Consider the following 72,089-nt stretch of genomic DNA (forward strand, 5'->3'; position numbering starts at 1 on the left):
AAAGGCTTACCATGCTCATAGAATAAACCATAATCAAATGTAGCCTTCACATACCTCAAGATCCTTCTCACTACATCCAAGTGCGGCTTCATAAGCTTTTGCATGAATTGGCTAACTAGTCCAACTGAATAGCTAAGATCTGGTCTAGTAATGGTAAGGTAAATCAAGCTACCCACCGTTTGTCTATACATAGTGACATTCTCAATCTCATGTCCAACATCTGCACAAGTAGCTTAACATTTTGTTCCAATGGAGTGCTCAATGCTTTGCAATCCAACATACCATACTTGGTCAACATGTATTGTGCATATTGCTTCTGCAGCAACCAAGTACCATGAGGTGTAGAGACAACCTCAATCCCAAGGAAATATTTCAGTTCACCAAATCCTTGACCTGAAATTCAGCATGTAACATTTCCTTGATCTCTCCAATTCCTGTGACATCATCACCTGTAATGATCAAGTCATCCACATAGATGACTAATATCACATAACCAGCCCTTGTCTTCTTTGTGAATAGGCTATGATCAGCCTTGCCCATAGTGAAACCAAGTTTCTGTAGGCATGCACTTATCTTAGCATTCCAAGCTCTAGGTGCTTGCTTCAGCCCATATAATGCTTTCTTCAATCTACACATATGTGTAGGAAAATCTGGATGTACATAGCGCTTAGGTTGATCCATGTATACTTCCTCAACCAAATCACCATTGAGAAAAGCATTCTTCACATCCATCTGATACATACTCCATCCTTTAGATGCTGCCAAAGCAATCATTGTCCTCACGGTTGCCATTTTAGCAACAAGGCTAAATGTTTCCTCATAATCAAGACCATATTGTTGTGCATACCCTTTTGCCACAAGTCTTGCCTTGTATCTTTCCAATGTGCCATTTGATTTGGACTTCCCTTTGTATACCCATTTGCAACTAATAGAAAATTTTCCTTTAGGTAAATCAAACAAATCCCAAGTGTCATTTTCAGCCAATGCTGAATATTCCTCATCCATTGCCTTGCACCAATGATGATCCAAGATAGCTTCAGAAAACTTTGTGGGTTCCTTGAAGCTAGTGACTTTTGCCATATATGCATAGTGCCTCATTGTGTAACCACTGTATGTAAGCCTATCCACAGGCTTCGTGACTATTTCTAATCTCCTCAACTGAGGTGCAGTATGAGACTCTCCTCTTTCATGAGGTGGTACATATCTATGTCTCACACCAGGAGTCACAACTGATGGAATACCAAACTCACTATCCAAGCTGTCAGTGCCAGGTGAATCATAACCACAAGTAAGTGGCCCTATAACATCATCAAGTTTGCATTTTCCTTTATCCACATGTCTCCTAGTGGACAAATATGCTAAAGTCCTCAATCTACATGTCCAAGGACTAACTGATGAAGTAAAATCTCTAGAAGGCCCAGAAATTTCTACACTTTCATTTGTATCTGCATGTACATAAGTGTCCTGACAAACATCATCATCATTCATCAAAGTGATCTTCTTCTCATGCCATGATTTCAGCTCATCAGATACCACATCTCTTGAGACCAATGCCTCATGAGTAGAAGGATTGTAGCATTTGTACTCTTTCCTATCTTGTGCATACCCAATAAAGATGGCCTTTTCTACCTTTTTCATCTGGAACATGTACATATGCCAAGTATCCAAAAACCTTAAGATGGCTAATGTCTGGCTTTATCCCATAAAGCCTCCCTTGAGGAGTCACCTCATGTATACCTACTTTTGGTGTACGATTCATGACATACACTGTAGTCATTACAGCCTCTGCCCAATATGCATTTGGTAGGCTCTTCTCATTCAACATGGCTCTTGTCAATTCCATGATCACCTTGTTTTTCCTTTCTACCACACCATTTTGTTGTGGTGTGTACCTGCATGTCAATTGCCTTTTAATCCCATGAGCTGCCAAGAAGTGATCAAAGTCATTAGAGACATATTCTCCACCACTATCAGATATCAAGCATGAGATGTAGCAAGCCAATTCTTTCTCCACATGTCTCTTGAAATCTTGAAAAGAATCCATGAAATCACTCTTGTGCTTCAGCACATACAACCATGTGTACCTACTATAGTCATCTATGAATGACACATAGTAACGTGATCTCCCAAGAGATGCATTCTTTGAGAATCCCCATACATCAGAATGTACAAGTTGTAATTGTCTATTAGTAGTGCTTGCATGCCTCATAAACGGAAGCCTTGATTGCTTCCCAAATTGAAAATATTGACATACATGTCCCAATTTTGCATGCTTGGACTTAGGGAGTCCAATTACAACTTACTTATGCTACATACTCTTCAGCTCTTGAACATTTACATGAGCGATCCTTTTATGCCATATCTCAATATCCCTTATTTCAGCATTGTCATGAGAGTACATAGCAACATTCAATGCTGGAATTTTTGTATCCAATGTAAACATCCTGCCATTTATTTTGCCTTTAGGAATGAGTTTTCATCCTTGACCATACTCTTCAATGTAGCATCCATCTCTATTGAATCCAACTTGTAAATTTTGTTCAGCCATTTGTCCCATAGAAAGAAAGTTTTTGGTTATGGAGGGTACTTGTAACACATCATAGAGACTCTTTTTCATATCACCATGCATCATCAATGGAACAATACCTGTATGCATAATGTCATGCTGGGTATCATCCCCTGTGCAAACATATCCATGAGCACCTTGTACCAATGTGTCAAACCACTCTCCATGAGGAGTCATGCGGTTAGATGCCCCTGAGTCTATATACCATACATCATCTGCTTTGCCTTGTACAGGAAACCCTTTCTTCACATATTGCATTGCAAACAACCTGTCATCCTCCAGCCTACCACTAGAAGAAGCATAATTACCATGCTGCTTGCCTCTTGCTCTGTGATCATTCTACTTCTTGTAGCAATCCTTAGCTACATGCCTATATTTGCCACAATAATGGCAATCCTTATTTGCATGTGATTGCTGTTCATGACTCATTTGAGGCTGATGCCAAGTGCCTCTTCCTCTAGGTGAATAAGCCCTCTTCCACAAGCATTTGAGGCACCTCTATTTTCTTAAGGCTGTCTATTATGCCATCTAGTAGTTTGCTATCCACGGGCTGCATATGCATTTCCAGCACCTCCCTTTATCCTAACAACCTCCCCCCTAAAGGCAATGTGCCCAAAGGTAGAGGAAAAGAATCAGCTAAGTCTAAGTATGTACAAAGGTGAAGAGACTATGTCTATCCAATACCCATCATCTACCGGCAATGGCAGACCTTCTGTGAGAAGGTGTGCAGCGTTATCATCAGTGTGCACCTTGACCAGCTCAATGCTCTTGCTATCAAGTACCTTTCTGATGAAATGATACTTCACATATATGTGCTTTATCTTTGCATGAAAGATAGGGTTCCATGCTAATATGATAACACTCTGACTATCACAATGGAAGAAGGAACCTCATTAATCCCAAGCTCAGCCAAACGTGATAGCCATAAGGCCTCTTTGCATGTCTCAATGGCCACATACTCTACCTCCATACTAGACAATGCAAAACACTTTAGTAGCCTGGATATCTAAGAGAGAGATCCCCCTGTGAAGTTAAACACATATCCTGTAGTGGACTTCTTGTAGTCTTCATATCCAACATGGTTTGCATCCGTAAAGCCAACAAAAAATGTCTTCTACTTACCAAAGCAGATGCACAAATCCTTTGTGCACTTGAGGTATCTCATAATATCTTTCACTGCTTCCCAATGCTTCTTGCCAGGGTTTGCCATGTACTTGCTAACCACTCCCACTGCAAAGGCAATGTCTGGACGTGTAGCAACCATAGCATATGTTAAACTGCCAATGGCCAAAGCATACAGAATCTTGGCCATTTCAACCTTTTCATCATCTGATGTAGGGCTGTCCTCTGCACTGAGTTTCACATATGGAGGTAGTTACTCTCTTGTCTTTGCAACATATCTGTCATATCCATGGCCTTACTTTGTGGAGGAGCAAGGCCCCCTAGCAACTTATTGGAGCCAAGGCATGGAAAAATCTCACTATCAAGCATGTACAATTTATTTTCAGAGCACAAGACCTGAAGGAGGAGTTACGAAAAGCAATGCTCTTGAGGAGCTATTCAATTAGTTTTTTTGATGATAGCTTCAAAGAATGAATCTTTAAGATGACAATGAAACTTGAGAATTCATAGTATTTTTCAAGATAGAAAAGTAAAAAGCTAGCTCTCAAGAGCTTTTACATCTTCCTCATGATCTTTCCTCTATAACATAGAAATTTTATTCTCTTGTAGCCAACTATGGATTTTATATCAGTTCAATTTGCTACCAAAGCATAAGATGAGAGGGCCAAAAAGTATCCTTCTCTAGAAGTAGAGAAACCATGATCGAAACCAAAAATCCTAATTTTTGTTGTCTTCTCCAAAAACATCACCTTGTGTACATTATATTGTAACCCAAAGAAACCAAGTAGCCTTCTAAGTGCCTTAATACATAGTATAGGCCATGTTTCTTCCTCTAAGAAGATATTATGGAATACTAAGAAAATACGGGGATCAATCCTTGCTAAGTAATGGCCTAGTGCAATATCTTTCAATGAACTACCACCTTCTCTCAACCCTTTTTCCCATCCCAAGAAGTTATCAAAATCTTCAATCTCTAATTGCAAAAAAGATGAATATCAAATGAAAGTCGAAATCAAACATATCAATGTATCTTACAAAATTGGTGTAATATTACCAATTGGTTTTCATCATGCTCTAGCTTAGTTGGATTCCATATATTAATTGATGATGATGTCTCATTGGTATCTCGTAACTTTTAACATACTCTAATTGCTCTCTTCTAAAATTGGAAATTCCTAGTCGACCTTGAAGATGGTTAAACTCCTTCATCAATAATCACTTACTCTTTCTCAGCATCCTTGTATAAGTGTACAATGAGTTCAAGTTCACATATTTACAAAATCTACTTTGAAAGCACACACAAGTACACCTAACAAAGGTATTCCCTATTGTTAGAGCAGAGATGGGAGCAATGCCTATGGTTGTGGAGGCACTTTTCAAGGTGGTGACTTTCTTACACAAGTTATGGGAGTTACCATGCCAAAGATACCCTAGATTAGCATTGATCTTCTCCAAATAGCTAGTAGTAGAGCAGCGGGCCACATGGACTATTGGTACTCATAGATGACCACTTGGATGAGCTTGTATGGATTGGATATTGATAGACTCCTACACTATGACTATAGCTTGGACTGCCCCGATTTGCCTCTCAGCTAGCCTAGGGTGAATAGAGTCATTAGGGCTGAACTTTTGAGGGCTGAGACAGACATGGCATGGATTCAACCGCCACTCCCCATGGGATCGAAGATGGAGCTCTATTGGAGTCATTTTTTGCACTTGTCTGAGGATGGATTTGTTGTTAGGCAAGCATACATGGACTTACACTATCCCATGGTATGCGAGCTACCATTGGATAGATTTGTACCTCCTCCCACAAATTGTGGATAGAGATAGGCAAATGGATAGACAATTTGCAACAAACACATATGTGGATGGCCTCTTTTGCAACGTCCACGAGCTTTGTGTCTCTCTCAAATACCATGCTCTGATACCATGTGAGAGTGCACAATGGAAAGAAATGAAAAACACAGAGAGAAAGGAACATAGAGAGAGATTGCAAGGAAATAAGAAAAAAACACTGCACTGACTCAAGAAGAAGAATGTTGAATACAATTATGAGGACTGATTAGTCCGGAGCCCATAGATTCCTAGTGAGGGCATTAGATTAGATTGATGAAGACAGCATGAGAGGGGAAAGCTAGTGGAAGATGGAGAAAGACAAATGGTAAAGTAGAGGTACAAAGAAAGAGGTAGTAGATGTAGTGGGAGAGGGAGGGAGAAATAAAGAAGGGTGTTGCGATAACAATGAAGCCAAAAAGTTGATCTTATTGGTGAAGATGACCAGTAGGTCTGGTATTATGGAAGATTGAGCTTGGATATTGAAGGCATATTGCCTTGTTATTATAGAAAAACCTAGTCATTTGGGTGGTGACAGGAGAAGGAACCAACAATTTTGATTGCATGTGATGATGGAGTGAGAGCGGAATTTAGGTGCCGGGAAGTGCTTAAAAATAGCTAAAAATTATGAATATCAAGGGAAAAATATTCAATGTCAAAGGTGGCGGCTCGATCTAGGACGATTTTAAGCGTCAAAGTGCTTTAAAGGTGCCCGAGCGACACTTGTTGATTTTTCATAATTCTTCAGACAGTCGTGTGGGTTGACACGAGCTACTAGCCAATGCGGGATGCCAAGCCGGACGCCCAGGATTTTTCAGATCTCAATTCCGAGTCCAGACGGGGAAATGGCCAAGGAAACGGTCAAGATGCGAAGGGGTGGACAAAATTTGGCCCAAATGAGTAAGTGACTCTTGGGAGCCCAAAATGAAAGTCACATGAAATGAAGGAGAGAAAATCGTGGAGAGAGAGAGGAGGACATCACGACAGCATGTAACGAAAATTGCGCCCTTCTTGATGGAGATGGAGGTGTGGGGCTGCAAACAACCCCTGCAACTGATCATGGGCACTCATTCCCTCCTGTCTGTGGATCTTATCACTGCCCTTCACTCCTCAATTGATGGCCTGAATGCTGAGATAGAAATCTAGTCTTTCTCTCTCCTCCCTCTCTCTCTTCTAAGGGGGAATTCATGTGGGAAGAAGAAGGAAGAAGAAAGAATGGTGGAGGCTTGTCCGGCATGGATTGGATTGCTCCACGGGCTGGAAATGGTGATTTGTGATTGTGCTGGATATGAAGTGCTGCTGATTTTCAGATTTGCAGCCATGGACATGAAACCCGAAACACGCAAATAAGCGGTAATTCAATTTTTTCAAAGGAAATTTGAGATTTCATGGCTTTTGATTGATAAAATGTTGTTTATGTGGGCTAAAAATTGTTTACGTTGCTGTTTTCCATGACTACTTGCTAATCATAATCAGAAAATCAGAAAAATATGCATCTTATGGCTCAAAATAATATACTAAAACACGTAAAATATGGAAAATCAAGAGGAAATGATGTTTTTGGACATAAAAATGGGAAAATGAATCGGAACACCAACTAAATTTTCAATTTTGCTGCAAGAAGGAACTAAGGGCCACATCCCATAACCTATTTTGAATTTTCAGTAATTAAATAATGTAGAAAATAAGGGAAAATACAAGGAAAATAGAGAAAAATCACTAAAAATAGGGGAGAAATGCATTTTGGGTGCGAAAAATTAATGAAAATTAAGAAAAATATTTGTGAATGTTTGTGGGGACTGAAGCATGAGGATTTGCCTCAGTTCAATCCCACCTTCGTATTCTAGTGTATTTTTCCCGCTTTTTACACATAAAATGATGGCAAAATGCCCTATAAATCCATACAACAATACAACATTTGATCGATGGGAGGGTAGAGTGGTTAGAATGTGTCTAAATGTGGAGTCAAATGATGAAAAGATTGCTGGCTTTTGTTTGCATGCCATATAGGTCGGTGAATAATTATAAAATAAGAGCCTAGTAGCACGAGGGTTTTCTCGGTGCTAGGTTCGTGCAACGCCGCATAAGAACGGTAGTTGAAAATCAGTGAAAGAATGTTTTTGCACATGTGCACAATATTGATTTCATAACTGTTTGAGCACTTAGCATCCACAATATGCATAGAGCATAAAAATATTTAAAGATATCAGAAATCCTAGATGCACAGCAATTGTTTTCATTAGGACCTTGACCCACGTTGAGTGAGAGACAGGACACCCTAGGCCATAGGCTAGTCGTGGGGTCTAGGGAAAAGAGAAGTAAGGACAATGATACATTCCTGTATACGATTAAATGGTACCTTGAGTGGATTTTGTGCGAAATGTTTATATGTTGAGCGACGCACTGAGGAGCTAATCCCCAAGGTGTAGGAGAGTCGCAGAGGGTTGACGGCATTCAACCGTAGGAGGAACCCCATGTGTATGTGATTCGAGCCTTTTGGCTATGTGAAAGGGACTCCCTCTGAGGAGTAATATTGGGTTAGGATCAGTTGGACTACAACGTATTACAAACGCAATGTTTAGGAAGGCAGAGTTTTTGATAGACGCTCCTGGCCGCGAGGCCGAGGGGTTGTCTTGTGCGTAGTGACGAGGCCCGGCTAGTGCATGAGCCAGTGCCGGCCTGGTTTTAGGTCCACCATCAGTGGTGCGTCTGCCAGGAGCCGCTTAAAAGTGGCGGTCCTCGAATCTTGGTTGTCTAGGGACCAATTAGTAGTTTATGCCAAAGGATACTGAGATTGATCCGTTATTTATCAATAAGCATCGTCTAGCAGAAATCCAAAAGCAAGAGAGAGACGAAAGAGCTAGGCGACGTGCTGAAATTTTTAGGAGATATTTCCCTAAGCGTAGCGGTGCTGAACCCTTACGAGGGAGTGGATCTAGCGGTCTTGGGGCCACAAGCAATAAGTTAGGAGAAGGTGGAAGCTCTAGTGCTCCCCTTCCTTCCATAATCCAGTCTATATCAAGTGCGGGAGGTGTAACCCCACCATCCCCTATTCCTAGTGCAAATCCAATCCTTGTCATGGCGCAGCCTATTGCAATTCCAGTAGGAACGACGGATTTGCCAGCTCTAGGTTACCCGCTACCCATTTTTAATGGGCTAGTTGAGGAAGATGCGGAACTCCACATTAGGGAGTTTCAAAAGCTGATGTTTAACTGTCGCATTCAAGAAGAAGGACATTTAATGATGTTCTTCAATATGACTCTCAAAGGAAGAGCTGCCATATGGTATCATGGTTTAGAAGCCAGAACCATATTGAATATTGAATCATTTTATGGAGCTTTTCGAAGGGAGTTTGCCCTTGAAAGGGGTGGACAATATTGGTTGCGTGTACTCAACGTGACCCGCCAAGAACCACACGAGGATATTCATGCTTATGCGAAGAAGATAAAAGAGGTTTTCCGTAAGTTGGACACCTCTATTCCTATCCCCGCAGCTGCCCAATTGCAATATTTCCTACATGGTTTGGACTTTAACATCCAATTGCAGTTGAGTAGTGTCCCCTTGGGGGATATAGATACTGCCATTACACGAGCACAAGAGGTGGAATCCCGACTACAAGCAGCCTATGCTTCTCGAGGCAATTCGAATATGGGTTTAGTATTGGGAAACAATGTGGCGATGGCCAATGGCAATAGTGGCCAAGGGATAGCGATGGCTAACCCTAATGGGAGAGGGAACATGATGCAGAATGTCCCTTTATTACCAGCTCCCCCTAGCATGTCGATGCCTACGGGCAGTCAAATGGCTCCAAATGGTGGAGGCTAGGCGGTCAATTCTAATACCATGCCAGTGGCTCAACAACCAGTGCCTAATCGAATTGTTAGGCCGATGGAACGACATGGTAATGACCAAGGCTAGGAGTCGAGTGCTTCCAATGTTCTTGGCGAGGTTAAGGACATGATGAAGCATTATACCGACATGATTATGGAGCAATATCGGCAAATAACTGTTGATGTCAACTTCCTTAAAAAACAACAAAATTTGATAGGAAGTAGATACCCAGATGAGGGTGCACCTTCGAGGTTTAGTTGCAAATGGTGTGGTGGGCAGCACTATCCAAGAAATTGCCCAAATGTTAAGTGCGACATCTGTGGAAAATCCGACCATTTAGCAGCTACTTGCTGGAGTAAGATCAGTTCCCTCCAGCGAGGTGGTCGGCAACCAGGGCCTGTTAATCATCGTGTGCAAGGAAATGATTCCCAGCGAGAAGATGGGCCTAAACAAATACTCCAACGACCAAAGACTACAGTGGAGGAGCTACCCAGTGGGAGTGGGGTTAGTTTGATTGAGGCTGTACGCGTTAATGATGCTGAAACCTCTAATCTGCGAGCTGTTCTTACAAGAGGTCAAAAGGGTAGAGAAGCCGACAAGGATAAGCCTGTCAACGAAAACCCTAAACAAGGCGACAAAGGAACGCAAGTTTTGGATCCTGCCATGGAAGGGGTCCCTTTGAAGCCCGTGGAAAGTAAAGCCGATAAGGAATTGCCAAAGAAGAAGGTGAAAGTTAAAAAAGAGGCAATAAAGCCGGTTCAACGACCTAAAGAGCAGATGGTTTGGTGTGAAAAGCAAACGCTATTGAACTATCATGAATTCGATTTGGCAAGCTCTCTTTGTGAAGTCAAGCCGGATGTGAACCTCTTACAGCTTATTAAGCTTTCCCCAGGAGTATGCAAGGAATTTAGAAAGATCCTACATACCGGGTATATCGTAGAACCTTTGGGTATTGCGCGAGTTGGTGATGACTGGTTCGAGCATGCTGAGAAGCATTGCCCAAGGGTTGCAGCCTATGTCGATGGGATATTAGTAGATTATGCCATTGTCGACACGGGATCATCTGTTAACATTATGAGTTCTGAACTGATGGAAAGGTTGGGTCTTGCGATCCAGAAAGATACCTCCACAATTCTCAGAATGACAGATGATAGTTTGAGACAGCCGGAAGGCTGCATTACTAAGGTCTATGTCATTGTTGCAAATGTAGAATGCCTGTTGGACTTTAGGGTGATTCGTTTTGCAGGCCGTCCAAGTTACCAAGTATTACTCGGACGACCTTGGATCTTGCAAGCGGATTGCCAAGTAGATATACCCGTCGGTCGACTAATCTTCGGTAGAGGTGCTCAGCGTGTGGTGGTTGATGCTTATCCTGAGTCCCCGCAGAGTGAGAGAGCTCCTCTATCTTCTACAGAATTGGAGACATTAGAAGATTTATCTGCCAGTGAGACATCATCGAGTGATGAGTCCAAAGAGGGATCCACCACGAAAGATATCTATCAGATCACTTTGAACGAGCCGATAGAGGGCCAAGATCGTATAAGAGATGCAGATGTTATCGAGCTAGACCTTGATACGCTTGATGATTCGCGGCCAATCAAATTAGGTTCTATGCTCAGCGCAGCAGAAAGGGAGGACTATGTGGCCTTGATTCAGGAATTCCGGGATATCTTTGCCTGGAGTTATGATGAACTGAGAGGCATTCCTCCTAGTCTTGCTGTTCATACAATTCCGTTGAAAGAGGGCAGTCGTCCTGTACGACAGAAAGTAAGGCGTATGCCTTTCGAACTGAGAGACGGGCTGTTTGAAGAATTACAGAAGCTTCGAAAAGCGGGTTTGATTTTTCCTGTGCAACACACGGAATGGTGTTCGTCGGTTGTGATAAGAAAGAAGAAGAATAACCAAATCTGATTGTGTGTAGACTTTAGAGAGCTGAATAAGCAGACAGTTAAGGACTACTACCCGTTGCCATTTACTGACCAGATTTTGGATCAATTAGCGGGTAGGGAGATATATTCGTTTATGGATTGCTTTGCAGGATACAACCAAATGGCAATTGCAGAAGAGGACAAGTTGAAAACAACTTTTATTACTGTATTTGGTACTTTTGCATACCATGTGATGGCCTTTGGTTTATGCAATGCGCTTGGTTCGTGGCAATGAACAGCAGATAAGACATTCGATGACATATCCCCTGAAGAGTTGAAGATGTTTATTGATGACTTAGGGGCCGCCACCGTGAGAGAAAGACAGTTGATCATTTTAAGAAAATGCTTTGAGCGCTGTAGACAATTTTGCATCGCCTTAAACCCACGGAAGTGTGTTTTTGGAGTACCTTATGGGCTATTGTTGGGTCATGTGGTCAGTTCGGTTGGAATTGCGACACACCCCGAGAAGGTCAAAGTTATAGTTGCCATGGGTCCACCACGCACTCCAAAGGAAGTTCATAGCTTTCTGTCTTCGGTTGGTTATTACCGTAGATTCATCAACGCCTTGGCAGAAAGAACGTTGCCGCTTACAAATTTATTGTCCTTTAGCTGTTCGTTTGTATGGGGTGACCCTTGTAAGATAGCATTTGAGGATGTGAAACAGGAGCTAGCAAGAGCGCCCGTTTTAAAAACACCTAAAAGAGGTGAGGTGTTCTATATATTCTCAGCAGCCACCATGTATAGTATCAGTTGTTTAGCCCAAATTTGGGAAGAGAAGTGGTACCACCCGATTGCTTTTGCTAGTCGAAAGCTGGGGGTATCCGAAATCAATTATACCTACATGGAGAAGTTGTGTCTAGCAATGGTCTTTGGGACCAAGAAATTCAGGCATTATATTCTCTATGAGAAAGTCGTGCTTTATACGAAGGCGGAGGGGCTTCGATTATTGATGAATAAGCTACAGCCACCTGATCGTCTAGCAAAGTGGTTGATCACTTTGCAGGAATTTGATTATGAAATCAGGAGTAAGCCACCAAGGTTGCAAGGCATCGTGGAATGTCTTGTGGACTTTGGGGAGCCGAAAGAATCTGTGGCTGAAGGTAGTGACATGGAGTTGTTATTTAAAATAGATACGGCATCTATTCCCTCCTGGTATGCTGCAATAACACATTATTTATCGATGGGAGAGGCGGGATCCGAATTATCTAAAGCTGAGAGAAGGAAAATTAAGCAGCAAGCGTTAAAGTTTGCCTTGATTGCAGGTACATTATATCGGCAAGGGGTTGATGATATCTATTCGCCGATGTGTGATGCCTGACGAGGTGCCATTCATTTTGGAAGAGTGCCATGATTCTGCTTGCGGTGGCCATTTTGCAGGACGGCTTACAGCACAAAAGGCTTTAAGAGCAGGTTATTGGTGGCCTGCCATCTTCCAGGATGCGTTTGCGTATGTTAAGAGATGCGATATTTGTCAACGACATGATAGTCGAGAGAATCGGAAACGACCACTTACCCCTATTATGGCGATACTTCCATTTGAGAAGTGGGGAATAGACTTTGTGGGTCCTATTACTCCGTCGTCGACTATGCAAAAGAGGTATATCATTGTAGCAACGGACTACTTCACAAAGTGGTCAGAAGCACGTGCAACAAGGAAAGATGATGCTAAAGAAACTGCTAGTTTCCTTTTAGAGCAGATAATATGCCGGTTTGGTCCGCCGAAAGAATTAGTGTCGGACCGCGGAACCCATTTCCTGAATAAGGTGATCAAAGGTTTGACAGAGATGTGGCAAATCAAGCATAACAAGACAACCCCATATAACCCGCAAGCCAAGGGGCAAGTGGAAAGCACCAACAAGCAGCTTGTGTGGGCATCCTGTCCAAAATTGTATCGGAAAAGAAATGGGATTGGGATAAAAAGTTATACGTGGCAGTGTGGGCCTATAATACGACCTTCAAACGAGCCACTGGCCATACCCCGTTCAAGTTAGTATATGGGGAGGAGTGTGACTTGCCTTTAGAGATTGAGCTGCCGACTATTCGGTTTGCCATCAATCATTCTTTGAGTGATGAAGATGCACTTTTTGAGCGCTTGACGACACTGGCACATTTAGATGAGCTTAAGCTACATAGCTTATTGCACCAAGAAGTGGCGAAGCGCTGAATGAAGCGGTTACACGACCTTAAAGCCAAGAAATACACCTTCAAGAAAGGACAGCTTGTTCTGTACTATGACGCACGACGTGAATTATTTCCAGGCAAGCTAGAGCCCAAATGGGATGGGCCCTATAGGATCGTTAGAATAGGAAAGAATAAATCCACAGTCTTGTTAGCTGACCTTGAGGGGATAGAATTTAAAAATAAGGTTAATCTTAATAAGATTAAACCTTATTATTTCTGATTGCACTAATACTATGACTGCCTTGCAGGTCTAGGCGAGATCGATCAAACATCTGCAAGGAAATCGTGATAGAGGTTGATGGGTCGTCTCATCCCTTATTTAGAACACCCATATTTAGAACAGAGGTATCATTAGGGAAAGCTCATTTGGTGGAGCAAAGGATACAAGGTGATTGAGCAAGAAGGCGGGACATTTATTTGGGAGATCAAGGTCTTCTGCCATCACTGCCTACAAATTTTGACGAGCATCCCTGTTGAATTCAATGATGATGGAGGGATGGAGCCCACAGTCCACCCGTTGAATATGCTGAATTTCGATTACCATAATTACGAGTAGAGTTCAGGATGGCGGGATATGTAAACCCTTTATGGACGTACACCTTGTACTTTGATGGGGCGTCCATGGGTGCATGCAAAAAAGGAAGTGTAGGAGTTGTCATCCGAGACCCCCGATGACGCATTGTCATGAAGTTAGCTGCTTATCTCGGGGTGAATTTTACCAATAATATGGCAGAATACAAAGCCCTGATTATGGGTTTGAATATTGCAAAGAAGGGTGGTATCCGCCAGTTATTGGTGAAAGGGGACTCTCAGTTCGTTTTAAATCAACTCAATGGGACGTACATGATACGAAGCCCCATCCTTTGCATGTACCATCATACTGCCATAGCCCTGCTAGACGAATTTGATAGAGTGTCTTTTCAGCTGATTCCACGAAATTGGAACTAGTTTGCCGATTCATTGGCTAATTTTGCGTATGAAGAAGACCTCTTCTTTAATTGTGGCCCTTGTCCCGATATATCTATTGATGGTGAGACAGGACCTGGTCGTTTGTGGGGTATGCTTTCTGAACATGCCCTTTTTGGCAGACGATGGTTGATCTAGGTGATGCAGAGGGTAAGCGAGACTCATCTGCCTTTATTATCTTGGACCCACAGACTGATTAGACGACATGTGATGCGAACACCTCTAGCGATATACGCAGGAGGGATGGGTCATAATTTAATGCACCTAGTTTAGGGCTACGAGCCCTGTTCCCCTGGGAATGGTATGCTTTGATGTCTATCATAGTCATTTCCAGGAGGATGTTATGCATAGTCATGTTTTATTTCATTAGGCCAAGAGGGCCGATTTAGTTTTGTGGTGAAGTGTTTGATTTCATTAGGCCAAGAGGGCCATTTCCCTGTCTAGTGCGGGTGCGTTTAATCGGGTTTTTGTTTTAAGTGTTGCGCTGGACAGGTTTCATGATTCGTGGAATTTGGTGGAGCCTTTGCTGCGATGGAAGCTTCTTGTGGCCAATCCAGGTGATATCTCTCCTTTACGAGTACCTTTCTTTCCTGTTGTATGTGTATTTGTACTTGTCGAGGGGATACATTTTTGTTGGGGACCGGCAACCAAGGCATGAAGTCCCCAGGTTTAGGTTAAGTATGTTTGAGGGAGGTCGGAGTAGTCATTGCCTCCTGTAAAGACATTGTCAGGCATCGAAAGACCTGTTTTAGAAGGAAGTCCTAGTGGCCCTGTTCTGCTAGCCTGCTAGGCAGCCGTTCTAGGAGTTCTTGTTAGTAGTGAGGCAGTTAGAGAAGCCTGTCAGAAGATAATAATGATGATGCCAAGAAACCTGGAACATCCCAAAAGATGAATATAAATACGAAGGTGTGTAAAAAGGGATTCTAACCCCTATTAAAGAAAAGAAAAGAAATGACAATGTATAAGCAGTTGATCATTGCCTTGCGAAGGCCTGGTAGGTTCCTGGGGACGAGTCAGACCCGGGGCCGATACCTTGTCTTCCTAGGGGTGGCTTCTTGCTGAAAAAAAAACAAATGACAAAACAAGGAAGGTTGGAGCGAAAATAAAAGTGAGCGTTAGAAAAGGATTAAGTGTCTCCTTGCAAGGGCTTGGTAGGTTCTTGGGGTGCCGAGACAGGTCCTGAGACCGATGCCTTGTTCTCCTTGGGTCACTACGCTCAGCTCCCTCCTTTTTACATGCCCAAGTATGATGGATAAAATAAAAACCCTAAAAGAAGAACTGTACTGAAAGAAAATACTCCTTGATCAGGCTATAGGAGTCCTCGCCTTGTAGGAGATCCTAGTTGTGTTGTCTTTAGTTGGTAAGTAGTTCAGACTATCACTTAGGGCAACCTCTTTGATAGGTTTTTTTTGTGTGGCTATGTTGGAGCAGTGGGTTAGTGACTCACTTCGGATCTTCTATTAGATGATGCTCGGCCTACTCCTTGTGGATGTCATGTCTTGGTTCTGTCCAGGGGTAGGGGGAGCATTGTGCTGAGTTTTATTAGATATTTGTTTTGTATCAGTTTGATGCTTCTTTGGTTGTTTATGTGCAGATATGTTCGTGGATTCGACGGGCTGAGTCGCCCTATCCCATGGTCGCCAATGAGAGCGGAATTTAGGTGCCAGGAAGTGCTTAAAAATAGCTAAAAATTATGAATATCAAGGGAAAAATATTCAATGTCAAAGGCGACGGCTCGATCTAGGACGATTTTAAGCGTCAAAGTGCTTTAAAGGTGCCCGAGCGACACTTGTTGATTTTTCATAATTCTTCAGACAGTCGTGCGGGTTGACACGAGCTACTGGCCAATGCGGGATGCCAAGCCGGACGCCCAGGATTTTTCAGATCTCAATTCCGAGTCGGGACGGGGGAAATGGCCAAGGAAACGGTCAAGATGCGAAGGGGTGGACAAAATTTGGCCCAAATGAGTAAGTGACTCTTGGGAGCCCAAAATGAAAGTCACATGAAATGAAGGAGAGAAAATCGTGGAGAGAGAGGAGGATATCACGACAGCATGCGCCGAAAATTGCGCCCTTCTTGATGGAGATGGAGGTGTGGGGCTGCAAACAACCCCTGCAACTGATCATGGGCCCTCATTCCCTCCTATCTGTGGATCTTATCGCCGCCCTTCGCTCCTCAATTGATGGCCTGAATGCTGAGATAGAAATCTAGTCTTTCTCTCTCCTCCCTCTCTCTCTTCTAAGGGGGAATTCATGTGGGAAGAAGGAAGAAGAAAGAATGGTGGAGGCTTGTCCAACATGGATCGGATTGCTCCACGGGCTGGAAATGGTGATTTGTGATTGTGCTGGACATGAAGTGCTGCTGATTTTCAAATTTGCAGCCATGGACATGAAACCCGAAACACGCAAATAAGCGGTAATTCAATTTTTTCAAAGGAAATTTGAGATTTCATGGCTTTTGATTGATAAAATGTTGTTCATGTGGGCTAAAAATTGTTTATGTTGCTGTTTTCCATGAGTACTTGCTGATCATAATCAGAAAATCAGAAAAATATGCATCTTGTGGCTCAAAATAATACACTAAAACACGTAAAATATGGAAAATCAAGAGGAAATGATGTTTTTGGGCATAAAAATGGGAAAATGAATAGGAACACCAACTAAAATTTCAATTTTGCTGCAAGAAGGAACTAAGGGCCATAGCCCATAACCTATTTTGAATTTTTAGTAATTAAATAATGCAGAAAATAAGGAAAAACACAAGGAAAATAGAGGAAAATCACTAAAAATAGGGGAGAAATGCATTTTGGGTGCGGAAAATTAATGAAAATTAAGAAAAATGTTTGTGAATGTTTGTGGGGACTGAAGCATGAGGATTTGCCTCAGTTCAACCTCACCTTCTTGTTCTAGTGTGTTTTTTCCGCTTTTTACACATAAAATGATGGCAAAATGCCCTATAAATCCATACAACAATACAACATTTGATCGATGGGAGGGTAGAGTGGTTAGAATGTGTCTAAATGTGGAGTCAAATGATGAAAATATTGCTGGCTTTTGTTTGCATGCCATATAGGTCAGTGAATAATTATAAAATAAGAGCCTAGTAGCACGAGGGTTTCCTCGATGCTAGGTTCGTGCAACGCCGCATAAGAACGGTAGTTGAAAATCAGTGAAAGAATGTTTTTGCACATGTGCACAATATTGATTTCATAACTGTTTGAGCACTTAGCATCCACAATATACATAGAGCATGAAAATATTTAAAGATATCAGAAATCCTAGATGCACAGCAATTGTTTTCATTAGGACCTTGACCCACGTTGAGTGAGAGACAGGACACCCTAAGCCATAGGCTAGTCATGGGGTCTAGGGAAAAGAGAAGTAAGGACAATGGTACATTCCTGTATACGATTAAATGGTACCTTGAGTGGATTTTGTGCGAAATGTTTATATGTTGAGCGACGCATTGAGGGGCTAATCCCCAAGGTGTAGGAGAGTCGCAGAGGGTTGACGGCATTCAGCCGTAGGAGGAACCCCATGTGTATGTGATTCGAGCCTTTTGGCTATGTGAAAGGGACTCCCTCTGAGGAGTAATATTGGGTTAGGATCAGTTGGACTACAACGTATTACAAATGCAATGTTTAGGAAGGCATAGATTTTGATAGACGCTCCTGGCCGCGAGGCCGAGGGGTTGTCTTGTGCGTAGTGACAAGGCCCGGCTAGTGCATGAGCCAGTGCCGGCCCGTTTTTAGGTCCATCATGGAGGGTGGGATTTACAAGCTCTTTCCAACCACGAGCTGAAATTTTTTTGGCATGCGACCTAATATAGTCTTACCTAAGTTGTCTTTACATAGGATGGAGTGGCTATGGAGGATGCCTCTATGGAAGGGGTTCTTTGGATAGGTACATGGGAGGATGGGATTTATAAGCTCACAACCCTTGCCACAAGGACTTCCTAACCACAAGCTAGGATTGATTTGGCATGCTAAATATGGGTATCTAAACTCACAACCCTTGCCACAAGGACATCCAAACCTCAAGCTAGGAGTGATTTGGCATGCCAAATATGGGCATCTAAAATTTGATGCTATTAGGCATGATTCTCAAAAGAAAATGGTGGAGGGACTTCTAGATTTTCCTCTCATTATGTACTCTTTGCCCTAGCTACTTACGGGGCAAGTAGCATAGGCAGCCACATCCATAGGTTGCCTCTCAGGGATTCTACACTGCTAGAGTTGGTTCACACTGACTTATGAGGTCCTATGGGAATGACCTCCCTTGGGAATGTCAAGTATTTGATGTTGATTTTTGTTAGTGACTTCAGCCATTGTGTGTGGACTTATTTTTTGGAGTATAAGATTGACGCATACTCCCTTGGCAAAGCCAAGTATTTGACATTGATCATTGGTGATTTCAATTGTTACATATGGGTTTATTTTCTAGAGTACAAGAGTGAGGTGTACTCCCACTTTTGTGAGTGGAGGGTGTTTGTAAAAATGCAAAAAAAAAAACCTTCAAGGTTTGAGGTGTGCAAGAAGACCACAATAGGGAGTTATGTGGCTTCAAACCCAACTTAGGAAAGTTGACCACAGTGGGGAGTTATGTGGCTTTAAACCCAGCTTTGGAAATTTGACTACACTACTATCTAGAGAGTTTTGATGAGCAATGCATAATGATGGCTCAACAAAGTTGGATAGATATGGCTCTTCTTGATCTCTAGGTATTAAAGACACTCCATTTTATCAATATTTTTTCTTCATCGATGTTTCTTTTAAACATCCATTTAACTCTCCATGATGCAACTTAGCAAATGCGATTGTTTCTTTAGATGTGAATGTGTATGTTCGTACATGGCATGCATATGTTCTTCGTGAGATGTGCCACATGGGCAAGAGGCTTGTTATGTTTCCTTTGGGTGATCTATGTATTGTAGGTCTCATGTGGTTGAAATTCGAGTTCTTAGAGGTCTAGGGCCAAGCTTATGTCCCTTACTATTGCTTCTCCTTCTCAGGTAGTGGGTAGGTTTTTACCTCTCACTACTTGTTCAACACCACATCCCAGCTTATCACAACATAACAACTCTTTAGCCTCTTGTTGTGAGATGGAGTTGTAAGGTGCCTGCTCATCGGCTGTCCAGGCATGTTTTTAGCGGTCTATTGAGAAATGAATCTAAACGTCACTGCCCGATGCTCCCATGTAATATTCTGGGTTTTGTCGCCTAGGGTTTTTGGAATCTGCCTCGCAACGGAACGTTCACGGTTGAACCCACTAGGATCGACTTGACATTTGGGCTCCTAATGTGGCCAAGGTCTCCTAACACCATTCTAGCATCGAATCTTGGACATCCTACTTTACACAGAGATACCCAAGCCGAAGCAGACCCATGTCGCACTTGTTTCAAAGAGAATGGGAAACAAGAGGGATGAACTGCTCAACCTCTCTGCCCGTAGGGCATAGTCCCATTCCGGTCTCCTAAAATGGTATGAATCAGGGTTCTAATCTAACAATTCCTAAGGGTCGTCGGACGTCGGTAAAACCTTGTGAGAAGCCTCCTAGTTCTCTAGGACCACCCTGCCATAGTACAGACCCATCAGGGGTCTGCCCACCCGCTTCCCTTGATAGCTTTAGTTTTCTAATTAGATCCTACCACATTTATGTGCAACACTTAAAATCAGCTTCATTACTTAAGCCTTTAAGGAAACAAGGTTTGTTTCCATAATTTATAGCACAGACATGAAAACAGAGCAAGTAATCTATTGACAAGAAAGTTCAATCAAGCTCCTTAACTTATCTTCAAGTTAATCTTTGTCTCCCGCCCATACAGGAGAAATTATGTATCCCTTCTGTCCAACAAAAGTATCTCTTCTGCCCCTTGTAGAAGTAACTGGTCCAAATTACATGGCACCAAAAATTCAATCCTTTATCTAGAATAGGATCTCCCAATATGCCTAGATGTTGGGGGCCACGGAGGTCTTCAACTCCATTCTAGACCTAGCAAGGAGTGTCTAGAGCTCCAACTGACCCACAAGCTCTCTAGGAGTGAAACATCATTCCCATGGTGGTTGGCCTTTTCACCACTCGACCTTCGGCCCATGAATCGAGCAGCGCCCTCTTTGGGTTAATCCGCGGTGCGATCATGGAGGTGATCCACCTGTGCAAAATATCCTTCCTTAATTAAATCCTTTAAGAATCAAGCACAAACAAGGCATTCAACCGTAATATCATTTTCTAGGAAAACATTCCTTTATTCCCATGGCGACTTGTCATCACAGACCCTTGCCATGCATTTAGCATAAATCACAAGCACTTGGAATAATCATCCAAACAACAACTGACAACCAGTTGAATGTAAAAACATTTAGGATGTTGTTCAATCAACCAACAAAAAAAAACCAATTGTATTCTTGCCAAACAATGCAAGAATAGTCGCGATAATATTTCCATCACATATATATTGCTCTTCCCCTTGGCATCAAAGAGCAATTCTATGTAAAATTTACTTAACACTTGTATGCATAATTTTTAATGTCATGATTATGCCATTCATAACCCTTGATCGATTCCTCCTTGTAATTGCTCTATCGACAAACAAGCCATATGCAACTAGGTGCAATTAACTTTCCTTAAAACATGCACTTTGCAAGCTTAATCTTTTGAATATGTGAGATGAAATTTATCTCTTCCGATGATCTATTCTTGTGCATCTAATGTATATCATACGAGAATCAAAACAAGCATCTATCAATTCGGAAATACATTACTTACGATCGGTACCGCAATTGGATTGACGGTGATGCCTTTGCCCGAAGCTTCATTTTTGGTTGTGGGATTGCCATCCACATGCAATATTTTTTGCTTGTGTCAAGAATCGCATGGTGGGGGGATTTGCTTGAGCTGTGGCACCAAACACACTCTGTATACACAAGAGGAAGATCACTCAAGAACACAAGAAGAGAGATGGAGGCCAAAACGTTTTCTTGTTGGTTTCTTCTTTTTCTTCTACACACTATACAATGTATACAAAGTATAGATAAGATATAGCATAGAGAAAAGTGGCCTACTAAGTCAAACAGTGCATAACCAACTACACTAATCGACAAGTACTCTGTCTTTGCCAGCTGTAGGTAGGTGTAACAAACTAAATATAATAAGTGATAATTCAGTGGCCATGTGAGTATCATAATGACCACCAACATGCTAAGTGTAGACGTGCGCAACCATCTAGCCAGGCGGTCCATCATCAATGTCTGCACGTGTTGAGCTTGCCATCTCAACACTCCCCCTCAAGCTCAACTCTATCTCTGCAACTCCAAGTAAGCTTCGGAACTTTCGAAGCTTCTCTACACCCAATGCCTTTGTGAAAATGGCAGCTATCTGATCCTGTATGTTGACATATATCAAGTCAATCTCTCTTGCAAGTACCTTCTCTCTCACAAAGTGGTAGTTCACCTCAATGTGTTTTATCCTAGCATGGAACACTGGATTCCTAGCTAGCTGTATGCTGCCATGTTGTCACAATGAATGAAAATTGGACCATCTCCCTGCACATCCAAATCACCTAATAACTTTTGCAGTCACACCACCTCACATGCTGCCATAGCAGCACCTCTATACTCAGCCTCCGTACTTGATAAAGCAATTGTAGGTTGCTTTTTGCTGCTCCATGTAACTGCTACACTACCAAGGAAAAACATGAATCCACTTGTAGATATTCTATCAAAAATGCTACCAGCCCAATCTGCATTTGTATATCCAAAGACCTGTACGTCCTTACCTGCCTCATAAAAAATTCCATAATGTAAAGTGGACTTCACATACCTCAATATAAGTCTAACTGCATCTAAATGAGGCTTTCTAGACATCTACATAAACTGACTAACAAGGCCAATAGCATAGCTCAAGTCTGGCCTTGTGATAGTCATGTAAATCAAACTCCCTACTATCCTCCTGAACATAGTAGGGTCTTCTATCTCATCCCCAACATCAGCACTCAACTTCACATTTTGCTCCAGTGGTACTGAAAGAGGCTTGCATGCTGTCATACCATACTTGGATAACATATCCAAGGCATACTGCCTTTGGGATAGCCATATACCATCATCACATCTAATCACCTCAATACCAAGAAAGTATCTCAGCTCACCCAAATCTTTCATCTCAAACTTCTTCTTCAAGAAGTCCTTAACTTCAGCAATCCCATTTTCATTGTCACCTGTAATAATCAAGTCATCCACGTAGATTACTATGATGACCAACCTTGCATCTCCCTTTCTCACATAAAGTGAGTGATCAGCATTAGAAATACAAAATCCAATATTGACAAGATACTCTCCAATCTTGTCAGACCATGCTCTAGGTGCTTGCTTCAGCCCATAGAGTGCCTTCTTTAACCTACACACATATGTGGGATGCTCTAAATCCTCATAACCTGCTAGCTGCTCCATATACACCTCTTCTTGCAATTCACCATGCAAGAAGGCATTCTTAACATCCATTTGCTGTAAACTCCAACCTTTGGCTGCTACCAAGGCAATCACACACCTAACAGTTGCCATCTTAGCAACTGGACTGAATATCTCGTCATAATCTATGCCATATGTTTGCGCATAGCCTTTTGTAACCAGCCTAGCCTTATATGTGCTAACTGAACCATCTGTATTATTCTTGACTTTGTAAACCCACTTACAGCCAATAGCTTTCTTACCCTTAGGTAAGGGTACCAAATCCCAAGTCTTATTGGCTTCTAATGCAGCCATCTCCTCATCCATTGCTGCATCCCAATGAGCATGACCAACAACATCCTCAAAATAAGTGGGCTCAACATCCTCAACTAGTTTCACCATATAAGCATAATGGTGAGTTGCATAACCTTCAAAACCAAATCTTTTAAGAGGGTATTTGACCCTACTAGATCTGCGTACCACCGGATCACTCAATGGAGCCTTTACATTACTATGAGCTCTCTGTACACCTGGTGTCCTGACAGAAGGAATACCAAGCTTATCATCCAAGCTCTCCGAACCACTAGAATCTCCATCCAATCCCAAATGACTGGTAGATGCATCATTACCATCCAACACTTTCTTCTTTCCTTTGTCCTTTTCTGCAACACTTATAGATCCACCGGAAGATGTGGGGCTACTCCTTAGTCTCCTAGACCAAGGGCTCACTGTAGGTGTAGTACCAGATGATGTTTTTGGTCCACTAAGACTTCGTGATTCTTGTTTATCTTTCTACACACAGCTGTCCTGATCATTATCATCATCCAAAACAACACCAGTAGGTGTATACCAACTTCCCATCTCATCAAAGATAACATCCCTGCTCACTCTAGACTCACCTGTGACAGGGTTATAACAGCTATACCCTTTTTGCTCTGAAGAGTATCCAATAAAAACACATTTTCTGCCTTTGGATCAAGCATCTTCCGTAGCTCATCTGGCACATGAATGTATGCAACACAGCCAAATACCTTCAAGTGCAATACATCAGGCTTCTTGCTAGTAAAGCATTCTTCAAGAGTCATCCCATGAACTGTAATTGTGGGAGTTCTGTTCATAATGTAAACAGCAATATGGACAGCTTTAGACAAAAAATGTTTAGGCATATTCTTTTCAGCCATTAATGCTCGTGCAACTTCTGCAATATGCCTGTTTTTTCTTTCTGCAACACCATTTTGCTGTGGGGTACACCTGTAAGTAAATTGCCTCTTTATCCCATGAGTCCTCAAGAAGCCACTGAACTCATTAGAGAGGTACTCTCCCCCTCCATCTGATTTCAAGCACTTTACTTTTAAGCATGTTTCTGTTTCGACAGCTACGTTAAAAGATTTGAAGTGCTCAAACATATTACTTTTTTTCTTCATGAAGTATACCCATAACTTCCTTGAATAGTCATCAATAAATGTGACAAAGTATTTGCTGCCACCAGGAGATATATTCTGTGTAGGCCCCCAAAATCTGTATGCACTACATCAAGTATTTTTCTGCTCACTCCTTTGTCATGCGTGAAGGGTTGTCTTGCATGTTTACCAAACTGGCATGCTTCACAAACTTTATGCAATTCTGCAACTCTAAAAGAAGGCAACCCTATAATCAATCCTCTTGACTGCATTAATTTCAGCCTTTGCACATTTGCATGTCCAATACGTTTATGCAATATTTCAATATCTGCTGTTGAGATATCGAGCTCCACTCGTGATACGCCAGGGTGACCGTTGTGTATTTATGTCACCGACTTGTCAGTTGCAGACGCGGTTGGTACACCGCCCATGAATAATAGCTACATGATAGCTATCCTTATCTACTCTAGTTTGTGGCTCAGTTAGTATGTCACCTTAGTTAGTTGAGTTTGGTTTGAGACCCATATATAGGGTTCTTCTATTTCTTTGTACTTGAGTTCTTTTGGCTTACACAACTAAGAAGAGGAAAACTGTTTTCAGCCTCCACCCTTGTGTGTCTTCCCCCATTGTGCAAGCAAGAAAGCTTCAAGCGAGACTCCTTCCTTCTCTTCCACAATCTTGACATGGTATCAGAGCCTTGTTCGTGGTAAGGAGCTCAAGAAAGCAAGCCAAGCTCGCGGTGTTCTGGTAAGAGGAGCAGTCTTGCTTTCATTTTCTGTTTTGGGAGCAGATCTCTGCAGGTAGCACAGTCGAAAATTGCAGGAGTGCATTGTCTCAGGTTGAGACGCCCTTCGCGGTGAAGAAAGAGGGCAGTATATGCTGCGGGTCAGAGCTTTAGCTCTTGGCGACCCTGTTTTTTTGATTTGAGGCCATTTCGGGGCCTGTTTTGGAGACGGAAGTTTTCTGCACGCACTCAGAAAAAGGCTCAGTTTTATGTTGTTCAGCCACTGTTCTACAGGTCGGTGAAAAGTTACAGTAGAAATTGCATCGTATGCTTGTGCGCAGAGACATTGGGAGTTTCAGAATCATCCTTGGTTCCTGTTTATGCAAAATCGTCACTAGGAAGTGACTGTGTGGTCAAATACCACTTTCGCCAGTTTTGCAGATTTGCCCTTGTGAGGGTGAAGCTGAGTTTTTGCAGTGATAGAATTTTTCGTAGTGTTCTGTAATGGCGTCTGATTCTCTTTCACAGATTGTAACTGAAAAGCTTGACAAGAACAACTTCCAAGCATGGAAGTTTAGAATGACGAATTTCCTTATGGGAAAAGGATATTGGGAATTTGTTGCAGGAAATGAAGAAGAACCAGTTCTTCCTGATGTTCCCAATCAACAGCAAATGCAGGCATTTAAAGCATGGCATGAGAGAGCCAGGAAAGTTATGTATTGGCTGTCTATCAGCATTTCAGACTCTATGATTGTGCATATTCAAGATGCAAGTACGCCAAAGGAGGCATGGGATACTTTGTCAAAAATGTATAGCACAAATACGCAAGCTAGGAAAATGCAGCTCAAGCAAGAGTTGCACAATGTGCAAAGAGAAAATATGAGCATCAACGACTACCACATGAAAGTGAAGAAGATTGCAGATGCACTTGCTTCCATTGGGTCACCAGTGGAAGATGATGATTTAGTTTCTGTGACCTTGAATGGTCTAGGAAAGGATTATGCACAGTTTCGGACATCCATTTCAGTTCGTGAAAGATTTCCTGATTTTGAGGAGTTGATTGCTCTTCTAATTTCTGAGGAACAGAGAAATGGTGGTGCATCTTCTTCAGGAGGTTCTTCAAAAGAAGCTGTCTTCTACTCAAATGCTGGAAGAGGTAGAGGTAGAGGTAGAGGAGGCCGATTTGGAGGCCGTGGCAGAAATCAGAATATGCAGCAAACTCAAGAAAACCAGTCCTATGGAGGAGGACGTGGTAACTCTAGAGGCCGGGGGAGCCAAAGAGGTCGTGGTGGATAGCAAAGAGGCCAAAATGCAAACAGTAATGTTGAATGCTACTATTGTGGTAAAATGGGTCATATGGCTAAAGACTGCTATAAAAAGCAGAATGACATCATGAATGGAAAACTGCAACAAGGGAATTATGCATCTTCTAGTAGACAGGGTGATGACAGAAATGAGCACTTGTTTATGGTGCAGCACATGAACAATTCTGTGACAAGTGCAGAAGAAAGCAATGATGTATGGTATGTTGACTCAGGTGCATCAAACCACATGACAGGTCATGTAGAATGGATGGAGGATGCAAGAAAAATGGAAAAACCAGGATTTGTGGAGACTGGTGATGATACTGCACATCCTATTGTGCAGATTGGAAAAATTCCTTTGTCTATGCAGGATGGGAAAAAGAAATACTTGTCCGATGTATTTCATGTCCCGAATATCACCAAGAATCTGGTTTCAGTTGGTCAAATGGTTGAGCAGGGCTTGCAGGTCAGATTTAATCCTCATGGATGCTTTGTTGAGGATATGAAAAATAAAGGTCGCTTGATAGCAAAAGGAAAGAAGAAGGGCATAATGTTTACATTGGATGCAGACATGTCTGAATTGAGTGCAGCAATGTTTGCACATGGGACCTGTGTAGTTGCAGATATTGATATCTGGCATAAACGCATTGGTCATGTTAATGTACAACGACTTAAATCAATGCAGGCCCAAAATATTGTTGCAGGATTGCCAAAATTCAAGGTTGCAGAAATGCATAAGGTATGTGAAGCCTGCCAATTTGGAAAATAGGCAAGGAAACCATTTCCTAGACATGTTCAAGAGAGTGAGAAGCCATTGGAATTAATCCACTCTGATGTGTGGACTACTAAAGCTGCATCTCTTGGAGGCTATCATTATTTTGTCACTTTTATTGATGACTATAGCAGAAAAGTTTGGGTGTATTTTATGAAAAAGAAAAGTGAAGTTTTTGGGCATTTCAAAACCCTTAAAGCTATGGCTGAAAAAGAAACAGGTCTGCAAATAAAATGCCTAAGGTCAGATGGAGGGGGAGAGTACCTCTCAAATGAGTTCGCAAAGTTCTTACAGGAGCATGGCATAAAGCAGCAATATTCATGCAGTTATACCCCACAACAAAATGGAATTGCAGAAAGGAAAAACAGGCATATTGGAGAGGTATCTCGTGCCATGCTCAATGAAAAAGACTTGCCAGATTTTTATTGGGCTCAAGCAGTTGCTACAGCAGTCTATATAATGAACAGGACTCCCACTACAGCAATACATGGGATGACTCCAGAGGAGAGGTATACTGGTAGGAAACCAGATATTTCTCATTTGAAAATTTTTGGTTGCATTGCCTATGTACATGTGCCAGATGAGTTGAGATCCAAGTTGGATCCAAAAGCTGAGAAGTGCATCTTTATTGGTTACTCTCTGCAGCAAAAAGGGTATAGATGCTATAACCCTTCTACTCGTAAGTTTACGGTGAGCAGAGATGTTGTTTTTGATGAGATGAGTAGCTGGTATAAACCAGTAAATGTGATTGATGATGTAGATGCACAAAATGGTAATGCTGCACAGAATTCACAGCAGCAGTCACAAAATATTAGTGGACCTGGAGCGTCCTCTAGCAGTGGTTCACATTCTTCACCGTGGACAGGCAGATTGAGATCAGGAGAATCTTCTCAATGCAATGCAGATAGTGGTATGCAGGTATCACGAAAAGGAAAAGAGAAGGTTGATCAGCCCATGTTTGATGTGAATGTAGGTCACTCTTATGTGGATGATGAATCCAGTGGCTTAGAACAGAGCATTGATGATGAGTTGGGTATTCCTTCTATTGTTACACCTGGAGTAAGGAAGACCAGGGATGTTTTGAGAGCACCTGGGAGTGAACCTACTTTGCGCAGGTCTATGAGAGCTAGGTATCCTGTGGATAGACTGAAATATGATGGATTTACAGCCATTCACTATGCATATATGGTCAAAGTGATACAGGAACCAGAACCCACATCTTTTGAGCAAGCCATGGGAAAAGAAAAATGGGAGAAAGCCATGGATGAAGAAATGGATGCCTTGGAAGCAAATGCTACATGGGAGTTAGTACATTTGCCTAAAGGTAAGAATGCAATTGGCTGTAAGTGGGTTTATAAGGTGAAGCACAATGCAGATGGTTCTGTGAACAGATACAAGGCAATATTAGTAGTCAAGGGGTATGCACAAACATATGGCATTGACTATGAAGAAACATTCAGTCCAGTTGCAAGGATGGCAACTGTAAGAGCAGTCATTGCTATGGCTGCATCAAAGGGATGGTCTTTACATCAGATGGATGTAAAGAATGCCTTCTTGCATGGTGATTTGCAAGAAGAGGTCTATATGAAGCAGCCACCAGGTTATGTGCATGCTGTTCATCCTGAGTTTGTTTGCAGGTTGAAGAAAGCCTTGTATGGCTTGAAGCAAGCACCTAGAGCATGGTCTGACAAGATAGGACAGTATCTTGTCACTATTGGCTTTCAGATTTCCAAGGCAGATTTCTCACTTTATGTGAGAAAAACAGAGAAAGGTATTATGCTACTTGTCATTTATGTTGATGATTTGATTATGACAGGTGACAGTGATGAAGATATCCTTCATGTGAAAATGCTATTGAAGCAGAAATTTGAGATGAAGGATTTGGGAGAGCTGCGTTATTTCTTGGGCATTGAGGTGATTAGATCACCAAGTGGGATACAGCTCTTGCAGAGGCAGTATGGATTGGACATGCTATCCAAATATGGGATGACAGGCTGTAAGCCTATTTCAGTTCCTTTGGAGCAGAATGTGAAGCTGAGCACAGATGCAGGTGAGCTTCTAGAAGACCCTACTATGTACAGACGCATAGTAGGAAGTTTGATTTATATGACTATTACCAGGCCAGATTTGAGCTATGCTGTTGGATTGGTAAGTCAGTTTATGCAGGCTCCAAGGAAACCACATTTGGATGCGGCTAGACGCATACTCAGGTATGTGAAGTCCACATTGCAGTATGGACTATTTTATGAGACTGGGGTTCAGATACAGTTGCATGGATACACTGATGCTGATTGGGCTGGTAGTATTTCTGATAGACGATCTACCAGTGGATATGTGTTCTCTTTTGGGAGTGCTACAGTCACTTGGAGCAGCAAGAATCAGCCTACAGTTGCCTTGTCGAGCACAGAGGCTGAGTACAGGGGTGCAGCAATGGCTGCATGTGAGGTAGCTTGGTTGCATAAGCTACTTTATGATATGCATCAGTCTACAGATGGGCCAGTTGTCATTTATTGTGACAACATGAGTAGTATACACTTGGCAAATAACCCAGTCTATCATGCTAGAACAAAGTACATTGAGGTGCATTATCACTATGTGCGAGAGAGGGTTTTACTAGGTCTTATTGATCTAGTTTATGTCAGCACAGAGGATCAGGTAGCTGACATATTCACGAAGGCATTGGGCGCAGAGAAGCTGCGCAAGTTCAGAGACCTACTTGGTGTGCAGGAATTGGGATTGAGCTCGAGGGGGAGTGTTGAGATATCGAGCTCCACTCGTGATACTCCAGGGTGACCGTTGTGTATTTATGTCACCGACTTGTCAGTTGCAGACGCGGTTGGTACACCGCCCATGAATAATAGCTACATGATAGCTATCCTTATCTACTCTAGTTTGTGGCTCAGTTAGTATGCCACCTTAGTTAGTTGAGTTTGGTTTGAGACCCATATATAGGGTTCTTCTATTTCTTTGTACTTGAGTTCTTTTGGCTTACACAACTAAGAAGAGGAAAACTATTTTCAGCCTCCACCCTTGTGTGTCTTCCCCCATTGTGCAAGCAAGAAAGCTTCAAGCGAGACTCCTTCCTTCTCTCCCACAATCTTGACATCTGCAACTACTCCTTTTCCTTTATCATACATAGCATCATCCATTGCAGGAATTCGAGCATCCAAAGTGAACATTCAGCCAACTCTAGTTCCTTTTGCGACCAACCTGAACTTATCATTAAAGTCTTCTACCAAAAAACCTTTTGCATTGAATCAGACCTGCAATCCTTGCTCTACCATTTGGCCAACAGACACTAGATTCTTTGTAATTGATGGCACATGTAATACATCTGTCAGACTCTTTGTTTGGCCATCATACAAGGACAAAGGAACCTTTCCAATGTGTGAAATTGGGTGGCATGAATCATCACCCATTTGCACATAACTAGGTTTTGTAAGTCCTGCATCTCTCGAAACCATTCAACATGATTGGTCATATGATTAGATGCACCTGAATTGACATACCATACATCACCATGTGTCCCCTTTCCTGTAATTGCATTCATCATATGGTGCATAACAAACAGACGCTCATTTTTGTCTTCATTTTGTCGTGAAGACGATGCATAGTTTCCTTGTTGTAATTTACCACTACGAATATCATCCTTCTTTGCATAGTAATGGGCTGCAATATGGCCTATTTTGTCACAATAATGGCAAACAATAGCAGAATTTCTAGAACCTCTATTCTGCCATCCACCTCTTCCTCTAAAGATCCCCGTGCCTCTAAAGTTTCCTCTGCCTCCAGGAACCTGCATTTCACCAAACTGTTGATTAAACCTGTTTTGTTGGTTATCGCAAGCACGCCCCATACCACGGCCTCTCGAAGAGGATCTACCACGTCCCCTTCCTAAACTCGAGTAAAATGCTTGGACCTGTTCACCATTTCTTTCAGATGAATCACCCTGTATATTGATCTCTTCAGTAATCATGAGAGAGATCAGCTCATCAAAATTTGGAAATGGATTCCGTACATATACTGAAGTAACAAATGATTTCCATACCTTCTTATTGTTAAGGCCACTCAGAGTGGATGAAACCAAATAATCATAATCCGGCATTGTATCAATCGTTGCTAAAGCATCTGGAATGCTCCTCACCTTCAATACATACTCATTGACATACATTTTCCCTTTCTTCAAGGCATTCAACTCTTGCTTGATTTGAATCTTTCATGCCTTTGTATTTATTGAAAACATGCTCTCAAAAATTATCCAAGCTGCATGTGAAGTTTCTACATTCCTAATATGTCCCAGCATAGTATTATCAATTACTGCAGATAGCTAGTACATTACCTTTTTGTCTTTCGCATTCCACTCTTTCCATGCTTTTAACTCATTTGCAGTCGGAGGGATACCCATTTCTGGCTCCTTTTCTTCACCTGAGACAAACTCATAAAGGCCCTTTCCAATGAGGAAGTTCGTCACACGGAATTTCCATGAAGGGTAGTTGTTCTTGTCGAGCTTCTCAATAATGGGATTTCCACTATTCTCTATCATTATCACAAACAAGGATATAACACAAGAAGCTAGTCTTCTGCAATCTTCCACAACACATGCACAGTAATACACCAATAAACCTTTTTCAGTGATTGCTCAACAATATATGTAATCTGCAACCTGTTTGCAGATAAACCTTATGTTTGCTTCTTGCAAATACCTAAAAAATTACAGATTCGCAATATGTAACCTATGCATCCACTTTCGGTCAATACAGCCGAAATCACAGTGTACCCTGAAACTGTTGTCCGCAACCTTGTGGCTCTAAAACGGGGCCAAAAATGGCCTTAGACACCCAAAATAAATGTGGGAAAGTCCTGAAGGGATAATCTGCAGAATATACAGTGGTTTTCTTGCACACCAAATCTCACAACAATTTGAGATTTTTGCTCGACCCTGCTTTCGGTACCTCCACAGGCACTATCCAAGAGAGAAGAATGGGAGAGCTTCTTACTCGTAGCTTGCTTGCTCGAACCTTGCTTCTTCTCCTTCACTTCAACCTTTGAAATTAGCCTCTCTCAGTGGCGTGGCTCTGATACCATTTCAAGAATCATGTGGTGGGGGAATTTGCTTGAGCTGCGGCACCAAACACACTCTGTATACACAAGAGGAAGCTCACTCAAGAACATAAGAAGAGAGATGGAGGCCAACACGTTTTCTTGCTGGCTTCTTCTTTTTCTTCCACACACTATACAATGTAAACAAAGTGTAGATAAGATATAACATAGAGGAAAGTAGCCTACTAAGTCAAACAATGCATAACCGGCTACATTAATCGACTGGTGCTATGTCTTTGCTAGCTGTAGGTAGGTGTAACAAACTAAATATAATAAGTGATAAGTCAATGGCCATGTGAGTATCATAATGACCACCAACGTGCTAAGTGTAGATGTGCGAATCCATCTAGCCAGGCGGTCCATCATCAATGTTCGCACGTATTGAGCTTGCCATCTCAACAGCTTGGAGGCCATCATCCGCAAGTAGACTCAAGAGATTAAGAAGGTGGAATAGATTTGAGATGGGAGAGCATAAGAGAAGATGGTTAAGTCAAGGATCGAGATAGAGGGAATTGTGCAGCCTCTCTTGGTAACTCCTCTCTCTCTCTCAAGCTTTCTCTTACAATCTCTTGGAGGGTATACTTCTCTCTACCTCTTTCTCGCAGCCTCTCGTAGTCTCCTTATGCTCCTTGTGCCTCCCCCATGCCTCATATTTATAGTGAATTAGAGAAGAGGCCTTGTGGCTAAGAAGTGGAGCTCTTTGTGGAGGGGGATCTTGGAAAGATTAGTGATTTGATGCTCAGATCATAAATTTGATGGTTCCATTGGCTTTGAAAGGGGGGTAAAACTCCAAGTCACTTGTTTAGAAAGCTCTTAGTTCACTCCTTCTTTTTTATGTTCGAAGTGCTGTCTACTGCTTGGAGATTGAGATCGCGGGGTGCACGACTTCGCAAATCCCTCTCTTTATTTTTTTATTTTTATAAAATCTCCCATAACTAACTAAAACATCACTTGTCTTTTCTTTTAAATGACATCCAGTTCTAGAAATCTCCATACCGTTTTAAGATAATATCTAAAATATTCTAGTTTTGCCCAAAATCTAATATTTTTGGACCATCCAAACTATACAGATTAATACTAGTGATTAATATAGCTCATAAGTCTCGTTCACGTTGTAACTTCGTGAAGAGTGGCTACAGTCCTTATCAATTCAAGAAAAATATCAGATTTACGACTCTCAATTTTTTTAAACATATAGTTTTCATTAAATAAAAATCCTTAATTATTAAAGTTAGTTTGTTTTTTTTTCTTTAGTTAGTAATCTTACTAACTTATTAATTGACTAACTAACTTTCAAACTAACCAACTAACTTCTATTGTGTGGAAATATTATAGGAGTCAAGCTCAAATCAACTCTAATTTCCAATCCAACTAGACTACTCCACCCTAATTTCTAGTCCAACTAGACCATCATGACCTAGCACGCCACAATTGAAATTTTTTTTGAACTGATGAAACAAGTTTTAAGTTCTCATTGGTTTCCTATTTCGTGCTTGTTTCCAGATCTGGTAGAATGACATTTCTTGCCTCCAACTGTTGAGATATCGAGCTCCACTCGTGATATGCCAGGGTGACCGTTGTGCATTTATGTCACCGACTTGTTAGTTGCAGATGCGGTTGGTACACCGCCCATGAATAATAGCTAGATGACAGCTATCCTTATCTACTCTAGTTCGTGGCTCAGTTAGTATGCCACCTTAGTTAGTTGAGTTTGGTTTGAGACCCATATATAGGGTTCTTCTATTTCTCTGTACTAAAGTTCTTTTGGCTTACACAACTAAGAAGAGGAAAACTGTTTTCAGCCTCCACCTTTGTGTGTATTCCCCCATTGTGTAAGTGAGAAAGCTACAAGTGAGACTCCTTCCTTCTCTCCCATAATCTTGACATGGTATCACAGCCTGGTTCATGGTAAGGAGCTCAAGAAAGCAAACCAAGTTCGCGGTGTTCTGGTAAGAGGACTAGTGTTGCTTTCATTTTTCGAGTTTGGGAGCAAGTCTCTACAAGTAGCACAGCCGAAAAGTGCAAGAGTGCATTGTCTCAGATTGAGACACCCTTCGTGGTGTAGCAAAAGGGCAATATATGCTGCGAGATAGGGCTTTAGCCCTTGGTTGCCTTATGTTTTTTATTCGACGCCATTTCGGGGCCTGTTTTGGAGGTGGAAGTTTTTCGCACGCACTCAGGAAACGGCCCTGTTTTTTGTTATGCGACCACTGTTCTACAGGTCGGTGAAAAGTTACCATAGAAATTGCATCGTATGCCTATGCGCAGAGACATTGGGAGTTACAAAATCATCCTTGTTGCCTGTTGATGCAAAATCGTCACTAAGAAGTGGCTGTGTGGTCAAATACCACTTTCATCAGTTTTGCAGATTTGCCCTTATGAGGCTGAAGCTGTGTTTTTTGCAGTGACAAAATTTTTTGTAGTGTTCTATAATGGCGTCTGATTCTCTTTCACAGATTGTCACTGAAAAGCTTGACAAGAACAACTTCCAAGTATGGAAGTTTAGAATGACGAATTTCCTTATGGGAAAAGGATATTGGGAATTTGTTACAGGAAATGAAGAAGAACCAGTTCTTCCTGATGTTCCCAATCAACAGCAAATGCAGGCATTTAAAGGATGGCATTAGAGATCCAGAAAAGTTATGTACTGGCTATCTATCAGTATTTCAGACTCTATGATTGTGCATATTCAAGATGCAAGTATGCCAAAGGAGGCATGGGATACTTTATCAAAAATGTATAGCATAAATACGCAAGCCAGGAAAATGCAGCTCAAGCAAGAGCTGCATAATGTGCAAAGAGAAAGTATGAGCATCAATGACTACCACATGAAGGTGAAGAAGATTGCAGATGCACTTGCTTCCATTGGGTCGCCGGTGGAAGATGATTTAATTTCTGTGACCTTGAATGGTCTAGGAAAGGATTATGTACAGTTTCGAACATCGATTTCCGTCCGTGAAAGATTTCCTGATTTTGAGGAATTGATTGCTCTTCTAATTTCTGAGGAGCAGAGAAATGATGGTGCATCTTCTTCAGGAGGAACCTCAAAAGAAGCTATCTTCTACTCAAATGCTGGAAGAGGTAGAGGCAGAGGTAGAGGAGGCCAATCTGGAGGCCGTGGTAGAAATCAGAATATGCAGCAAACTCAAGAAAACCAGTCCTATGGAGGAGGACGTGGTAATTCTAGAGGCAGGGGGAGCCAAAGAGGTCGTGGTGGATAGCAAAGAGGCCAAAATGCAAACAACAATGTTGAATGCTACTATTGTGGTAAAATGGGTCATATGGCTAAAGACTGCTATAAAAAGCAGAATAACATCATGAATGAAAAATTGCAACAAGGGAATTATGCATCTTCTAGTAGACAGGGTGATGACAGAAATGAGCATTTGTTTATGGTGCAGCACATGACCAATTCTGTGACAAGTGCAGAAGAAAGCAACGATGTGTGGTATGTTGACTCAGGTGCATCAAACCACATGACAGGTCATGTAGAATGGATGCAGGATACAAGGAAAATGGAAAAACCAAGATTTGTGGAGACTGGTGATGATATTGCACATCCTATTATGCAGATTGGAAAAATTCCTTTGTCTATGCAGGATGGGAAAAAGAAATACCTGTCGGATGTATTTCATGTCCCGAATATCACCAAGAACCTGATTTCTGTTGGTCAAATGGTTGAGCAGGGCTTGCAGGTCAGATTTAATTCTCATGGATGCTTTGTTGAGGATATGAAAAATAAAGGTCGCTTGATAGCAAAAGGAAAGAAGAAGGGCAGAATGTTTACGTTGGATGCAGACATGCCTGAATTGAGTGCAGCAATGTTTGCACATGGGACCGATGTAGTTGCAGATATTGATATCTGGCATAAACGCATTGGTCATGTTAATGTACAGTGACTTAAATCAATGCAAGCCAAAAATATTGTTGCAGGATTGCCTAAATTCAAGGTTGCACAAATGCATAAGGTATGTGAAGCCTGTCAATTTGGAAAACAGGCAAGGAAACCATTTCCTAGACATGTTCAAGAGAGTAAGAAGCCATTGGAATTAATCCACTCTGATGTGTGGACTACTAGAGCTGCATCTATTGGAGGCTTTTATTATTTTATCACTTTTATTGATGACTATAGCAAAAAAGTTTGGGTGTATTTTATGAAAAAGAAAAGTGAAGTGTTTAGGCATTTCAAAACTCTTAAAGCTATGGTTGAAAAAGAAATAGGCCTACAAATAAAATGCCTAAGGTCAGATGGAGGGGGAGAGTACCTCTCAAATGAGTTTGCAAGGTTCCTGCAGGAGCATGGCATAAAGCAGTAATATTCATGCAGTCATAACCCACAACAAAATGGAATTGCAGAAAGGAAAAACAGGCATATTGGAGAGGTATCTCGTGCCATGCTCAACGAAAAAGACTTGCCAGATTTTTACTGGGCTGAAGCAGTTGCTACAATAGTCTACATAATGAACAGGACTCCCACTGCAGCAATACGTAGGATGACTCCAGAGGAGAGGTATACTGGTAGGAAACTAGATATTTCTCATTTGAAGATTTTTGGTTGCATTGCCTATGTTCATGTGCCAGATGAGTTGAGATCCAAGTTGGATCCAAAAGCTGAGAAGTGCATCTTTATTGGTTACTCTCTGCAGCCGGTAAAAAGGGTATAGATGTTATAACCCTTCTACTCATAAGTTTACAGTGAGCAGAGATGTTGTTTTTGATGAGATGTGTATCTGGTATAAACCAGTAAATGTGATTGATGATGTAGATGCACAAAATGGTAATGCTGCACAGAATTCACAGCAACAGTCACAAAATATTAGTGGACCTGGAGTGTCCTCTAGCAGTGGTTCACATTCTTCGCCATGGACAAGAAAATTGAGATTAGGAGAATCTCCTCAAAACAATGGAGATAGTGGTATGCAGGTTTCACGAAAAGGAAAAGAGAAGGTAGATCAGCCCATGGTTGATGTGAATGCAGGTCACTCTTATGTGGATGGTGAATCCAGTGGCTCAGAACAGAGCATTGATGATGAGTTGGGTATTCCTTCTATTGTTACACCTGGAGTAAGGAAGACCAGGGATGTTTTGAGAGCACCTAGGAGTGAACCTACTTTGCACAGGTCTACCAGAGCTAGGTATCCTGTGGATAGGCTGAAATATGATGGATTTACAGCCATTCACTATGCCTATATGGTCAAAGTGATACAGAAACTAGAACCCACTTCTTTTGAACAAGCCATGGGAAAAGAGAAATGAGAGAAATCCATGGATGAAGAAATAGATGCCTTGGAAGCAAATGCTACATGGGAATTGGTACCTTTACCTAAAGATAAGAATGCAATTGGTTGTAAGTGAGTTTATAAGGTGACGCACAATGCAGATGGTTCTATGAATAGATACAAGGCAAGATTAGTAGTCAAGGGGTATGCACAAACATATGGCATTGACTATGAAGAAACATTCAGTCCAGTTGCAAGGATGGCAACTGTAAGAGCAGTCATTGCTATGGCTGCATCAAAGGGATGGTCTTTACATCAGATGGATGTAAAGAATGCCTTCTTGCATGGTGATTTGCAAGAAGAGGTCTATATGGAGCAGCCACCAGGTTACGTGCATGCTGTTCATCCTGAGTTTGTTTGCAGGTTGAAGAAAGCCTTGTATGGCTTGAAGCAAGCACCTAGAGCATGGTCTGACAAGATAGGACAGTATCTTGTCACTATTGGCTTTCAGATTTCCAAGGCAGATTTCTCACTTTATGTGAGAAAAACAGAGAAAGGTATTATGCTACTTGTCATTTATGTTGATGATTTGATTATGACAGGTGACAGTGATGAAGATATCCTTCATGTGAAAATGCTATTGAAGTAGAAATTTGAGATGAAGGATTTGGGAGAGTTGCGTTATTTCTTGGGCATTGAGGTGATTAGATCACCAAGTGGGATACAACTCTTGCAGAGGCAGTATGGATTGGACATGCTGTCCAAATATGGGATGACAGGCGAGCAGAATGTGAAGTTGAGCGCAGATGCAGGTGAGCTTCTAGAAGACCCTACTATGTGTCAAGATTGTGGGAGAGAAGGAAGGAGTCTCACTTGTAGCTTTCTTGCTTGCACAATGGGGGAATACACACAAAGGTGGAGGCTGAAAACAGTTTTCCTCTTCTTAGTTGTGTAAGCCAAAAAGAAATCAAGTACAAAGAAATAGAAGAACCCTATATATGGGTCTCAAACCAAACTCAACTAACTAAGGTGGCATACTAACTGAGCCACGAACTAGAGTAGATAAGGATAGCTGTCATGTAGCTATTATTCATGGGCAGTGTACCAACCGCATCTGCAACTGACAAGTCGGTGACATAAATGCACAACGGTCACCCTGGCATATCACGAGTGGAGCTCGATATCTCAACACTCCCCCTCGAGCTCAATCCCAATTCCTGCACACCAAGCAGGTCTCTGAACTTGTGCAGATTCTCTGCGCCCAATGCCTTCGTAAATATGTCAGCTACCTGATCCTCTATGGTGACATAAACTAGATTAATAAGACCTAGTAAAACCCTCTCCCGCACATAGTGATAATGCACCTCAATGTGCTTTGTTCTAGCATGATAGACTGGGTTATTTGTCAAGTGTATACTACTCATGTTGTCACAATAAATGACAACTGGCCCATCTGTAGGCTGATGCATATCATAAAGTAGCTTATGCAACCAAGCTACCTCAGATGCAGCCATTGCTGCACCCCTGTACTCAGCCTCTGTGCTCGACAAGGCAACTATAGGCTGTTTCTTGCTGCTCCAAGTGATTGCAGCACTCCCAAAAGAGAATACATACCCACTGGTAGATCGTCTATCTTAAATACTACCAGCCCAATCAGCATCAATGTATCCATGCAACTGTATCTAAACCCCAGTCTCATAAAATAGTCCATACTGCAATGTGGACTTCACATACCTGAGTATGCGTCTAGCCGCATCCAAATGCAGTTTCCTTGGAGCTTGCATAAACTGACTTACCAATCCAACAACATAGCTCAAATCTGGCCTGGTAATAGTCATATAAATCAAACTTCCTACTATGCGTCTGTACATAGTAGGGTCTTCCAAAAGCTCACCTGCATCTGCGCTCAGCTTCACATTCTGCTCCAAAGGAACTGAAATAGGCTTACAGCCTATCATCCCATATTTGGACAGCATGTCCAATCCATACTGCCTCTGCAAGTGCTGTATCCCACTTGGTGATCTAATCACCTCAATGCCCAATAAATAACGCAGCTCTCCTAAATCCTTCATCTCAAATTTCTGCTTCAATAGCATTTTCACATGAAGGATATCTTCATCACTGTCGCCTGTCATAATCAAATCATCAACATAATACCTTTCTCTGTTTTTCTCACATAAAGTGAGAAATCTGCCTTGGAAATCTGAAAGCCAATAGTGACAAGATACTGTCCTATCTTGTCAGACCATGCTCTAGGTGCTTGCTTCAAGCCATACAATGCTTTCTTCAACCTGCAAACAAACTCAGGATGAACAGCATGCACATAACCTGGTGGCTGCTCCATATATACCTCTTCTTGCAAATCACTATGCAAGAAGGCATTCTTTACATCCATCTGATGTAAAGACCATCCCTTTGATGCAGCCATAGCAATGACTGCTCTTACGGTTGCCATCCTTGCAACCGGACTGAATGTTTCTTCATAGTCAATGCCATATATTTGTGCATACCCCTTGACTACTAATCTTGCCTTGTATCTGTTCACAGAACCATCTGCATTGTGCTTCACCTTATAAACCCACTTACAGCCAATTGCATTTTTACCTTTAGGCAAAGATACCAACTCCCATGTAGCATTTGCTTCCAAGGCATCCAGTTTTTCATCCATGGCTTTCTCCCATTTTTCTTTTCCCATGGGTTGCTCAAAAGAAGTGGGTTCTGGTTCCTGTATCACTTTGACCATATATGCATAGTGAATGACTGTAAATCCATCATATTTCAGCCTATCCACAGGATACCTAGCTCTGGTAGACCTGCGCAAAGTAGGTTCACTCCCAGGTACTCTCAAAACATCCTTGGTCTTCCTTAATCTAGGTGTAACAATAGAAGGAATACCCAACTCATCATCAATGCTCTGTTCTGAGCCATTGGATTCACCATCCACATAAGAGTGACCTGCATTCACATCAAACATGGGCTGATCTACCTTCTCTTTTCCTTTTCGTGAAACCTGCATACCACTATCTGCATTTTTTTGAAGAGATTCTCCTGATCTCAATCTGCCTGTCCATGGTGAAGAATGTGAACCACTGCTAGAGGACACTCCAGGTCCACTAATATTTTGTGACTGCTGCTGTGAATTCTATGCAGCATTACCATTTTGTGCATCTACATCATCAATCACATTTACTGGTTTATACCAACTACTCATCTCATCAAAAACAACATCTCTGCTCACTGTAAACTTACGAGTAGAAGGATTATAACATCTATACCCTTTCTGCACGGCTGTCGAGAGTAACCAATAAAGATGCACTTCTCAGCTTTTGGATCCAACTTGGATCTCAACTCATCTGGCACATGAACATAGGCAATGCAACCAAAAATCTTCAAATGAGAAATATCTAGTTTCCTACCAGTATACCTCTCCTCTGGAGTCATCCCATGTATTGCTGCAGTGGGAGTCCTGTTCATTATGTAGACTGCTGTAGCAACTGCTTCACCCCAGTAAAAATCTGGCAAGTCTTTTTCATTGAGCATGGCACGAGATACCTCTCCAATATGCCTGTTTTTCCTTTCTGCAATTCCATTTTGTTGTGGGGTATGACTACATGAATATTGCTGCTTTATGCCATGCTCCTGCAAGAACCTTGCAAACTCATTTGAGAGGTACTCTCCCCCTCCATCTGACCTTAGGCATTTTATTTGCAGGCCTGTTTCTTTTTCAACCATAGCTTTAAGAGTTTTGAAATGCCCAAAAACTTCACTTTTCTTTTTCATAAAATACACCCAAACTTTTCTGCTATAGTCATCAATAAAAGTGACAAAATAATGATAGCCTCCAAGAGATGCAGCTTTAGTAGTCCACACATCAGAGTGGATTAATTCCAATGGCTTCTCACTCTCTTGAACATGTCTAGGAAATGGTTTCCTTGCCTATTTTCCAAATTGGCAGGCTTCACATACCTTATGCATTTCTGCAACCTTGAATTTAGGCAATCCTGCAACAATATTTTGGGTCTGCATTGATTTAAGTCACTGTACATTAACATGACCAATGCGTTTATGCCAGATATCAATATCTGCAACTACACCGGTCCCATGTGCAAACATTGCTGCACTCAATTTAGACATGTCTACATCCAACGTAAACATTCTGCCCTTCTTCTTTCCTTTTGCTATCAAGCGACCTTTATTTTTCATATCCTCAACAAAGCATCCATGAGGATTAAATCTGACCTGCAAGCCCTGCTCAACCATTTGACCAACAGAAACCTGATTCTTGGTGATTTTTGGGACATGAAATACATCGGACAGGTATTTCTTTTTTCCATCCTGCATAGACAAAGAAAATTTTCCAATCTGCACAATAGGATGTACAGTATCATTACCAGTCTCCAAAAATCCTGGTTTTTTCATTTTCCTTGCATCCTCCACCCATTCTGCATGACCTGCCATGTGGTTTGATGCATCTGAGTCAACATACCACACATCGTTGCTTTCTTCTGCACTTGTCACAGAATTGTTCATGTGCTGCACCATAAACAAATGCTCATTTCTGTCATCGCCCTATCTACTAGAAGATGCATAATTTCCTTGTTGCAATTTCCCATTCATGATGTCATTCTGCTTTTTATAGCAGTCTTTAGCCATATAACCCATTTTACCAGAGTAGTAGCATTCAACATTGTTGTTTGCATTTTGGCCTCTTTGCCATCCACCATGACCTCTTTGACTCCCCCTGCCTCTAGAGTTACCACATCCTCCTCCATAGGACTGGTTTTCTTGAGTTTGCTGCATATTCTGATTTCTACCACGGCCTCCAGATCGGCCTCCTCTACCTCTGCCTCTACCTCTTCCAGCATTTGAGTAGAAGACAGCTTCTTTTGAAGTTTCTCCTGAAGAAGATGCACCACCATTTCTCTGCTCCTCAGAAATTAGAAGAGCAATTAACTCCTCAAAATCAGGAAATCTTTCACGGACGGAAATGGATGTTCGGAACTGTGCATAATCCTTTCCTAGACCATTCAAGGTCACAGAAACTAAATCATCATCTTCCACTGGCGACCCAATGGAAGCAAGTGCATCTGCAATCTTCTTCACTTTCATGTGGTAGTCATTGATGCTCATATTTTCTCTTTGCACATTATGCAACTCTTGCTTGAGCTGCATTTTCCTGGCTTGCGTATTTGTGCTATACATTTTTGACAAAGTATCCCATGCCTCCTTTGGCGTACTTGCATCTTGAATATGCACGATCATAGAGTCTGAAATGCTGATAGACAGCTAGTACATAACTTTCCTGGCTCTCTCATGCCATGCTTTAAATGCCTGCATTTGATGTTGATTGGGAACATCAGGAAGAACTGGTTCTTTTTCATTTCCTGCAACAAATTCCCAATATCCTTTTCCCATAAGGAAATTCGTCATTCTAAACTTCCATGCTTGGAAATTGTTCTTGTCAAGCTTTTCAGTGACTATCTGTGAAAGAGAATCAGATGCCATTACAGAACACTGCAAAAAATTCTGTCACTGCAAAGAACACAGCTTCAGCCTCACAAGGGCAAATCTGCAAAACTGACGAAAGTGGTATTTGACCACACAGTCACTTCCTAGTGACGATTTTGCATCAACAGGCAACAAGGATGATTCTGTAACTCCCAATGTCTCTGCACACATGCATATGATGTAATTTCTATAGTAATGTTTCACCGACCTGTAGAACAGTGGGTCGCACAACATAAAACTGGGCCTTTTCTTGAGTGCGTGCAGAAAACTTCTGCCTCCAAAACAGGCCCCGAAATAGCCTCAAATTAAAAAAAAAGGGTCACAGAGGGCTAAAGCCCACACCCACAGCATATACTGCCCTCTTGCTTCACCGCGAAAGGCGTCTCAACCTGAGACAATGCACTCTTACAATTTCCAATTGTGCTACCTGCAGAGATCTGCTCCCAAAACAGAAAATGAAAGCAACATTGCTCCTCTTACCAGAACACCACGAGCTTGGCTTTCTTTCTTGAGCTCCTTACCACGAATAAGGCTCTGATACCATGTCAAGATTGTGGGAGAGAAGGAAGGAGTCTCACTTGTAGCTTTCTTGCTTGCACAATGGGGGAATACACACAAAGATGGAGGCTGAAAACAGTTTTTCTCTTCTTAGTTGTGTAAGCCAAAAAGAAATCAAGTACAAAGAAATAGAATAACCCTATATATGGGTCTCAAATCAAACTCAACTAACTAAGGTGGCATACTAACTAAGCCACGAACTAGAGTAGATAAGGATAGCTATCATGTAGCTATTATTCATGGGTGGTGTACCAACTGCATATGCAATTGACAAGTCGGTGACATAAATGCACAACGGTCACCCTGGCATATCACGAGTGGAGCTCGATATCTCAACACTATGTACAGACACATAGTAAGAAGTTTGATTTATATGACTATTACCAAACCAGATTTGAGCTATGCTGTTGGATTGGTAAGTCAGTTTATGCAAGCTCCAAGGAAATCGCATTTGGATGCGGCTAGACGCATACTTAGGTATATGAAGTCCACATTGCAGTATGGACTGTTTTATGAGACTGGGATTTAGATACAGTTGCATGGATACACTGATGCTGATTGGGCTGGTAGTATTTTTTATAGACGATCTACCAGTGGATATGTGTTCTCTTTTGGAAGTGCTACAGTCACTTGGAGCAGCAAGAAACAGCCTACAGTTGCCTTGTCGAGCACAGAGGCTGAGTACAGGGGTGGAGCAATGGCTGTGTGTGAGGTAGCTTGGTTGCATAAGCTACTTTATGATATGCATAAGCCTACAGATGGGCCAGTTGTCATTTATTGTGACAACATGAGTAGTATACACTTGGCAATAACGAATTTATCATGCTAGAACAAAGCACATTGAGGTGCATTATCACTATGTGCGGGAGAGGGTTTTACTAAGTCTTATTGATCTAGTTTATGTCAGCACAGAGGATCAGGTAGCTGACATATTTACGAAGGCATTGGGCATAGAGAAGGTGTGCAAGTTCAGAGACTTGCTTGGTGTGCAGGAATTGGGATTGAGCTCGAGGGGGAGTGTTGAGATATCAAGCTCCACTCGTGATATGCCAGGGTGACCGTTGTGCATTTATGTCACTGACTTGTTAGTTACAGATGCGGTTGGTACACCGCCCATGAATAATAGCTAGATGACAGCTATCCTTATCTACTCTAGTTCGTGGCTCAGTTAGTATGCCACCTTAGTTAGTTGAGTTTGGTTTGAGACCCATATATAGGGTTCTTCTATTTCTCTGTACTAGAGTTCTTTTGGCTTACACAACTAAGAAGAGGAAACTGTTTTCAGCCTCCACCTTTGTGTGTATTCCCCCATTGTGTAAGTGAGAAAGCTACAAGTGAAACTCCTTCCTTCTTTCCCACAATCTTGACACCAACTACAAGGATACTCTCCTTGCTCAAGTGTCATACACCCAACATGCCCATACCTTAGGCATCAAGCATCATACATTAAGCAATGCCAGAGTGTCGTACATTGAGTGCCCTAAGCAACGCCCCATAGCTACTCTTTTTAATGTTAATGAAAGGAAGGTTTGAAAAATTAAGAAGAAAGATTTACTTAGGATAATCTTTTTTATGATTATGATTATGAAAATTAAGAAGAGTATGACAAGGCGTCCGGTCTGGACTATCCTAAGAAAAACTAAAGATCACACTAAACAAAGCAATCAGCTGTGCATTAACTCCATTAACGATCGCTCAAACACATGATTGTACCTACACAAAGGCTGAGAGATATGTTACTTAGAAGAGTGACATTTCAAGAGACGTCAAGGGAGAACACTCCTCTTCCAGGGCATGAAAAAATGTCACGGGAGAATAATATTGCAGGTACACGCGTCCTTCTCATAGTGTTCTTGCTCAAGTCCTTCTAATAGTTTTTTGACAGGGTGTCCTAGCTCAATCCTCCCTTCCTTGAGCATGTTTTTCTAGAGACTGCTCTGGATAGAGACTTCTTCTAGTCATTTAGCTTTTCCAAAGACCAATCTGGATAGAGACTTCTTCTCATTCATCTTTCAATAGGGTTCGCAAAAAAGTTTTGAAGGAAGAATCATTTTCATTATCATCTGACAAGGAACTCGCCTCTATCGAGATAGTATTTTATGCATTTTAAAAACATAACTATATTTTGAGAAATTTGAACAAGACTTATTTCAAAATGTAAGGTGTCAAGGGAAATAAAACGGTAAGGTGCAATGGTCTCATGTAATGCTGGAGGGTATATAATCACTATATAAGTGTGCAAATCCTTGTTATAGAAAATAGTTGGAGTGCACCCTAACACTACCCTTGCACATTCCTAGCTTTACACATTTACTCTCAAAGCTTACATGTGTGCAACTAGCAGGAGTATACCCTAACAAGACTACACCATGGTACTAAGCTAGAAAGAGTACACCTTGACACCTAGCTAGTAAGAGTATACCTTGAAACCATCCTTACAGCTTTACAGCTTTACACCTTCAAACCTATTCCTAAAAGCAAACACATACACACCTATTCATAGTATACCCTACAAACTTGTTAAGACCCTGCAAACATATTAAGAGTACACCCTTCCACCTTCAAAGCATATTAAGAGTACACCCTACAAACATATTAAGAGTACACCCTTCCACCTTCAAAGCATATTAAGAGTACACCCTACAAACATATTAAGAGTACACCCTTCCACCTTCAAAGGTTTACAACTTTACTCTCAAAGCATACACTTTCACACCTAGCAAAAGTATAGCCTAACACTAACATTGAACCTAGCAAAAGTCCCGATATTTGGTCTTGAAGGCACATTTGACTCCAATCACCTTCCAATGAGGAGACCATGGCACAAGAGACCAAGTGTCATTCCTCTCAATTGCCTCCAAGTCCTGTTGCATGGCCTTTCATCAATGATTAGATGTCATCAAATAGTAATTAGTACAAACAAGCTCAATGGAATGTGCCTAGTTCCTCTGAGAATTTCATGGGCCATCTTGCACGACTGCCACTCCTTAGGGATCCCCTCAACCCTTACATAACATAGTGTATCACGTGCCCAATGAAGAGGACACTAGTTACTCTTCATCTGTCGAAGTCTCTCAAATATTGGTTGGTATTGAAGCAGTAGGGGAGGCCGGTGCTGAAGCAAACTCCTCACCCATTAAGAAAGGATCCTCAAGAGGTGTTGGCTCCAAATGAACAATCTCTTGTGCCCAACTATCTCCTTGATCTCCATGTACAAGCTTGTCCTCACCCCCCTCTGAAGCGAGAACATCCATGAATTGAACATCTTGACTCTTTAAAAGGATTTCAAAGTGATGGATGCTCCCTCATCAACTACCTTCCTTTATTTGGAGGTGGTTGAGGCATCAACCCCCCTAGGGTTTCTGATGTTGTGATGGCGGACCCAAACCCTCAAGAGTGGATTGTTGAGAGTAGGGCCTCCAAGTACATAACTCCTTCCCTTGTAGATATTGCCCTTTTTTGCGATCTTTGCATGGGCAAGTTCTGATTGGAGATAGCTCTTCTATTTCTATACAGGGTAGGGGTGATATGCAGCTTATTCCAAATAGACATGGTGGTTCTCATGCTTCAGAGATGCTTTATGTGCCAGGATTGGGTTACCATTTGCTATCACAATGCACAAGTTTTTCCCTCTTGGCTTGTTGGCTAGCTCTGACAAAAATCCTATATTTTCATATTAGGAGATCATAAATCTAGCCAAACTCTCTCTAACACTTGTCATCTCAGCACTCCAAATTGATCGAAAGTTATCACCATACCTACATACTTTGTACCATCTAATGGCTTTTAAGTTTGTAATATCCACAATTATGAAATTTCTCCTCTTGGATGCATTATGGAGGAATTTATAACAAACAACTATTCCTTCACCAATTGCAATAACATTTGCATAATTCTTAGTCTAGGAAGTGGATTACGTAAAGAGAATGGCACCAACTGTCTCATGTGTTGGTGTTTCAATTGCCTTCTTGACCAGATAAATTAGCAAGAGTGCACCCTAGCACCACCCTTGCACATTCCTAGCTTTACACATTTCCTCTCAAAGCATATATGTGCACAACTTGTAGGAGTATACCCTAACACCACCCTAACAAGACTACACCCTGATACTATGCTAGCAAGAGTACACCTTGACATCTAGCTACTAGCAAGAGTGTACCTTGAAACCATGCTTATGCTTTTAAGAAGAGGTGTAATGTTGTAAAGGATGAATGATAGTGCCAGCCTATACTTTTGCTAGGTGTGCACATGTATGCCTTGAGAGTAAAGTTATAAATATGTGAAGGTACAAGGGTGGTCAATAATGTATACTCTTGGTAGGTGTGTAGGTGGAGGCTTCAAGGAATAGAAGGTAGAAAACTATAAAGGTGCAAGGGTAGTGTCAGCGTGTGCTCTTGCTAGGTTTGCAAGGGTATCTTTTTACATGCAAAATTAAAAGAAAAGATGTAATATTGTTGAGCCACGAGGGTGACTTACAATTCTTAAATTCCCTCACAACTTCCTTTGAGTTATTTTCTATCATAAGGACACTTAGACCTTCTAAATAAACCCTTACAACTTTACATCTTGACACATTTACACCATGTTTTCGCACTATCCCTTTTTTACTTTACCATTATTTTGTCACGCTCTACTCTTGCTTGGTTTGCAAGGTGTATTCTTAATAGGTGTGTAGGTGTATGCTTTTAGGAATAGGTTTAAAGTTGTAAAGCCACAAGGGTGTTGTACTCTTGCCAACTTGTTTTTAGGCTATACTTTAGCTAGTGTGGTGTTAGGGTGTATTGTTGTTAGGGTGGTGTTAGAATACACTCTTGCTAGCATGGTGTCAGGGTGTACTCTTGTTAGCATGGTGCTAGAGTCTACTCTTGCTAGCTTGGTGTCAAGGTGTAGTCTTCTCACGGCTGTGTTAAGGTGCACTCTTGCTAGGTGTAAAAGTGAAAGTAAATCTATACAGTTGTAGAGTTTTGAGGATGCCTTAGAGTTCTTAAATTCTCTTTCACCTATTCTACTATTTTCTATGATAAGGACTCTCACACCTTTACATCATGACACATTTACACTGTGTTTTTGCTCTACTCCTTTCTACTTTAATTCTATGGTGTCAAGCTACACCCTTATACCTCTTCAACTATTTTCAATCATAAATATCCTCACACTTATATAATAATTATATATTGTCCAATGTTTCATGATACATCATGTACACCATGAGACATAAATTCCTTCTACAAAAAACAGGTTTGAAGCTGTAAAGCCATAAAGCCACAAGGATGGTGTCAAGGTATACTCTTGCTAGCTTGGTTTCACGATGTACTTTAGTTAGGATGGTGTTAGTGAATAATATTCTCGTTAGAGTGGTATTTGAGTATACTCTTGCTAGCATGGTGTCAAGGTGTACTCTTGTTAGGGTGGTGTTACAATATACTCTTGTTAACTTGGTGTCAGGGTGTAATCTTGTCAGAATGGTGCTAGGGTCTACTCCCACTAGTTGTGCATGTGTATACTTTGAGAGTAAAGTGTAAAGCTAGGAATCTGTACTCTTGCTAGGTATGTTGGTGTACGTTTTTAGGTGTAAAACTGAAAGTAAATGTGTAAAAGTGTAGATCTTAAAGGATGATTCCTAAATACCCTTACACCTTTTTAATTATTTTCAATCATAAGGATCCTCACACTTATAGAGTGATTATATGCTTTTAGTGTCGTCAGGGTGGTGTACTCTTGCTAAATGCAAGGTGTACTCTTGCTAGCTATGCAGGTGTATGCTTTAAGGAGTAGATGGTGTAAGGGATTTATGAATTAATGAATTTATAAACCTTAATAGAAATAATGTAATTGTTTTATGTAAGGATCTAGAGTTAGAATGAGTGCACATTCACATATTTACAAACTCTATTCTAAAAGCATATACAAGCTCACCTAACAAAGGTATGCCCTATCCCATCATTGCACCTTTACAACCTTACACATTCTATTCCTAAAACCATACACTTTCACACAGGATAGCTTGACACCATACAAGTAAACTAGGAAGAGGTAGTGCACAAACATGGTTTAGGGTTTAGGATTTTAGGCTTTAGGTTTTAGCGTTAGGATTTTAAGGGTTAAGGGTTTAGGGTTTAGGGGTTGGGGATTAGGGTTTAGAGGTTAGGGTTTAAGGTTTAGGGCTTATGATTTAGGGTTTAGAGAGAGAGAGAGAGAGAGAGAGAGAGAGAGAGAGAGAGAGAGAGAGAGAGAGAGAGAGAGAGAGAGAGAGAGAGAGAGAGAGAGAGAGAGAGAGAGAGAGAGAGAGAGAGAGAGAGAGACAGAGAGAGACTACATGTTGGCATCTCCTGACAAAACCGAAGTGGAGGGAGTCCGTGAGGCCAATCAGATGGGAAGTTAGGAGCTCAATGTCTTCTTCTCCTCCATTATTATTCTCTATTTCTCATAGTCCACACACACAAAAATGGTATCCTCAAAAGATAGATACCCCAAACTTAAAGACACTTTACATACGGTTGTACTTTAGATACATACAACCATAGAATATGACATATTTATCAACACTCCCCCTCAAGCTCAGAATGAGCTTGCACACATAAGACTCCAAGTGCACTCTTGAAGTACTCAAACTTATCTTTACCTAATGCTTTGGTAAAGATATCAGCAACTTGGTCATTTGTTTTCACATGGACCAAGTCAATCTCTCCATCAATGGCTTTTTCTCTAATGAAATGATAGTGCACTTCTATGTGTTTTGTACTTGCATGGTAGACTGGGTTCTTTGCCAACATAATGCTACTAACATTGTAACAATACATAATGACTCCACCATCAATCTCTATCCCAATGTCATATAAGATCAATCTCAGCCATGTCTGCTCACATGCTGCCAATGCAATGCCTCTATATTCTCCTTCAATGCTTGATAAAGCAACTGTAGGTTGCTTCTTACTACTCCAACTTACCATGGCTGATCCAAATGAGGATGCATAGCCACTAGTAGATCTTCTATCCATAGAGCTACCTGCCCAGTATGCATCTAAGTATCCAAATAATGTAGGCTTGATTCCTTTTTCATAAAACAGCCCAAATCCAGCTGTCTTCTTCACATATCTAAGAACTCTTCTCCCTACATCCAAATGTGATTTGCATGGTTTCTGCATAAACTGACTTATGCAAGGGTATGATTTTACATGCAAAACTAAAAGAAAATATGTAATGTTGTAGAGCCATGAGTGTGGCTTACAATTCTTAAATTCCCTCACAACTTTCCTTTAGTTATTTTCTATCATAAAGACACTCAAACCTTCTAAATAAACCCTTAAAAATTTACATCTTGACAAATTTACACCATGTTTTTGCACTATCCATTTTTTACTTTACCATTATTTTGTCAAGCTCTACTCTTGCTTGGTTTGTAGGGTGTATTCTTAATAGGTGTGTGGGTGCATGCTTTTAGGAATAGGTTTAAAGCTATAAAGTTGTAAAGCCACAAGGGTGGTGTACTCTTATGAGCTTGTTTTCAAGCGATACCTTAGCTAGGGTGGTGTTAGGGTGTATTCTTGTTAGGGTGGTGTTTGAATACACTCTTGCTAGCATGGTGTCAGGGTGTACTCTTGTTAGCGTGGTGTTAGAGTCTACTCTTGCTAGCTTGGTGTCAAGGTGCGGTCTTGTCAGGGTGGTGTTAGGGTGCACTCTTTCTAGGTGCAAAAGTGAAAGTAAATCTGTATAGTTGTATAGTTGCAAGGATGTCATATAGTTCTTAAATTCTCTTATTCCTCTTCTACTATTTTCTATCATAAGGACCCTCCCACCTTGACACATCTACATCGTGTTTTTTCTCTACCCCTTTCTACTTTACTTCTATGGTGTCAAGCTATACTCTTATACCTCTTCAACTATTTTCAATCATAAAGATCCTCACACTTATATAGTGATTATATACTCTCCTATGTTTCATGAGACACATATACCATAAGACATAAATTCCTTCTACAAAAAATAGGTTTGAAGCTGTAAAGCCATAAAGCCACAAGGATGGTGTCAAGTTATACTCTTGCTAGCTTGGTTTCACACGGTGTACTTTAGTTAGGGTGGTGTTAGTGTATAATATTCTCATTAGGTGGTATTTGAATATACTCTTTCTAGAATGGTATCAAGGTGTACTCTTGTTAGGGTGGTGTTATAGTATAATCTTGCTAACTTGGTGTCAAGGTGTAGTCTTGTCATGGTGGTGCTACGGTATACTCCCACTAGTTGTGCACATGTATGCTTTGAGAGTAAAGTGTAAAGTTAGGAATCTGCACTCTTGTTAGGTATGTTGGTGTATGATTATAGGTTTAAAACTGAAACTAAATATGTAAATTTGTAGATCGTAGAGGATGCCTTACAATTCCTAAATACTCTTACACCTTTTCAACCAATCATAAGGATCCTCACATTTATAGAGTGATTATATACTTTTGGTGTCATTAGGGTGTACTCTTGCTAAATGAAAGGTGTACTCTTGCTAGATGTGTAGGTGTATGCTTTCAAGAGTAGGTGATGTAAGGGATTTATGCTTTAAGGAATTTATAAACCTCAATAGAAATAGTGTAATTGCTTTATGTAAGGATGTAGACTATACAATGATTGTATAAGTGTACAATGAGTGCACCTGCACATATTTACATACTCTACTTTGAAAGCACACACAAGAACACCTAACAAAGGTATGCCCTATGCCATCATTTCACATTTACAACCTTACATATTCCATTCCTAAAAGCATACACTTTTACACAGGATAGATTGACACCATAAAAGTAAAGTAGGAAGAGGTAGTGCACAAACATGGTTTAGGGGTTGGGGGTTGGGGCTTAGGGTTTAGAGTTTATGATTGAAGGTTCAAAGGGGGGAGAGAGAGAGAGAGAGAGAGAGAGAGAGAGAGAGAGAGAGAGAGAGAGAGAGAGAGAGAGAGAGAGAGAGAGAGAGAGAGAGAGAGAGAGAGAGAGAGAGAGAGAGAGAGAGAGAGAGAGAGAGAGAGAGAGAGAGAGAGAGAGAGAGAGAGAGAGAGAGAGAGAGAGAGAGAGAGAGAGAGAGAGAAAGAAAGTTATATTAACGTCTTCTAAAGACCAAAACTGGCCTATGAGACAAACTGTGATACAACTGATGAGGTCCAGCTATCCAAAATAAAAGTGCTGAATGAAAAGCTAAAAACTAGAAACTGAAAATACGGTGCTGTGAGTGTGATAAGTGTCATGTATGTGTATGTGTGTATGTAGCTCTGGTACTCCAAAGAGAGAGAGAGAGAGAGAGAGAGAGAGAGAGAGAGAGAGAGAGAGAGAGAGAGAGAGAGAGAGAGAGAGAGAGAGAGAGAGAGAGAGAGAGAGAGAGAGAGAGAGAGAGAGAGAGAGAGAGAGAGAGAGAGAGAGAGAGAGAGAGAGAGAGAGAGAGAGACCCTACAGGATGGCATCTCTCTCTGAGGGTGAGGTGCTTGTATTATTGCCACCTTAGATACCCTCTTCTAATATGTAGAGAGCTTGATCCAAACTTTATTTGAGACACATGGCCTCAAAAAGGCAATACATGTTGGGAATCCCATTGAATAGTAAAAATGCTGAAATCAGGAAGATTGTGAGATAAAGAATGTCACTTTGACCTAATCCACTCGTTTTCGATTATCGTTAGGAATTTGATCACGACATAAGCCTGCCCACCACTACAATGTGCAAGCCAATCAAGTCCACAAGAAAAAAGCAAACAAGTTGAAATATGAAAAAAAATTTAGACCATGAAAACATAATTTCCAAATTGTTTCATAGTTTTGTGCTCATTCTTATGGAAATAGAACTTAACACAGCTAATAGGGTGTGAAGAAAGTAAATGTGTTGAGATTTAAAGTAATTATAAGGCATGAAGATGCAATTTCCAAACCATTTGAGATTTTTTTGTGTTGATTCCTATGGAAATAGGGCTTAACTGGTTTAAGGTTTAGGGTTTAGGGTTTAAGGTTTTCTTTTCTCTTTGGTTTGGTTACAACAAAGGCATTGTATGTATTTGTAGTGAAGGATTTGGCTCCTTAAATGGAAAAAATAGCAAAATTGTGAATGTAGACTCTACACATATATTCTTTTGCAAGACATTTAACAAATTGTCACCTATGATGATAAAGTTTTGCGGAGTTCCTGCAAGATGGCTGGCTACTACTATTAACCCTGTATCAAAGAGCCTGAATGTTATAGAAGGTTACTACTTACGTTTAATGAAACTATCTATATACAATGAAATGTAACTTGCCTCCAATCATCTCACGAACTGTCAAAGGATTCTTTGGTCTTGGCGACTATGATTTGGAATTTGATGTCAACAGATATATTTGATGGAACGGTCTTTAGAGCTATTCTTTTGATGTCATGAGGTGAAGTTTCCACCAAATAGCTAAAGTAAGAACCATGCTAATTTACATAATCAATGTATGGTTCCAAGCAAATTCACATCACAAACTCAGTCAACTTACCAAGGGAACTTCACTTGGATGAGTTGTTTTGATTTCATTTTTGGCAGCCTCTCTATTTACTTTGCACATCATCACGGCCTCCCAACCTTTCTTACACATTTGTTTAAGCTTCCTCAAGCTCATCAGAGTGTAATCAATTTCTTGCATCGATCTCTCCCTTGAGAAACTAGCCATGATGTTGTCCACTTGTGCAAAAGTTGTGGGCTTTGCAACACATTTAGGTGCTGTAAAAATGTCCTTATTTGCCTCACTTTCATAGCTCTTTGCAGCCAGCTTGGTGTCACAAGGGTGGTGTACCTTCTAATAAAGTTATAAAGCTAGAAGGACGGTGTACTCTTGCTAGCTTGTTGCTAGGGTGTACTTTAACTACGGTGGTGTTTGGGTGTATTCTTGCTAGGGTGGTGTTTGAATACACTCTTGCTAGCATGGTGTCAAGGTGTACTCTTATTAAGTCTGTGTTAGAGTATACTATTGCTAGCTTGGTTTGAAACCTCCATAGAGGGTGATCATCATAGGAATAGGTTTGAAGTTATAAAGCCATGAAGATGTAAGGATGGTGTCAAGGTATACTCTCGCTAGCTTGGTTTCATGGTGTACTTTACTTAGGGTCGTGTTAGTGTATAATATTCTCATTAGGGTGGTGTTCAAGTACTATAGTCACACTGGTCTCAAGATGTACTCTTGTTAGGGTGGTGTTACTCTCAAAAGCATACACTTACACACCCAGAAAAAGTATAGCCTAATGCTATCATTCAACCAAGAAAAATTATATAATCACTCTCTAAGTGTGAGGATCCTTATGATTGAAAAAAGTTAAAAGGGTGTAAGAGTATTTAAGAATTGTAAGCCATACTCTAAGCTCCACAACTTTAGGACCTTCCTTACTCCTCAGAGGGAGATCTAACACATCTTGGTGTAGTACACCAATGTGATACAAACATAAAGGAGGCACCCCTTCAGTTGAATGCCGTGGCCCCACTGCAGCTCTCCTACACCAAAGGGATTGGCCCCTCGATGCGCTGCTCTAACATAAATCACATATAAACACACTCCGCTCTTATATATTTTGAACATTCCAGGCTATAAAATTTCCTCACTTGACAATTTCCCAAAGATTTGATCGTCTAGCCTACAGCTTGGGTTTCCTCATAGCTCAGTGTAGGTCACATGTTTGGCAATCAATTGCTATGCATCCAAGAGTTATAAGATGATCTTCCAAGGACAACATTGCAGTAGTATGATGGTCCTACAAAAGTACAAATCCATATGCACACACATAATGTTGTTGCTATACTCCTTCAAACTTTGTGAATTTATTAAAATCTATCACAATCCTCATGCAACTAATTTTCATTTTTTGAATTACCTCCATAATACCTCTACATGTCTTGCAAAATTATTTTTTTCTCATATCTCTTTTCTGCTTGGGAGTGGTTCCTAGATAATGAGGAGGGCTCTCTTCACCATTAAAGCATGTTTCTAATAAACTACAATACATGCTATTTGTTGCTAATAACTTGCATACTCTTTTTAGGGTGGAATTGGAGTATACTATTGCTAGCTTGGTGTCTGGGTGTAGTCTTGTCAGGGTGGTGTTAGAATATACTCCTGCTAGTTGTGCACATGTATGTTTTGAGAGTAAAGGTGTAAAGGTAAGCATGCATAAGGGTCGTGTTAGGGTTCTCTCTTGCTAGCCATGTTGGTGTATGCTTTTATATGTAAAACTAAAATTAAATGCATAAAGCTATAGATCTTAAAGTATAACTTACAATTCTTACATACTCTTACACCTCTTCAACTATTTTCAATCATCAAGATTCTAACACTTATACACTGATTATATAATGTCCAATGTTACATGAGATGATTGCACTATCCATTTCACTCGGGCTTATAAACCCTGTCAAATAAACCCTTACAAGAAATCTCATACAAATTTACAGCTTGATACATTTACACCATGTTTTTGCATTCTTCTTAGGGTGGTATTCGAGGATACTCTTGCTAGCATGGTGTCAGGGTGGTGTTAGGGTATACTCCTGCTAGTTGTGCATGTGTATGCTTTGAGAGTAAACATATAAAACTTAGAATGTGAAAGGGTGGTATTGGAAGCTCTAAATCTTTAGATGTAAAACTAAAAGTAAATGCATAAAACTGTAGAGCTTAGAGGATGCCTTACAATTCTTAAATACTTTTACACCTCTTCAACTATTTTCAATCATATGGATCCTCACACTTATCACTAATTATATACTCTCTAGGCTTACATGTACTCTTAATAGGTGTGTAGGAATATGCTTTTAAGAATATATTTGAAGCTGTCAAGTTCTAAAGTTGCAAGGGTGGTGTCAAGGTATATTGTTTTTGGCTTGGTATCATGGAGTACTTTAGTTAGGTTGGTGTCTAGGAATAATTGTGTTAGGGTGGTATTTGAGTATACTCCTACTACCATGGTGTCAAGTTGTACTCTCGTTAGGGTAGTGTTAGAGTATACTCTTGCTAGCTTCATGTCAAGATGTAGTCTTGTTAGGATGGTGTTAGGGTACACTCACGTTAATTGTGCACGTGTATGCTTTGAGAGTAAAACTATAAAGCTAGCAAGGTGCAAGGGTGTTGTTTGGCAGTACTTTTACTAAGTGTTCAGGTGTATGATTTTAGGGTGGTGTCAAGGTGCTCTCTTGCTAAAACCTAAACCCTAAAACCTAAGCCCTAAACCCTAAACCCTAACCCCTAACCCCTAACCCCAAACCTCTAACCCCTAACCCCTAACCCCTAACACCTAAAACCCCTAAACACTAAAGCTTTTTCTTCCTCATATCTCTCAAGCTTTTCTCTGAGCTTCAATGGTGGATTTCCTTGCATATCTTATTTCTTTTACATCAATGACTTGAATGCTTGTCAAAGCCTCCTTCTACTTGACACATGGAGTATGGTCATAACCATTCTTGGAGGGTTTGATGCAAAATGTGGTCAACACAATCAAATCAAAATGCATTGTCTTGAAGCTCTATGTGATAAGCTAGGAGGAGGAGGGTACAATGGTGCTAGCTTTGCAAGGGCTTGCTAATATTTGTAGAGGATCATTGTACATTAACTTGATACTGTCTGCACTACTCTACAAGTGTGGAATTAGCTCCTCCTTCAGTACTTCCTACTATGGAGATGAAGTCAACATTATGGAGACAAGTTCCATGGAATTCCTAGCAACATCAAATATTTCTTTTGACTATTCAAGTATGTAGGGTTTGGTTCTATCCTAGTCTGATGGAGCACCAAAACTTGCTCCTATCCTTAGAACTGGCTTTTTACTTTGTGTCCTTGGAGGAGTAAAGATCGGGGCTAAGCTCTCCACATCTTGGCCAAGAAAGTGGACTCCTCTTGTTCTTAAGCTCTTATATGTCTCTTCAAATACAAGAACGTAACACAACTCCTTAGTTGATTCTCCCCAAGATTTGATGAGCCTCAAGGCCTTCTCGTGGATAATTGTATGAGTCTAGGAGTCATCAATGGACTTGGCCATCTCATCCAACACTCTTTCTAATGCAACCTTAGAGAGCATCTTCTCACAATTCTTAACATGTGTCTCCAAGAGGACTAGCGTGAGTAGCTAAACCCCAGGGCTTCTTCACTTTGGTATAAGCTAGGAGTATCGAAGTGCCGATAGCTGGTCTAAGCAATGCAAAGCATGGCACAATTACAAATGAAGTAGGAGAAATCAGATGCCATTGCAAGAAAGCACAAGAAGAGGAGAAAAATGGTCTATAAAGAAATGTAAATGCAATCATAAGCTCTGACACAAAACAGAAAATAGAGGAGGAAATTTGAGAAACTAGATTCCTTTGCCACAAATGAGAAGAAAACTGAAATACAAAGAAGTAGGCGAAATTGGATTACATTGCAATAAGATAGATAAGTGAAGGAAAATTGAAGATGTAAGGGGAAGAATCAGATTACTTTAGCACAAAATGGAGGAAGAAGAAAGACAATAGTGCACAAAAGTAGGAAAATTGAGATTTCTTTGCGATAGTGTAGGCCTTCTTTGCAAAACTGGTACACTTATTCATGCTTGGAACATTAGAAGGTTGTTGCCATGTGAATTCAAAAGCCTTTGGAGATTGGAAGAGAGTCTTGCTATCAAAGAGAAATCAAAGTAATACTATTGTAGATGCACCACAACACGAGTGTAGTCTTGTGCAAAATGAATTGCAACCTATGGTTGATAAATAGAAAGATACAAAAAAGGCTATGTCCACCCTTGTAGTAGAGTCATTGGCTTCACTTCTTTCCACATTTGCTATGTCCCAACAAAGGACTCAACACCTGCTTCAAAGGACCAAATAAAGTCTGACTCCTTGGGAATAATATTCATGCTATGAAATAACAGAGGCCTTGTTCCAAGTTCTAAGCTTGTACATGTCATCCCTCCTATATAGCCTAGAGTAACAATATTTGAGAGTGGTTTATAGAATGCAACATAAGCATTTACTATCTTAGAGAGATGTCATGATCATGCTAAACAATCTCCATACTAGGAAATTAATGCAGGAGCCCAAATAAATCCTCCCAAAAGTACTCCTAACTGATGCATGGTATTAGGATTCTCAATTCTATGGGAGCAACTATTAATCAAATCATTGGCATTCAAGATAATGGGATAAAGATGTGAATTGGCTGATGAAAACTTAGATCATACAAGGCTTCCACAAGAGATAAACAAGGTACATCATTAGGATGTGTAGGAAGTAATTCCTCTAGTTGGTTCAAATAGATCTATTCCTAAAAATTATTGAGTTGGAAGGTGATCATCATGTCATTAGTGTATCAGCTAACCATGACAGGATACAAGAGCTAACAAAGTTTGAATAGACAGCACCCATGCAGTTGAAGCGAATGTCTTTTCATAATTCTAGCATGCTAGGTAAAGGTTTTGGCCATTATAAGTGGTCCTTCTACCTCTTTAAGATAACATCTAGCATGGACTTCACTTTGAAGGTTCACTCAGATTGATCACTTATTTGTTGGAGAATCTATCTAGAAACTACATGAATGTGGTCTTCTTCTTAAGTGGGAAAAAGAAGTTTGCACATATTTGAGTTCTTACAATGGGAAGGAAATATTAATGAAAGCTTGCAGATGCTTGAATGCATTCAATTAGACATTGTAAGCTAGAAGAAATTTCAGTTTTGTTAGTTCAATTTGTTTGCAACACTTTCAGTACATCACTTCAGTTAGACTTTTTTTTTTGGATTACAATGCTTATGGCATTTTGAGCAAGTCCTTGGAGAAAATGCTTTACAATTGTCTTGTCAAATGGTCAGAATAGTAGGCACCATTCTTTTGGTGCATGCTAATGTTTTGGCACATCCAAATCTATGTGGAACAGAATTAAGTAGAATGATCTTCCAATGATCAATAAGATTGATCTAGCAAATGTAAACCTTGGGCTAGGTTAGACCGCAGTGTTAACCCCAGTTCAAGACAGAAGAAAAAGAAGTCAAGAATGCAGATGAAACAAAAGAAGTAGGATGAAGAATAGCTAAAAGTGCAAGGACGGCCTAAAAAATCAAGTCAAAGAAAAGGCAAAAGCGCATTTTTAAATGCAAGGCACCGCTAAAACTATTGTAAAAGAGCATTTGGTTCCCTTTTGTGAAAATGGTAAAAGATAGGTAGGCATAGATAAAGAGATAAGGCAAATAGAAGGAAATGGAAAAGAGGAACTTGCCACATGTTGGGGGTAAAGGCGCCTCCACCTAGCCGCCTGTGTATTTCTACACTGACAGTCACCACCACTGCACATTGCAGGTGGCGGGCGCCCATCACCGTCACTTTATTCTTTATTCTTTTAGTGACAGTTTGAATAAAGGAAGACCCGGTCACACATTGTGACTGTTGGAGTTCCCATTTCTTGTCTCTCTCTTTCTTGCTCTTGCTCTCCCGCCATAGCTCTCGAGTCCAAGCTTCGATCCTTCTCTCCCTTTCAACTGGTATCAGAGCTCGTCTTTCCGACTCTTGAGCTTGGTTTGTGGCATTCTCAGCTTCCCATCGACTCCCCACTTGCATTGGGTCTCCTTCCTGGCAGCCATATCCGACTCCTTCGAGCTCCTGTCACTCCCCAACTTCTCGAGCACCTTACCGGCCCCTTTGGGCACCCTCAAGGCATTCACATAGAGGTATTGCTTCACTCTTTATAGGGTTTACCTAAGTTTTTAGCCTCTTGAAACAAGGCAGCCATTACAATCCTAGCTCTCATTTCATATGTGGGATGCTCTCCCCTTGCTGGAGCTTGTTTGAGGCCTTCCTTGGCTTTAACTGGACCCCTCCGAAGCTTGGCCACAATTTTTTGCAGCCCCAGGACCAACATTTACAGTTTAGCCAAGTGTCAGGGGCAAGCCAGCAAACCAATAGCAAGACCCACCAAGGTTAAGGAGGTTAATTTAGCCAAGGAAGGGGAGACACCCCAACCTATCTTTATAGCTAATGACTTGATTGAGAATGAGGAAGCAAGCCTCATTGCTCTCTTTCAAGAGTATATAGACGTATTTGATTGGTCCCTCAATGAGCTAAAAGGGGTAGATCCAAGTGTAGTGACGCACGACATACCCATGACACCTAATGCAACACTAGTCAAGTAGCGACCATATCCAATGAATCCCAAGCACGCTCATGCAGTGAAAGAGGAAAATGATAAGCTATTGAGAGTAGGATTCATTTACGAGATTGAGCACACTAATTGGGTCTCACCCATAGTGATCGTGCTGAAAAAGAATGAAAAGATCAGAGTATGTGTCAACTACAAGAAGCTAAATGCTGCTATGAAGATAGACAATTATCCATTGCCATACAGTGAGCACATGCTCGAAAGAGTGACTGGTAAAAAAGCCTACAGTTTCCAGGATGGCTTCTTGGGATACAATCAGGTGCATGTCTATCCTGACAATAGGCATAAGACTACATTCGCCACCGAGTGGGGTGTCTTTGTCTACATAGTCATGCCCTTTGGGTTGACTAATGCACCAGCTACTTTCCAGAGGCTCATGTGTACCATCTTCAAAGACATGCTTAGGAAGTAGTTAGAGGTTTTCGTAGATGATTTGTGTGTTCACTCTACATGGTAGGAACACTTAGATAAGCTTCAAGTAGTCTTTCAATGATGTCGGTCATATCACCTCTCACTGAACCCCTTGAAGTGCCAGTTCTGGGTAAAGCACGAATGCATCCTAGGGAACATGGTGTCAAAGAATGGCATTGCCACGGGCTTCTCAAAAGTCAAGGTTATTTTTGATCTTCCACCACCATCCGATTACAAGGGAGTTCAATGCTTCCTAGGCCACACTGGATACTATCGGCGTTTTGTGTTGAACTATGCATTGATTGCTAGACCTCTATACAAGTTGCTGATTATATTTGAGTGGACCGAGAAATGCCAATGTGCATATGAGGAATTCAAAAAGGCTCTAACCACTACACGAATTCTACGAGCTCCAGACTGGACAATCACCTTCCATGTTCACATTGACACTTTGAAATTTTCTATGGGAGCTCTGTTGTGCCAACCTGGTGAACACAACCTAGACTATTCAGTGAGCTTTGCTAGCAAAAAACTCACAAATACAATAAATTACTCAACAACTAAGAGAGAGGGTTTAGCCATGGTATTTGATGTAAAGAAATTTTGGTAATATCTTTTAGCTATGCCTTTTACCTTCTTTATTGACCATGCATTGCTTTATCTTGTTAATAGACCTTGCGTTATGGGACACATTGCTTGATGGTTGCTTTTGCTTTTAGAATTTGAATTCTCCATGGTGGTATGCAAGGGGAAGCAGTATTACATGCATAACATATGTCTCGCATAGCCATAGGCGAAGCCGCTGGATAGAGCATCCCGGACGAATTGCCAGATGTGCATCTGTTTCAGCTATCTAGCGAGAGAGATTTATTTAGAGCTGATTTGACACCATATTGGGCAGACAGCATAGTCCAAGTACTTGAATATGGACTCCCTAAACAACCTATCGAGAATGCCAACTTAGGTGACTCATCCTTAAAATCCAATCCTATTAGTTGATAGCATGCCAACTTTATAGACTGGGGCAAGATGGGTTTCTGTGTAGATGTGTGTGTGAGATGCATAACATACTGGCATAGGCACATGATGGGATTGCAGGAGGACACTTTATCGAAGATATGACAGCCCGCAAGGTGTTGCAGTCTCAACTACGGTGGTCTACTCTCTTCTGAGATGCAACACAATTCGTAAAATACTGCAACAAGTGCCAAGGGACCAAGGTCCCAATTCACAAGGATCAAATAGAACTAACCCCTATCATTGTAAGACAACCTTTCGAGAAGTGGGGAATTGACTTTATTGGGCTGATTAGTCCTGCGGCACAGTATTCACAAGCCAAATACATCATCGAATCCCATATGCACAGTGAGGAGAGTGGAGAAGTTGGAAAGCTATAAAATCATGTACTTACTTCACTATTTAATGAAATGCTATTGTACTTTGTACTTAGAGTTTGTAACTCTATCTACTCAAGATTGTGTTTATGAGTCCAAGCTAATCTATCTTGGAACCTAATTCACTTGAGTGAAAGTCTGTGTCTAGTCATTAGTCTTCATGTTTCTTGCTTATGAGTTCAAGCCTCCATAGCTAAACTGTGTTCAAGTTCCATGATTCTCAACATGGTATCAGAGCCATGGTGAGCTTAGTTTAGCTCTTCTCCTTGCTCCTCCATAGCTCAGCTCCAGCTCAAGACAAGTGTTTGAGTTCATCTTCTACTTCATTCTTACACATGTCTTCTTGGCCACCATAGCTAGACTGCACCTACCTTTAGTTGAGCACTTAGATCTCATCATATAGGTGATTTTAGCTCGAGGTCTCTTTTGGGAAACTCTTCATCTGCTCCCAACACAGCTTCCTATCACATCAAAGTGTGACATTGTTCACCATGGATTCCGGAATTACAAGAATTTGACCTCACTGTCGTGTCTGCACCAGTTCTCTATTGTACTATTGTTGCCACCCACATAGTCTGCTGCCATTTCACCTACGAGCATAGAGAAATTAAAGCTCACTATAGAGGTCATCTTCTCATCAAATATTTTTCCGAATGGTCCATGCATTGAGCTGTCGCAATTGAATACTCAATTGCATGTATAACCCAAATTCCACCATCTCATGAGGAAATACCTCTGGGATCTCTTTGAAGAAGATGATGTAGATGACAATAAAGAAGGTTCTAAAGAGGAAGATGCTATAGAAGACCAACCTAAAACAAAGGCATGGAAGAAGATTTAAAAAAAATCTCTAGGTATTATTGCATGGGGTCTATCAAATGATGTATTACACCACATCTCTGGCATCAGGGATGCAAAGAAGGCATGGGGAGAACTTGACAAGATCTTTGGTACACAAGCACAAAACTCAAAGATAAAATTACTTATGTAGTTTTATGAGTTGTATCTAAAAGACAGTTCATCTATGACTGTACATATCAATAAGTTCAAGAGCCTTAAAACTCAGCTAGCAACTCTTAAAAAGAACATTGATGAGGATGAGACAATAGCAATGCTACTTGCCAGTGTTAATCATGAACCATATGAGAACCTTGTTTCAACACTAATTAATGTTCCTAGTCTCTCACTTAAAAGATATTGGGCACTCTCTTCTTGATGAAGAGAACAAACATAAGAACAAGAATGCAAAAAATGGTACTCCATCATCTAGGGTTATCTAGAATACAATCCGAATTTCTATGCTTGGCTTATACGGAAGTAAAGAACCAAGAACACGTGCTGAATGCCCTTAACCTCTCAACCTCTAATCCTAGGAAGGATTCTTCTCATTCCCGAGGGGGGAGGGGGTAAAGTGAAGTAAGGTGAAATCAAACATGTAAGGGGAATGAAACATGTAAGGAAAAATTTAAAGTCTCAATCAACGTCCAAAATAGATGAAAATTAACTTGTGATTAAGGAAAAGTTTCATAAAATTTTGGAAATGAATAGAACTACTCGAAGGAAAATTCTCTTTTTGTGCTTAAGCATGTTCTTCTTTCCATAAAAGCATGGTCAACCCCTGCTTATCAAAGTATTTAGGACGTTGTTCGATCAACCAACAAAACCAACTGTATTTCCAAACAATGCAAGAATAGATGCGATAACATTTCCATCCGCATATTCGCTCTCCCCCTTGGGATCAAAGAGAGATTCTATGTAAAATTTACTTATTACTCCCTTCCTTTGGCTAAGACATATGTTAAGGGTTCAAAATATGTACATGACATAAGTTCTATAGGTCACTTACATTGATCAATAATCCAACCTTCTTCCCAACAAGTACAAAACTAGTGGTCTTTACTTTGTCCCAGGTTTCCTAATCCCTTGAGCTCTCTACTTGCCTTTGAGACCTGGAGTTGTTGTTTGTATCTAGCCCAACCCCAAATAGGATTGATAAACATATTAGGAGTTATCAGACATATCTAAAGGCATCTTAGTTTTAGCCCTAAGTAAACCCTTATATGTCTGATATGTTGAGATGGCAAGCTCAACTCCTGCGGACATTGATGATGGACCGCCTGGCTAGATGGGTCCACACATCTACACTTAGCACGTTGGTGGTCATTATGATACTCACATGACTACTAGCTTATCACTTATTATAATTAGTTTGTTACACCTACCTACAACTGGCAAAGACATAGTGCCAGTCGATTAGTGTAGTCAGTTATGCACTGTTTGACTTAGTAGGCCACTTTTCTTTATGTTGTATCTTATCTATACTTTGTGTACATTGTATAGAGTGTGAAAGAAGAAGAAGAAACCGGCAAGAAAACGTTTTTTCCTCCATCTCTCTTCTTGTGTTCTTGAGTGAACTTCCTCTTGTGTATACAGTGTGTTTGGCGCAGCAGCTCAAGCAAGTCCCCCCACCACCCGATTCTTGAAATGGTATCAGAGCCGCACCACTAAGAGAGGCTGATTTTGAAGGCTGAAATGAAGGAGAAGAAGCAAGGTTTGAGCAAGCAAGCAATGGGTAAGAATCTCTCCCATTCTTCCACTCTCTTTCTTGGATAGTGACTGTGGAGGCACCGAAAGCAGGGTCAAGCAAAAATCTCAGATTGCTGTGAGATTTGGTGTGCGAGAAGATCACTATATATTCTGAAAATTAGCCTTTTAGGGCTTTCCCGTAATTATTTTGGGCATCTGAGGCCGTTTCAAGCCCCGTTTTAGAGCCGCAAGGTTGCAGATAGCAGTTTCAAGAGGGTACACTATGATTTCGACTATTTTGATCGAAAGTGGGTGCACAGGTTACAAATTTTGAATCTATATTTTTTTAGGTGTTTGCAGGAAGCAAACATAAGGTTTATCTACAAACAGGTTTCAGATTACATGTACTATTAGGCAATCAGTAAAAAAGATTGCTTGGTGTAGTGCTGTGCACGTGTTGTGAAAGATTGCAGAAGACTAGCTTGCTGTGTTGTATCCTTGTTTGTGATAATGGCAGAGAATAGTTGAAATCCCATTATTGAGAAGCTCGACAAGAAAACTACCCTTCATGGAAGTTTTGTGTGATGAACTTCCTCATTGGAAAGGGCCTTTATGAATTTGTTTCAGGTGAAGAAAAGGAGCCAGAGCTAGGTATCCCTCCGACTGCAAATGAGTTAAAAGCATGGAAAGAGTGGAATGCAAAAGACAAAAAGGAGATGTACTGGCTATCTGCAGTCATTGATAATACTATGTTGGGACATATAAGGAATGCAGAAACTTCACATACAGCTTGGACAATTTTTGAGAGCATGTTTTTAGTAAATACAAAGGCACGAAAGATTCAACTCAAGCAAGAGTTGAATGCCTTGAAGGAAGGAAAAATGTCTATCAATGAGTATGTGTTGAAGGTGAGGAGCATTACAGATGCTTTAGCAGCGATTGATGCAATGCCAGATGATGATGATGTTGAGATATCGAGCTCCACTCGTGATATGCCAGGGTGACCGTTGTGCATTTATGTCACCGACTTGTCAGTTGCAGATGCGGTTGGTACACCGCCCATAAATAATAGCTACATGATAGCTATCCTTATCTACTCTAGTTCGTGGCTCAGTTAGTATGCCACCTTAGTAAGTTGAGTTTGGTTTGAGACCCATATATAGGGTTCTTCTATTTCTTTGTACTTGAGTTCTTTTTGGCTTACACAACTAAGAAGAGGAAAACTGTTTTCAGCCTCCACCCTTGTGTGTATTCCCCCATTGTGCAAGCAAGAAAGCTACAAGTGAGACTCCTTCCTTCTCTCCCACAATCTTGACAGATGATTTGGTTTCATCTACTCTGAGTGGCCTTAACAATGAGAAGGCATGGAAATCATTTGTAACTTCAGTATATGTACGGAAGTCATTTCTAGATTTTGATAAGCTAATCTCTCTCATGATTATTGAAGAGATCAATATGTAGGGTGACTCATCTGAAAAAAATGGTGAATAGGTTCAAGCATTTTACTCAAGTTCAGGAAGGGGATGTGGTAGATCCTCTTCGAGAGACCGTGGTATGGGACGTGCTGGCGATAACCAGCAAAATAAGTTCAATCAATAGTTTGATGAAATGCAGGTTTCTGGAGGCAAAGGAAACTTTAGAGGCAGGGGGAGCTCTAGAGGAAGAGGTGGATGGCAGAATAGAGGTTCTAGAAATTCTGCTATTGTTTGCCATTATTATGGCAAAACAAGCCATATTGCAATCCATTGCTATGCAAAGAAGGATTATATCCACAGTGGTAAATTGCAGCAAGGAAACTATGCATCGTCTTCACGACAGAATGAAGACAAAAATGAGTGTATGTTTGTTATGCAACATATGATGAATGCAATTACAGGAAAGGGGGCATATGATGATGTATGGTATGTCGATTCAGGTGCATCTAATCATATGACTAGCCATGTTGAATGGTTTGAAGAGATGCAGGACTTACAAAACCCACGTTATGTGTAGAGGAGTGATGATTCATGCCACCGAATTTCACACATTGGAAAGGTTTCCTTGTCCTTATATGATGGCCAGACAAAGAGTCTAACAGATGTATTACATGTGTCATCAATTACAAAGAATCTAGTATCTGTTGGCCAAATGGTAGAGCAGGGATTGCATGTCCGATTCAATGCAAAAGGTTGTTTTGTAGAAGACTTTAATGATAAGTGTAGGTTGGTCACAAAAGGAAGTAGATTTGGATGAATTTTCACTTTAGATTCTGGAATTCCTGCAATGGATGCTACTATGTATGCTAAAGGAAAAGGAGTAGTTGCAGATATTGAAATATGGCATAAACGTATTGGACATGTAAATGTGCAAAGGCTAAAATTAATACAGTCCAGAGGATTGGTACAGGTTTTCCTTCATTTAGAGTTGCAGAATTGCATAAAGTCTGTGAAGCATGCCATTTTGGTAAGTAGGCAAGACAACCCTTCACGCATGACAAAGAAGTGAGCAGAAAAATACTTGATGTAGTGCATATAGATGTTTGGGGGCCTACACAAAATGTATCTCTTGGTGGCAGCAAATATTTTGTCACATTTATTGATGACTGTTCAAGGAAGTTATGGCTATACTTCATGAAGGAAAAAAGTGATTTGTTTGAGCAGTTCAAATCTTTTAAGGCAGCTGTTGAAACAGAAACATGCTTAAAAGTAAAGTGCTTGAGAACAGATGGAGGGGGAGAGTACCTCTCTAATGAGTTGAGTGGCTTCTTAAGTACTCATGGGATAAAGAGGCAATTTACTTGCAGGTATACCCCACAACAAAATGGTGTTGCAGAAAGAAAAAGCAGGTATATTGCAGAAGTTGCACAGGCATTAATGGCTGAAAAGAATATACCCAAACATTTTTTGTCTGAGGCTATCCATATTGTTGTTTACATTATGAACAGAAATCCTAGAACTGTAGTTCATGGGATGACTCCTGAAGAATGCTTTACTGGCAAGAAGCTTGATGTATCGCACTTGAAGGTATTTGGTTGTGTTGCATACGTTCATGTGCCAGATGAGCTACGGAAGAAGCTTGATCCAAAGGCAGAAAAATGTGTTTTTATTGGATACTCTTTAGAGCAGAAAGGGTATTGCTGTTATAACCCTATCACAGGTGAGTTCAGAGTGAGCAAGGATGTTATCTTTGATGAGATGGGAAGTTGGTATACACCTTCTGGTGATGTTTTGGATGATGATAATGATCAGGACAGCTATGTGCAGAAAGATAAACAAGAATCACGGAGTCTTAGTGGACCAAAAACTGTCAAGAATCGCGTGGTGGGGGGACTTGCTCAAGATGCTGCGCCAAACACACACAAAATGCACAAGGAGAAGCTCACTCAAGAGACAAGAAGAGAGATGGAGGCCAAAAAATTTTCTTGCTGGTTTCTTCTTCTTCTTACACACACTTTACAATGTACAGAAAGTATAGATAAGATACAACATAAAGGAAAGTGGCCTACTAAGTCAAACAATGCATAACCGACTCTACTAGTTGACTGGCGCTATAACTATGACAACTATAAATAGGTGTCATAACTTGAATATAATAAGTAATGAGTCAGTGGCTATGTGAGAGTCATAATGACCACCGACGTGCTAAGTGTAGACATGTGGACCCATCTAACCGGGCGGTCCATCATTAATGTCCGCATGTGTTGAGCTTTTCATCTCAACAGAAACATCATCTGGTACTACACCTATAGTGAGCCCTTGGTCCGAGAGACTAAGGAGTAGCCCCACATCTTCAGGTGGATCTATAAGTCTGGGAGAATAAGGAGTAGCCCCACATCTTCAGGTGGATCTATAAGTGTTACAGGGAAGGACAAAGAAAAGAAGAAAGTGTTGAATGGTAATGATGCATCTGCCAATCATTTGGGATTTGATGGAGATTCTAGTGGTTTGGAGAGTTTGGATGATGAGCTTGGCATTTCTTCAGTCAAGACACCAGGTGCACAGAGATCTCATAGTAATGTAAAGGCTCCATTGAGTGATCCGGTGGTACACAAATCTAGCAAGGTCAGATACCCTGTTAAAAGATTTGGTTTTGAAGGTTATGTAGCTCACCATTATGCTTATATGGTGAAACTAGTTGAGGATGTTAAGCCTACCTATTTTGAGGATGTTGTTGGTCATGCTCATTGGGATGCAGCAATGGATGAGGAGATGGTTTTTAGAAGCCAATAAGACTTGGGATATGGTACCCTTACCTAAAGATAAGAAATCTATTGGCTGTAAGTGGGTTTACAAAGTCAAGCATAATGCAGATAGTTCAGTTAGCAGGTATATAAGGCTAGGCTGGTTGCAAAAGGCTATGCTCAAACATATGGCATAGATTATGGCGAGACATTCAATCCACTTGCTAGGATGGCAACTGTTAGGTGTATGATTGCCTTGACAGTAGCCAAAGGTTGGAGTTTGCAGCAAATGGATGTTAAGATGCCTTCTTGCATGGTGAATTGCAAGAAGTGTATATAGAGCAGCCAGCAGGTTATGAGGTTTTAAAGCATCCCACATATGTGTGTAGGTTAAATAAGGCACTCTATGGGCTGAAGTAAGCACCTAGAGCATGGTCTGACAAGATTGGAGAGTATCTTATCGATATTGGATATTGTATTTCTGATTCTGATCACTCACTTTATGTGAGAAAGAGAGATGTAGGGTTGGACATCATAGTCATCTATGTGGATGACTTGATTATTACAGGTGACAGTGACAATGGGATTGCTGAAGTTAAGGACTTCTTGAAGAAGAAGTTTGAGATGAAAGATTTGGGTGAGGTGAGATACTTTCTTGGTATTGAGGTGATCAGATGTGATGATGGTATATGGCTGTCCCAAAGGTAGTATGGCTTGGATATGTTATCCAAGTATGGTATGATAGCATGTAATCCTCTTTCAGTACCATTGGAGAAAAATGTGAAGCTAAGTCAAATAGTGCATACTTAGTAGGCCACTTTTCTTCATGCACTATTTGACTTAGTAGATCACTTTCCTTTATGTTGTATCATATCTATACTTTGTGTACATTGTATAGTGTGTGAAAGAAGAAGAAGAAACCAACAAGAAAACGTTTTGGCCTCCATCTCTCTTCTTTTGTTCTTGAGTGAGCTTCCTCTTGTGTATACAGTGTGTGTTTAGTGCAGCAGCTCAAGTAAGTCCCCCCACCACGCGATTCTTGACATGATAAGCCTCAAAACAAGCAACCTCTCCCCCTTAAGGAGTTCTCCCATTTCAATCAAGAGTAAATGCAAAAAATCTACTTTTAACTAGCAACAAAGTATATCTTAAAAAATTTCGATTAATTTTAGTCATTAAAAGGGGGGTGGTTCCTATGTGAGAGCAGGGATATTACAAAAACAAAAGAAATGACATGTTAGAGAATACACATAACTTGCATAGGTTTTGTCCAAACGAGATAAAACTTTACCATAGAACATCCATGGAAGAGAACAATATACCTATAAAGTTTTGTGAAAAAAATCTTAGGGCTTTGGTAGAACAAGTTCTACTCTCATAAAACATGTGAAACTCACTCTTTGTTTGTGTAGAGGAAATGAAATTTCACAGGGTTATTACAGATAGAGCAAGCAACAATGAGGTTGTAAAATTTCGTCAGGAAAGAAGAAGTGGGGAAAGAGATATGATAAATTTGAGTTCTGCCTAAGAAAGAGGGAGAAACTAAAAAGGGGAGAAATGAAAATTCAAACATAAAAGAATAAGAAAATGAAAATTTGAGTCACAGACTTCCAAGAAGTGTTAGCATTGTATTCCCCACATTTTTCCTTATTTTATTATTGAGGGAAGATTTGGGCTAAGATATGGCTAGAAGATTCATGTTACATGAATTTGGAATCCTAGCTCTCTCATTGGTTAGGCCTATATTTGTTTATTCACTCCTTAAGGGGCAAAAAAGAGAGTTCATATTTCTCGTAATGATAGTTCTAGTAGTGAAGAGGAGCCAATACAGCCTCGGACAAAGTAAAATTTTCGATTTATTGAGAAGCCATGACAAGCTAGGATATCTCTTATTGTAAATGAAGGGCCTTCAACAAAGGATATCACATGAGATTACCCTAATAATGAATGGTGTTTGTCATATCCTTCTGAAGGAAATCTCATTTTGTGACTTGCAAGAAATCTTGGGTCCAAGATACTATCAACTAACAAGCCAAAGTAATGTGGAAAGTTATGCCATGTAATTATGTAGATCTAAATATCTCCATTATTTACTTAGTCTCTAATAGTGCAATGGTCCAAGATTTTGGCTTGGATGAAACAAAATTAGTTAAAACTCAATGTAGTGCAAGGCCTTTGAGATATGAAATTCAACAAGAAGAAAACCTTATCATGGCATTGTCTTCTTTTATCCAAGGCAATGTACTTTCACATATTGTACATGCATCTCAAAATTCTATTCAAGCCAAAGAGACCTCTCTTCCTACAGAAATCAAGACTAGTGGTATAGAAGGTAGTAGTCCAATACAAAAGAAGAGGAGTCCACCGAGGCCAATACCTCCATCAAAGAAAAGTCCACAAAAGAAATCTAAGAAACACGTGAAACTTGAGCCAAGTACTAGTGATGATTTATTCCAAGGAGTTCAAGGAAGAGTAAACTATTAAAGGAAAGGAACTCATAATGCTAGATGGGTAGATCGAATCAGGTATCTTACCTTCAGAACAAAATATGCTTAGAATATATATAAAAGAACATAAGCTTGTTAGAGATAATGTCATCTCCCTTCTAGTCATGCAAATGCATCATGTCCCCATAGATGAGAATAGTGGGGTTAGACCATTAGAGATGCGAGAACCCACCAAAAAACATGTTAGTAACTTGAAGAGAAAAATGAAAACAAATTCTTATGCTAGAATTGTTCCTTTGGTGGTTACGGTGAATGGCAGATGATTTTTTATGCCAAGAAAAGCTTAAAAATAGCCAAAAATTCCAAATTTTTGGGGAAAAATAGACTTCGTCGAAGGTGGCGGTGGCTATCAGTACGATTTTAAGTGGCAATGCTCGAAAAAGGCTTAAAAGACCCAGTTGATGATAGTTGATGAATTTTCATAATTATTTGGCATGTCAGATGGGACACTGGGAGATGCCCCGCAGTGGAGGACTTCAAGACGGATGCCCAGGATTTT

This window comes from Lygodium microphyllum, chromosome 21, assembly GCF_053477565.2.
Source record: "Lygodium microphyllum isolate KBCC chromosome 21, Lygodium_microphyllum_v1.1.10, whole genome shotgun sequence".
NCBI lineage: Eukaryota > Viridiplantae > Streptophyta > Polypodiopsida > Schizaeales > Lygodiaceae > Lygodium > Lygodium microphyllum.